Source organism: Arachis hypogaea, chromosome 11 (assembly GCF_003086295.3).
Source record: "Arachis hypogaea cultivar Tifrunner chromosome 11, arahy.Tifrunner.gnm2.J5K5, whole genome shotgun sequence".
Taxonomy (NCBI): domain Eukaryota; kingdom Viridiplantae; phylum Streptophyta; class Magnoliopsida; order Fabales; family Fabaceae; genus Arachis; species Arachis hypogaea.
Window position 1 is genome coordinate 9,055,915 of NC_092046.1, and position 72,089 is coordinate 9,128,003.

A 72,089-nucleotide genomic window follows, 5' to 3' on the forward strand; every position below is an offset into this window, starting at 1 on the left:
TTTATTAGAGCTAATCTAGTGTGTTGGTGCTCCTTCCCAATCTCTTTGATTAATCTAGTGTGTTGGTGCTCCTTCCCAATCTCTTTGATTAATCCCTGACGATCCAACTATTCTTTTGCTGATGATGTCTTTTTTGTCCACACATTAGATTCTTTTTTCTTTCTGAGTGATGTTTGAAGTAATGGACAATAGCATTTGAAGAGGTTTGTTTTAATACTTTTGAAATATACCAAATTATATGTCTTGAGTTTTGATCTTGATAGACAGTTTGGTGAAAAAGTTAGCTGATTCTGAAACTCGAATTTATTCAGGCAAAAATGGGTATAATTGGTTAACAAGGAAGAAGTATAGTGGGATTGTTACGGATAACTCACTTTTATTATGGCGCCTGAATATTCTTAAAAAGATTAAATGTCTTCTGTAACTTTGTCTCCATGACAAAGTACCTACTAATATCTTTCGTTTTAGAGAAAAGGACAAATAAGTCCCTGACCTTTTACCCCGCAGACATTTTCGTCCCTGACTATTGGAAAATACATTTAAATTCCTGACCTCCTTAAAAATAGGACGAATCAATCCCTGCGTCAAAAAGTCATCGTCAGACCCAACGGAAAAGTCTGACGTGGCTCCCCTTCTACTTACCTGGCATGATGGCTGCCAACGTGGCACGTTAGGGAGATGGAGCATTTGGAAAGTGGACAAATAAGTCCCTGGAGCCCAGAACGACGTCGTTTACATCACTGCCCTAATCCTGAAATTTGTTTGGGTTCTTCGTTCAGGCTGGTGGCTAGTGATGAGGAGAAGAGTTCCACGTATGTTAACAATGGCTACGAAGGGGGCATCATCAACCTCAAGAAGAAGCATAAGTGGAGTTAGACAAGAGAAGTCTGGTTCAAGCTCAGTTCCATTTGCGCTTCATGCTGGAGATGGAAACGACGCTGTCGCCCCGAGGTGTTTCTGCGGAGTTATGCAATAATGTATATGTCAAAGACTGTTAGCAACCCTAACAGAATCTTCTTGGGTTGTCCATTCTATAAGGTAAGTTAAGGAATTTTGGATTTGGTTTGATGTGAGATGGTTGCAGATAGTATCTGATTTTGGGAATTTTGACAGGGAAAGGAAGGTCATTGCAAATTTTTTGTTTGGGTCGATGAGCATCTTGCCAGAATAGGAAGCAATCGTTGCATCTGTGACAGGAAACATGGTGAAGATGTAGAAGAGGAAGAGGAATTAGATCATAGAATGGCTATTTTGGAAGAGAAGATTGTTGCTTTAGAGAAGAAGAAGAACCCATTAGCTTGGTGTATTACTGTGATTATATGTGCTGTATTTGTTGCTTTTTATGTATCTGTTGCTTGAGAGATGAAGTATTGACATCATGATAGAGAAAGGGATGTGCAGAATTTTTTATTGTGTATTGAATCATGCTATTTTGACAAGTTATGTATCCTGTAATCTAAATGCAACTATAGTTATAATATGAGTATGTTCAAATTATGTTTTGAATAAGTACATACACAATGAAACGCTGAAGAATTAGGCTTAAAAGTAGCATACATAATCCATGAAACTTGATGTTCAATAACATAAAGAGTTTCCTAAAGCTTTCCAAAATGATATAGTCTCCTAAAGTACAGAGTTTGATGAAGATGAAGCTGAACATGACAAATCAAAAGTCGGCCTTACAAACATAACATCACACATCTTAAAACTCAGTCAAAATGCAAAAGCAAGTTTACTAAAAGCTAATACAAGGCATAGTAGAATACCCAAAGTCACATAGTTTTTCACTTCTTTGGCACCATGGAAGGTGGATTAGAGATGAATTTGAACATGCCAGTTGTAGTCGTGCTTGCTGCTGCTAATGTCTCCTGGGTAGCTGCTGCATTTGGTCTTGGGATGACTTGAGGAGGATGTGGGCCAGGTGGATTTGGCTGACTTTGAGGTGGGAGTGGACTGGGGTTTAGTGGAGCTGGTGGCCTGAATAACCTTTACTTGGGCCTCATCTTTGATGGAGTTGCTTGAGCGTTTTGGTGGGTTATGGATGGAACTTGGAGTGGAGGCCTAAACTGTGTCCTTCTTGTTACTGAACCTGGCTTGACTTGGGGTGCTACTGATGTTGCTGCCACAGGGTTAGAAGGACATGGGGTGACATCAGGCATGGGTTGCTGAGTAGGTATACTGTGAACCTGACTAGATGGAGCATCCTGGCCAAACATTTAGACACAGACAGTCCTTAGCATACAAAAATCAGACACATGATATAGCTAAACACTAAGAAATAAGACACATAAATCCCTGACAATAAATTAATAAGACATATTAGTCCTTCAGCAGTTTACTTACACTATCAGTTCGAGCTGACTGTGACAGTGGGAGGACTGTCAATGCCTGAGATGTGGAACCTTTCTTAGCCTTCTTTTCCTTAGGTTTTTAGTTGGGGTCAGATGGAGCCCCCTTGCAAGTTTTGTAGTTATGCCCCATTGCACCACACTTACTACAAGTAACTTTGAATGACCTCTTCAGCTTTTCACCCTGCTGCATCATTGGCTCAGCTGGATCCTTCTGTCTGTTGTGCACTTTAGGCCTGCCTATTGGTCTCTTTATTATGGGAGGATCCAGCCTTGAATACTCAGTCCTTGTCCAGAACTCCTGACTTGGGACAGGCTGAATACAATGAGCATACGTCTTGTGGATTGACTCCATGCATAACCATGGATGCACATAATCCTCCGGATGATCATGCCTCTTCCTTATTGCTGCAATGGCATGGATACATGGCATGCCTAACACAGGATAATAGTAATTAAAGACAGAATATCACCAAACCTTACAACCAGAACAGAATCAACCATAAATAACTAACATCATGGACCATAAGTCATTCAGCTAGCAATTAAAGCATAATGGACATGCATTGATATAATGCCTAACAATAAATTAACACTAACCAGTGAGCTGCCATTTGTTGCACGAGCAAGTCTGCGTGATGAGGTCCACGTCCACCTTTGTAGCTTTACGACTTACTTCGAACATCTTACGTTCTTCGTCACCAATCCAGTCTGCACGCCATTTATTGCTAGGCCTTATTAGATGCTCCATCCTCTTCTGGTGAACAGGTGCGAGCTTTCCAGTATAATTGCCAAGCAGATATTTATGCTTAACCATCCTCCTCATCAGATAGCATCTAATTTCTTCACACATTGTGAGGATAGGCTTGCTTCTATAGTTGACAATCTTTGCATTGAACACCTCACACATGTTATTTGTGAGGTTGTCCACCTTTGGTCCGTGTGAGAAATATGCCTTCACCCAAGTAGCTGGATCAAATTTAGATAGGTATTCCCATGCCCCCTGATTAATGCCTTTGAGCCTCTCCTTCTGTTCTTTGAATTCGGGTATGGTAGTGCACTTTGCATATTTCCAAGCCACCTCCCAAATATACAAATCCTTAAACCGGTTGATAAAGTTTTTCCAAATGTGCATCACACAGTTTCGGTGATGGGCATTTGGCATAACTTCTTTCAATGCAGGCAGCAATTCCTAACACAATACACGAACAAATCTTCACTAATCAGAACCAGTAATGAGTAATAAGTTGCATTATTAATCATACCCTAATGAGTGCCTAACTCTCCAACTGAAGCAGAACTCAACATTGCTAATCAGAGCCAATAATTAATAATCAGTTGCAATATTAACCACACCCTATAAGTGAACAAATCATGAAAGGAATCAGAACTAAACATTATGAATCAGAAACTAGTAATCACTACTCAGTTGCATTATTAACCACACCCTATCAGTGAACAAATCATGAAAGGAAGCAGAACTAAACATTATTAATCAGAAAGCAGTTTTCACTTCCAGTTGCATTATTGCACACACCCTATCAGTGAATAAATCATAAAAGCAAGCAGAAGTAAACATTATTAATCAGAAACCAGTAATAACTAATTAGTTGCATTATTAACCAACTAAGTAAAGAGTTATGAATGTTACCTTCTGTTGGTCGGACATAAAATTTCATCCGTGAGTCTGCACATCACCCAAATCCTCCTGAAGAAGAGTCAGAAACCACTTCCAAGACTCTTTTGTTTCAGACCTTGCAACTCCATAAGCAACAATATAGAATTGATTATTCGCGTCTTGGGCCACTGCTGTTAGGAGTTGTCCACCATAGTATGTCTTCAGAAAACAACCATCAAGGTGGATCAAAGGCCTACATCCACTCTTGAAACCCTGCTTGCATGTCTCTAACCCTATATAAAGCTTATCAAATACAGGAGGGGATTGAGGAATAGGTGTTACACAGAGTTCTGCCCTGGACCCAGGGTTGCTTCTCAGAATCTCAAACAAATAATCCCTAGCATTATTATACTGCTCCCTTTCATTGCCCATTATCTTTTCCCTCGCCTCTTTAACTGCTCTATAGACCATTTTTGGATGTGCAGTGAGTGAGAATTCCTCTCTCAGAAAGTCAACGGCCTCATTTGTTCTCATATGGGGCTGTGTACTCATTCTCTTCTCCACCTTCTTACTAATCCAATGTTGACCAGCCGCGTTACTACCCAGGTCCCAAGCACACGTGTGCTCGTTTTTGTAAGTCTTCACCTGATAGCATTGCAATGACTTGTTGTATGACAAATGAACTAACCACGGGCACTCATCATCCATGCATCCCACCCTAACTCTCTCCTTGTCATTCTTAATCCACCTAAGCTCTCTACCCTCTGCAATGAATGAGTCTTTCACAACTTCCTTAAATCTGTCTATGGTTGCAAACCTAGTCCGTAATTCAAATCGTCCCTCTCTAAAAGCATATTCATCATCAAACTCAGGAAATATTTGCTTGCTGGATTCATCATCTGATGATATAGGAGTGTGTAAATCCTCAGAATAGTAGTCATATATGGGATCATCATCATCATCTTGGAACCCACTCACATAAAACCTCACAGTTGGATCTATGTTGGGCTGTGCATCTCTGTTGGGCTCTTCGTTAGGGCCTGGCCCAACATCACTTCTGGGCTGTTACTCATTGGGCCCAGTCCTGGCCTGCTTCTCATTGGGCCCAGTCCTGGCCTGCTTCTCATTGGACCCAGTCCTACCCTGCTGCCTTCTCTTCACCTCAGATGCACCCATTCCACTGTTTTGTCCCTTCTTTACCCAACTTCTCTTGTTCCTTTTCACACCTGTCTTCTTTGCAGCTGGCTTCTTTCCAGATGCCTTACTTGGAGACACAAATTTTTCCTTTCTCTTACTAATCCTCTTGCCTCCTCTGTCAGCAGCACTATCATCACTATCACTTTCAAATCCGGGTGGTGGAGGTTTGTAGGGCTCATCCTCCGTACTCTCATACCCATCATCCGAAGATGAACTCTGAACCTCTTCTAACACAGGACTCTTACCTTTGTTTCCACCATCCTCCACAATCTCATGCTCATGAACATGGTGGTCAAAGTACAGGTAAAACTCATTCGTCTTTGCATTCTTCATTTTGTTCTCACGCATGGCATTAATACCTGCATCTCCCATCAAAATATGCAGTCCCGACTCAACATCAGCACTCATTGGATCATACCAATAAACTGCATTGTACGATTGGTACCCCAAGCCTTTGAATAGTGTGATCAAGTCCCCAAAATTCACAAAATCTATGTCCATTTCGGAAAACTTCTCTACCTTCCCATTTTGATAAACAAGGGTTCCATTACTCGTTCTAACAAAACTACCTCTATGGTGGAACCACAAACACATCAACCATCTTCAAAAACAAAAACACAAAAATCAATGATCAAATAAGCGTACACTCAAACAGCAATGTCCGTAAACAAAATACGAAAACAGAAATCAACCAAGAAGTTCTTTTTGCCCTAACATTCAATCACTCTCACGGAAACCACGCACATACTTTTTTAACCACTACTATCACCATGCACAGACAATCCTTTCACAAAACAGTTTATACTTCCATAACCATTGAACCTGAAAATCGACTCACTAAGCAGCGCAATGGATTCTTACCTCCGGTGATGAAGACGGCAAATCAGACAACACTGAATGGTTCTCCCTCCTCGACAACAAATGCGCACTGGAAACTTCTCAGTCTGGGTAGTGATTTTGGAGGGAGAAACAGAGTCTTGCGTTTGATTGTTGGTCTTCTTAGGGCTTAATGTTATTCTCTCTCAACTGTGTGGGTGTTATGGACATTGTACATAAGTAAAGGAGTAATAGTGTATATAAGGGGCAGCGATGTAAACAACGTCGTTCTAGGCTCCAGGGACTTATTTGTCCACTTTTCAAATGCTCCATCTCCCTAACGTGCCACGTTGGCAGCTGTCATGCCAGGTAAGCAGAAGGGGAGCCACGTCAGACTTTTCCGTTGGGTCTGACGGTGGCTTTTTGACGCAGGGACTGATTCGTCCTATTTTTAAGGAGGTCAGGGATTTAAATGTATTTTTCAAAGGTCAGGGACTTATTTGTCCTTTTCTCTTCGTTTTAAAAGAGAGATGACCGACTCTGATCTTTGTCCAAAATACAATTTGAAAAAATACTGATCATTGTCTTAGATTCTGTCCGAAGGCTTTACAAATTTGGGAGAGCCTTAGATTTAATTGTTTTTCTTGAAAACTAGTTTGGATTTTTGTAGTTGGGTGATAAAGAAATAAAAGAATAAACAAGACAATAATTGAAATTGAATAGAAAAATTGTAATTGAAATAATTATAAAAAAGATAGGTTGAAATTGAATACAAAGAGAATCATTCTACTCTCTATCCAATTTTTTGACGCAATAAGAAAGGGACTCATCAACCTAACTTGCCAACGTTATAGTTTGATAATTGAATCGAAGGGACTCCGCAACCTTCTATTCAATTCTCCGATGCAATAAGAGATGGACTCCTCAACCTCAATTGTCTACATCATGGTTTTATCACGAAACCTAAAAAGAGGTTTTCAAACCCTTAAATCATTCTATATTGCGACTATCCTAGTTTATGAGGTATTTATAACCTCTTATTAAGTTAAAATATAGAAAACCCTAAGTCTACAAACATAAAGCCCAGTTTAGTAATTAAATAAGTAAAATCAAAATACATCAAAAGAAAACATTCTAAAAATGTAAACTAATATCTTCTAAACACTTGAATTCTTCATATCACGAACATTTGAAGCACGTATCATTCTCCTCCTCTTCAAAAAAGATTCGTCATCGAATCTTGTAAGTAGAAAAATAGTATATGAAAATGACAATAATTACAAGAAAGATAATTTGGGAGAGCCTTAGATTTAATTATTTTTCTTGGGAACTAGTTTGGATTTTCGTAGTTGGGTGATAAAGAAATAAAAGGATAAACAAGATAAGAATTGAAATTGAAATTGAATAGAAAAGATAAATTGTAATTGAAATAAAAACAAAAAGGATAGGTTGAAATTGAGTACAAAGAGAATCACTCTACTTCCTACCCAATTTCTTGACGCAAGAAGAAAGGGACTCATCAACCTAACTTGTCAACACCATAGTTTGAGAATTGAATCGAAGGGACCTCAATCTTCTACTAAATTCTCCGATGCAACAAGAGAGGAGCTTCTCAACCTCAATTGTCTACATCATGGTTTCCTCACGAAACCAAAAAAAGGGTTTTTAAACCTCTAAATCATTTTGTATTGCGACTATCCTAATTTACGAGGTATTTATAATCTCTTATTACATTAAAATATAGAAAATCCTAAACCCAAAAAAATAAGGCCAAATCTAGTAATTAAATAAGCAAAATCAAAATACATCAAATGAAAACATTCTAAAAATATAAAATAATATCTTCTAAATAACACTTGAATTCTTCATATCACACAAATTTGAAGCACGTATCATTAGGCCTTCAAATTGTCTAAGGATCATGAATTATTTTTTTAGTACTGCTACACATACAAGTCTTTTTGGCATACAAATCATACAACTTAACCCAAATCCAACAAAATCTACTTTCATAACGCGCGCGTAAAAATCACGTTCCTTTTTATATCTCGCGTTCTTCCTCCTCTTCCTTCTTCTTCTCCTTCTTCTTTGCGTTTTTCTCCTTTTTCTTCGTGTGTTTCATCTTCATCGTCGTTTTTTTATTACTATTGTTGTTGCTGCATTTTTTTTCCTCCTCCTCTTTCTATTGATTTTGCAATATTATGTATTTTTTTTATTTTTCCTCCCGAAAAAAATTATGAGAATATGAAATAAGAAGAAGAAGAAGCAACAGAAGATGAGGAGGAGGACGAGAAAAAGTTTTGAATTATGCAGAACTTATCAGCATACATACACCGAAAATTCTTAAACAATACATTCAAATATCTTCGTGTTACACCCAAATTTGCTACAAATACAGAAAAATGTTCCTTCTAATGCTGCATTTTATCTTCTTCTTTTTTCCTTATTTCTTTCTTTTTTTTAGTTGAATGAATGTAAGTTCATCCTCTTCCAAGTAATTTTGCATCATTATATGTTTCTTCTTCTTCTTTGTTTGATTTTTTTGTTTTTATTCTTGTTATTTTATTCTTATTAAGAGAGTAAAACAAGAAGAAACTTGAGAAGGAAAAACAAAAAAGAAAATATGAATAAGAAAAAAAAAGAAGAAAAAGATGGTGATGATGAAAAAATAAAAGAAGCAGCAGAAGATGAGGAGGAGGAAAATGAAGAGTTTTGAATTATGTAGAACTTATCAACACACATACACCAAAAATTCTTAAACAATACACTCAAATATCTTCGTGTTACACCCAAATATCTTCGTGTTACGCCTAAATTTGCTGCAAATACAAAAAAAATATTTCCTCTAATGCTACGTTTTTTTCTTCTTCTTTTTTTCCTTATTTTTTTCTTTCTTTTAGTTGAATTAATATAAGTTCATCATTTTTCAAGTAATTTTGTACCATTATTTATTTCTTCTTCTTCTTTGTTTGATTTTTTTGTTTTTATTCTTGTTAAGAGAATAAAACAAGAAGAAATTTGAGAAGATAAAATAAGAAAAAAATGATGAATAAGAAAAAAAACAAGAAAATGATGATGATTATGAAAAAAAAGAAGAAGAAGTATCAGAAGATGAGGAGGAAGAAGAAAAATTATTTTGAATTATGCAGAATTTATTAGCACACATACACCGAAAATTCTTAAACAATACACTCAAATATCTTCGTATTACACCTAAATTTGCTGCAAATATAAAAAAAATGTTTTCTCTAATGCAGAACTTTTACATTACATTCAATTCAAACCATCAACGATGAACAACAATTTTCACAAACAAAAACAATAATCAATTTCATTCTTGAACTTGAATTATTCATTATCTTCAATAACGAGATAACTAATGATGAAGGAGAAGGAGGAAAAGGAAGGAGGAAAAGAAATTCCAATAAAAAAAAGAAGGAAAAAAGAAAGAGATGGTGTTGGCGACGACGATAACGAAAGAAAAAAATAACGAAGAAGAAGAATGTACAGTAATGATACGAAAAAAACGTGCGTGCGTGAATATAAATAATTTGTATAAAAAAATAATTTGTATATAAAGAATAATACTTATTTTTTACTGTTGGATTTTGGTTGGTTTGGAAGCACCAAAATAATTATGTTTTCAATTCTAATAACCCTTGAAACAAGAAAAATGTAATTTATCTTGTACGTACGTAACTCAACTCAGTGATTTTCTTCTACTTCAAATCGGTCAAAAGAATTTGATTCCCTCTTCTCTTTTGAGTGTATAACAACCCTCCTTTAAATATGACAAAAGTAAATTACGATGCAAGCTTGAGAATTGAGGACCATCTTTGGAGGGTGTAAATCTCTAATTTGAAAAAAATTGGACATTATTAGGCCATTTGGGCTCTATTAGTTGTGATTGCATTTTTAGAGGTGAGCTTTTTAGGATTTTTTTATTTTTATAAATTAAATAAATATAATAATTACTCCTCCCTTAAAATATTTATAAAGGAGATAAGACTTATGCATGCGACACGTATTTATCTTGTTTACACCGTAAACGAGATATATGTATTTTTTTAAATAAAATTTGAAAATAATAAAAAATATTAATAATATCAATAATTCAAACTTTTGTCATGCAATTAGTACATAAAAAAGTTAGTAGAAGAGATTAAAATGGATATGTTTGATTAATTTTAGTCCATTTTAAATGATAGGGATTAACATGTTTATTTGAAAACTATTAAACTGCCCACTATTAACACGGTTACTTCTTTTCTAACTATCCACGGTTTAAAATTTTAAAATATAATTTAAATACACGTGATTTATTTAATGACCTAAGTAATACATATCATTACTCTATTGGTATATAATATAAATTTTTTTTTACTTAAATTATATTTTAAATTTTTATGTACTCATATGCAACAAATAAAATTTATATGTACTCCCGTATAACAAACGAAAAAAAATAAGTGAATACGGAAGAAATAAATATATTAATAATGTATAGTTAAAAATAAAAAATCCGAGCTTTTTACTATTTAGTGCGGTCTTTTATTAGTTTAAAAATATAATGGTAAGAATGTCATCTGTAAAATGGTTGGTTTAAAAATTTTTCTTTTAGACCAGTAAGTATTGGTTTGGATTAGTTTTTTTAACGAAAAAAGTTTTTTTTTTAAATAAAATATTTTTATTTAATTTAAAATCTATTTAACTAAGAGCCAATTTTGATTTTTTTAAAAAAATTATTTATTTTTTATTTTAAAAAAAAAAATTTTTAACGGACAAAAATTATTTTATATTTAAATATTTTTTAAAGAGAATTTTAAATATTAAAAACATCTTCTACTTTTATTTTTTTTTAAAATAAGGTATTGTTAGCTTTAGAAAAAATAAATAATTTGTTTTTCTTAATAAAAATACTTTTTTTCAAAAGATGTATTTAAATAGGTTTTAAATTAAATAAAAGTATTTTTTTCACTCAATAAAGCTAATTCAAATTAGTATTAAGTGTTTGTTTTGGCGCTATTATTTTAATAAATTTTTTTTAATAAAAAATATCTTTTTTATTTTTTAGCATGGCAAAGTTTTAGTAGTAAAAGTAAAAGTATTAGAAAAATTTAAAAAAAATATTTTTTTGAAAAGCTGTAATTTACATTTTTTTTTAAAAATTATTTTTCATATAATAAATAAACAAAAAAGTATTTTTATATCGTTATACCGAAATATAATTAATAGATAAAAAGATATTTTTGCATGAGATGCCAAATATAAAATTAATTTTACTTTTTTATAAGATCTTTTAAAAAAAGATAACTCAAAAAAAGATCTTTTATTAAAAATTCACCTAAACAAGTCCTTAATCTTAAAAAAAAGTACTTTTATTAAAAAAATAAATTATTTTTCTTAAACTAACAATACTTTATTTTTAAAAAACAAAAATAAAAATATTTTTAATATTTATAAATTCTTTTTAAAAATCTATCTAAAACTCTAAATATAAAATAATTTTTATTTGTTAAAAAATATTTTTTAAATAATAAAAAATATAAATACTTTTTTTTTAAAAGCCAATCTAAATTATCCTAAAAAACATTCTTGGTGTTCAGAGAATATAAATACTTGTTCATGAAAATTAGAGATACTTTCAAGAAATTGCATTGCAAATGAAATGCATATTCTACGCATTGCAATGCAAATGCCACTGTAAATCTTATTGACAAACCAAACTGCTTGGAATTGTATTTCTCAAATGGAGTGACTTTATTCTTAAAATGAATTAGGCATAATTATCTAATTAAAAAATCTCATTCTCCTTAATTTTCTTTCCTGTTATTCAGAAAAAATCAAAAAAGAAAAAAAAAAATCTTGTTATCAATATATCCGAGACACAGAAAAGAAAAGGAAAAATGCAATCAAGAAAAAAGATTGTGTAAACTGTAAAGTAGTGGAAAAGATTAGTAAACGATGACTTATTGACTTCATCCCAATCTAAATGCGTAGTTTTAGCATGCAATTTTAGTAATCACTGATCAGTAATCAGGGATCAACAGTCACCTTCCCACTATTTCCATTTCTCAGTTGCCAGCTCCCTTTCACAAGCGTCTTTTTGAGCGCCATGAAATAAAATTGAAACATTTCTCCACCACCACCACCTCCACGACGATTAACCTCCCTGCTAATTCTCAATACATTTATTTTCTTAGGTTTACAACACACTCTCATTCTCTCTCTCTCTCTCTTTCTCTGTTTTTCTTTTTCAAGCTTCGTCATTTTCCCAGGTTTCCACATGTCCCTCCGTTCGCAAACCCCCAAAACCGTTCCCGTCTCACTGCGAGGGGCTTCGGCTGCTCACACCAACCAAAATGAAACTACCATCCCCAGCCTCGTGTCCGAGTTGCGAGCCACCTTCCTCACTCGTGATTTTGACCGAGTCGAACGCGCCTTGCTTGAGAGGGAATCACGCCTCGTCGCCGCGATTCAAGAGAAGGATCAGGAAATTGCGTCCCTAAAAGTGAAAGACAGTATCCACAGCTTGGATAAGTTGAACCTCGAATCACAGCTCAAGGAGTTCAGAAATGGAGGATCAAAGGTCCTCGTTGAGGTTAAGAAGGAGGAGAATGTTGATTCTGATACGAGCGGTGCTGGAAAGTGCATGCATTGTTTGGAGATGGAGAACGAATTGGAAAAAGAAAAGGGTGTGAGTGAGGCTCTTAGGGATAGGAACATGCAGTTGGAATTTGAAAAGTCTGAGCTCTTGGAAGAGAAGAAGAAATGGGATGATCAGAGATGTGTTGTTGACGATCTTAAGAAAAGGAACATCGAATTGGAAGCTGAAAAGTGTGGGTTATTGGAGGAGAAGAAGAAATGGGATGATGCTAAGGGTGGGATTGATGGGTTGAGGGAGGAGGAGAGACATGGTGCCGATGAGGCATCGGTTGAGTATTGGAAGAGGAAGTTCGTTGAATTGAGTGAGAGGGTTTCGAGGTTGGAGAGAGAGACTGCAGAGGATGAGGATGATGATGATGATGATGATGATGATGATGATGGAGGTGATGATGATGATGGAGGTGGTGGTGGTGGCGGCGATGATGGTGATAGGAGCAACATTGAAGAGAATAAAACGGATGTTGAGAAAGATGTTGTGGAAAGGAACGAAAATGTTGGTCTTTCTTCAAGGGATTCGGCTACACTAATCATACCAAGCAAAAATGGTGCTGGTGTTACTGCTGCTTCAGGTAATTGGATATATAATCTTGATTTTAATTGGAAATTAACTGAATTGGTAGAACTGGATGGAGTGCATGTAATTTGCAAAGCTTTGTGGATAGTGTATGGTATAATTTATAGGAAGAATCTATTTGTATATCTTTTTTTTTTCCTTGAAAAAAATGGTGGAAAATTTTACTAAAGGAAGTTGAGAACCTTGTGGGGTATAAAATCTGAGGATCAAAATTGAGTGTTCATATAGCGATACTAATTTTTTGTGTGAGGTTTAGGTCATGACTCTGATTTGTTTTGTAAAAAGTAAAACAATGGCGTTTTTGGTGATTGATTTTGTCAATATGAAACATAGAACTATATCAATTGGTGATTGTATTTTCTTTTGTATTTTGGGAATTTCATGTTGAGATAGTTCAAAGAAGGGAAAGTAAAAGTAAAGGGAAGGTTTAGATATTAAGGAAGGAGAGTTTAGTTAATTATTTGCATCATGGTTCTTTTGATATTAGATGAGAATCAAAGTTTGCATTTTTGTTTTGGAGGTAAGCTTATGCTGGTGTCTTCAGTTGGGTTAGACCTTTGTAACCATTTTTGTTGTATACTGCTTTTTCTGTTAGGCATGTTATTGAGTGCATGATATCCACATTTGCTTGAATCAGATATGGCATTACCTTCTATTCCATGGCATTAACATTTGCATTCAGTTTAAATCTTTTTGGAAGTTCATTTACTGTGATTATGATGAAATTACAAGTTCCAATATTTTCTGGTTGGCCACTTAGATTTTGTGAATTTTGTTTAACGCAGAGTTTTTGTCGGTGATCAATGTAGCATTAATCTCATTAGTAGATCAATCCATTTTGTGTTAGAACTGGTATCACATAGGGATAATGAATTAAGCCATAACCGAATTGAGCAGAGGATATGAAACATGCAACTGGTTTCTGTTTTATTTGAGTCATGTTGCCTTAAGTACTTTCGTTATGTTAAAGAAATGCCTATTCTCATATGCATGTCTAACTATGGTGGAAAGTGGAACTAAATGTGCTCAATTACCAAATTAACTAGATGCTGGATCTTCATGAATTCTGTAATAATAAATTAACAATTTGGCTTCAGAGTATTTCTTTTCATTTTCATAGCTTGCATATTCTGTTGGCAAATGTAATATCATGGCACTCTAACATATATCACTTTGTTTCCAGCAAAGGGAAGTTTGGGGACGGCAGGTTTCATCTACATAGACAGTGATGAAGATGAGTGCAATTCACAGCGAACATTGCAGAGGAAAGACACTAAGCCGAAGGTTATGGCGGATAATGAGATTCCGAGTTCTTCAGGTGCTGTCAAGCGAAAGCAGCGTCCAAGTGCTTCTATAAGTGATGTCGGTAGGAACAACGACGTCTTGGATGGCTCAGATTGTGATACTGCCAGTAACAGTTGCAGTTCTTCTGGTTCATTATATGATATGGATCAGCTTCCTTTGAGTTCACTTACAAGTAAAAAGAGAATGAGAACTGAGCCAGACACTCTTTTGGTTCGAACTCTTCACCAAAGTAAGTGACAAGCGTGTGCATAAGAAATATATGTAGGAAATATTGAATGTCTTGAATACATTCGCTTTTGCTGGGCATTTCGTGTTTTGTCTATATCAAAATGTAATGAAACGACCCCTTTGAAAAGAAAATGTCCAAAAGTACTTAATTTTGTTTCAATTTTAATAGCCTTCCCCTAGTCTCTTAGATCAATTCTTCTGGGAAAGCAAGAACTATATTTTCCACTATATGAGTATATGTTGCTTAAGATGTAGTCATGTAGATTATTTTATTTTTTGTTACATGAAGATCTATATTTTCTTCATAGGATTTCGATATAGTTATTGATCATATGCTTTATTATTTAGTGTCTTTCTCTTTCTTAAACATGGACGAGTATTTATCACTTCACTTCACAAGCTATCTTGTTGAAGATCTTATACTAAAGTATCTAGTCATAGATGTAAAAACAACTTAAAAAACCACCTCCTTGATGTTCTAGTCTGTTTCTGATGTGATAGCTAAAAGCTTACATTTATAATGATCTCATACTAGTTTGCAAGTGCTTTTCATTGAGAACCCATGTTTTCTTGCCCCATTGTGAACTGAGTTCATAATTCATTTATGCGTTTTATACTAACAAATTTATATCCTTATGTGATATTTTTAAGTTATTTAACGTTAACGTTAAAAAGTTAACCGCAAAAATATCATTAAAATATTTTCAAATGGTACAGAATAAGCAAAAAATATAAATTCTTTATAAGCAAATTGTTAGTGTATTTGATTCGAAATTTTGTAAGAGTGGTTATATAATTAATTAATTATTTAGAAAGCACATACAAAAACCAGAACTAAAATTTGATCTTTATATTTTTTTTATCATTTTTAAAAATGTTTTTGACCATTCACAAAAAATTGCAAAAAAATATTTACTTAATATAAAATTACCAAAGTATAAAGATAAAAATATTTTTTTTATCATAGTTACGAAAAAATAAAAAATCACATCAAAATTCAACTTCTAGAGTTTTATTTGAGAATATAACTTAACGATTTAATATTTTTCTTGATTTTTAAATTATTTTAAGATTATTTGGAGAGTTATTTTTTGTCTCCAATTTGATAATTGGTGACATTTTTGTGGTTTACTCTCATTTTTTTTATTGAACCAAATCACACCAAACCGAACCGGACCAAACCGCCAATACAAATGAAATGAATATCCTATCCCATGACCGATCCCCCTGCATAAACCCAAGCAGTAACACACACAAACCTGGTGATTTTCAATCTGCTGAACAGTGTTCGCTCTCTCAATCATTGAGTCAAGAGTATTTGTGCATGAAAACAGCTTTACATTGAACCACAACTACGGAGTTATATTTAGCTTGCAAAATTTCGAACTACTTAATGATAAATTTCAATGCTTTTCATTGATAGGAGGGGGATATTCTAATTACCATCCTTTCCAACTACATGGTAGACCTTGACTTGTTTGTGCCGGGTGAGTTATTTGCTCCAATCATTCTGATTCCTCTTTGTTTTTTCCTTGCCCTTCGTTTTCCCAGTTCGCTTTGTTTGCCGTTGATTATTACTCACGCTTCCTTGTCTCTGTCTTTATTATTGTTTTTGGTTTTAATTTCTATGCCCTCAAACTGTTTGATGAAATGCCACATTTATGCTTCCAAATAACGATGGGTCTGGTGAGTGATAGAATGCACTCATGTTTTCCCTTCCTTTTGATGCCTTGCGAATATCTAGCTCAGTGATGTTGATTGTTCTTCTAGAATTAACTAATTTTATTTATTCATTTATTTTTAAAAAGAAAAAAGTTGTAAGAATATTGTAGTTTGGTATGCTTGAGACCTATGTATATATAGCACCAAATTGTGTAGTAGAGTAACAGAAATTGTTAATTTTTGTTAACATCAGGAGAAGCATTATTAAGAACTTGGAAAAAGAGGTGGTAATGCTTTAGAGCAGTTAGTTTGTTCCGATGGGGTGGAGATCAAGATCCTACACTGGCCTCTTTCTGTCAGTAGTAAGGGTTGCGAAGTCACATTCGGTGCCAGTCTCTCAAAAGTGGGTATTATTCTGACTTTTTTTATGGATAATTGTTTATATATTTGTGTTTTGGTGAAATATTGGTTGAATGTCACATATGTGTTGCTCTTTTGGTCTTTCCAGGTCCAAAGTATTTTATTATTCAGCTCCGGGTGTTTTAAAAGGTTGTTTTAGTAATGGCTATGTGATGAATTTTCAAGGTTAGATTCACAATCTCCCACTGATAAAATTCTTAATTCCCGTTCACTTCGACTGGATGGCAGTAGTTAATTACTATATGTAGCAATTTGTATATTCATGATTAAATTTTTGAAAGAATGTAGAAGTTCTGGCTTACAATTTTTAAATTTATATTTGGAGGATCACTAACTAAATGCTTCTTTATTTTCTTCAGTTTTAGAATTTTGTGATTAAGAACATATCTCATTGATTTCCATGGAAGATTTGCATTATTTTGCTATATATTGTGCATCTTTTAAGGTTTTATCTTTTGGTAGAAAGTCGATAAATTGCAGACTAAATTCAGGTCTTGTGCAAACATAACAAATAAAAAGGGACTGCCCTAAAACATTGATTTTCTTTTCTTTACTTCACTGAAATTGGTTAGAAGGCTCAATTTGATCTCGAACTTGTTTAAATGACCTACTAAGTCACTAGCAAATGTTGAAGAGCTTCTTAATTCTTGACTATAAGTTATTATTGAAAGTTCCAATAATAGCTTATAGTAACTATGTAAGAGTGACAGAGAGATAATAGATAATACTGTATGCATTTATATACTATTTTCTTTGGCAACGTGTCTACCATATTTAATGATAGAAATCCCAAATAATTTGTAAGCAGGATTAAACTTGATCCCTTGCGTAGGAATTTGTTTTCCTCCTCAGACCATGATATTAACATGTCCCAAAATAAAAGATGACAAAGCATGAATATCCATATATATATATATATTCCTTTTGTGTTATGGAAAACAAAGACAAATAATTCCTCAAGAGGGGTCCTCCTTGGACCTTGATACTGGTTCTGGTTGTACTATGATTAGATGAGATTTTATGAAAAATGAAATGAGTTTCTTTTTTTATCCATGATTATTTATTTATTTATTATTCTTTTTTGTTGTGTTACATTGATAAATCTATTCATTACTTTGTTCTGTTTAACTAATTATCTGTATTTCCAGCAATTAGAACATATGCTCGAGGTGGACACAAAGGTTATGATCTCTTTAGCAGCAGAAAACCAGGGAGTGCAGATTTCAGGAAAGCCTGGGCGAAGGAGATGGATGAAGATAACACTCTATGGACAGGAAGCGAAGATGAAACTGATGAAGAAAAGGACTCAAAGAGTCATCTTGATAAAGAGATTAGGAAGGCAAGACAGCAAGCTAAAGAACATGCAGATCTGATCGATGCCGATGACAGTGATGAGTTAAGAAGTGTTTGGTCTGACACCGATGAAGAGAAGACGCTGTGGACTGGTGATGAAATGGACAGTGATGATGACATTCCTACAGAAGCTTATCCAAATGAAAAAAGTGATAAGTACATAGATAAATTGTTTGAGTTTGATGAAATGCCGAAATATAGAACCATCTCAGAGATGTTGAAAGCCGAACAAGAACCGGAGGAGTTGTCACCAGGAAAGCAAGCTCGGAAGATTGCTGTTGAGAATGCTCTCAAGAAACTAAAGAAAGGTCCAGATGGGAGGTACACCAATGTATGGGAAGCAATGAGTGACTTGGACATTCTTATTGGAGCATTTGAGAATGTTGTTTCAGGTCCAGAGTATGCAGAGCTTCGACAAGGAGGGCGTAAACAATTGAATATGCAGTTTTTCAAGGACATACAAGCACGTATGAGAGATCCAAATTACAAATTCTCACCTGAGTTGAAATTGAGACCAAAGAGTAAACTGGTCCCGAGAAAAAAATGGCAAAAAGCACAGGCTAGAAGGAGAAAAGCACAAAAGAGGTAAAAGCCAATGGGCTTACATTCTAGTTTACCTTTGTACTACTTATGCTACTTTTTTAAGGTAGTGTTTGTTTCCAGAGAGTGGGATTGGGACTTAGTATTGTTTTTGGTGACCCAAGACTAGAACTAAAATTTTAGTCCTAGAACACAAAATTCTCTTTAGTACCTCCAAAAAATGGGAACGCAGGGGGTTGAAATTTTTGGAAATGGAGATAGAAACTTTAATAACATTTCCTCTCAAAAATACTCTTATTTAACTTTTCAAATTCCAAATCTACTTTTTAATCTCCATTTATGTTAAACTAAATATAATATGGAGACAAAACTCAGTTCAGTACATTTTACATCAAACACAGTGCAAAGACTTAATTTAGTCTCTGTTTTTGAGTCTCAGTTTCCCTTCCAAACGTAGCCTAATAGATTAGAATACAAGAACAACAAAGGCTTATCCTATTAGGGTTGTTTCTGAGTTGGGGTTTTACAGGAAAAAGGGAAGGAAAGAAAAGGCTTATAGTGTTAAACTTTAAATTTTTTACATTACAATCCCCTTCTTTTCCTACTCTTCCCATCCCTCCAAAATGCCAGCTCGCAAACATAACTTAGGCAGGGTCGGCTACATAATTAAATGCATAGTTTAGTCAATTTATAGTTAAACCTTTTTTATATTGGATGAGAATGATGTATTCCAATGTATTAGATATTTCACTATTTAATCCATGCGTGAATATTCTTAGTGTATATATATACAGTGATGCAGAATTCTAGTAGTCATATTTAGTATGTATTATGTGTTTATTTGATTAGTCTTGAAGTCATGTCTCTCTTAGTTTTTAGCTCTTTGGAGTATATAATTTTATGGTTTCCAATGCTATGAAATTGAAATTCTAACCTATAGTACCGATGCTAGGAAAAGTATGCAGTCAAAACTGAAACAAATGTTAGTAGTGTGCCTAGTCTAGACTATAGCAAATGTCTAGGATAATAATTGATGTATTCTACTATACTAAGGATTTTTATTAATAGCAGCTTATAAATAAATTATTTTGTGTTTGAATATTTAGTTATAGAAGTACTTATTTTAAAGTTGTAGCGTTTGGATAAATAACTAAAAAAATACAATTTTTTTATACAAGAAAATAGATATTAAAATAGCGATGATAACAAATACTTTTCAATATTGAATGTTGATTTTACCTAACCTAGTCACTAAGATTACAATCGATTAGGCAATTGATTTTTTATTTGTTCTCTTATTAGTTCCATTTTTCTAGCGCTTTCAGCATTCGGTACTAGAAACTGGTTTTTCTACTTCACCTCACCCATAACGGTGTTCTTATATGTGGTGAATAGTAACAAAATTCTAATTCACAATAATCTTGATGGCAATGTCAAAGAAATTATTGTGTAGTTAGTATTTGTTGTTTTATTCTGTATAATATGGTAGGTGAAAATGAAAACAAATGTAAAATATGTGTCAATGTATATTTTGTTGCTGTTTTTTTTTTTCGCTCCTGTTAGAACTCCCTCCTCCTTTATTGGGATCAAGAACTTGCTATAACTAACTATAAAAATAATAGCAAGCTATATAAAAATAAAATCACATGTGAAAAAATAAAATTAAAATTGAGATTTTATACCACACACAATATTAAATACAAATTTAATAATAAAAATAGTGGTAAAATGATAAAAAAAAATACCGGAGGGTCAATATTTTCAGCAAATGAATCATTACGTGAAAATGGTGGTGGAAGGCCAGTATTTCGAGTAGAAACAGAGAACATTTTTTACGGAAGTGATATAATGACTCATCGAGAAGAAGTAATATATTTCTACTTCTTAAAAAAGCTGTGAATTAATTTTTCGGAATAATTCAAAAGTAAAAAAAATAAAAAATAGCTTCTGTTATCTCCTAAACGTGCTCTAAATATATTAGGTGCATTTGGTAATTGTTGAACACAAATCATTTGGAGTGAAATAAAATTTCAATAAAAACAAATCAATTAGTAAGTCAGTATTTACTTAGATTTTGCTCTAAAAATTGTATGGTCATGCATGTAAGCAAGAAACTGGGTTGGTTTGTATACATGCTTAGTAGTACAAGCAATTAGTCCACACAATTCAATCTCTCTCACTTCCAAATTAGAATTCAGAACCTATACATACTTGATGTTATTCTTTCTTCAAAACATTCTACTTAATGATCTTGTCCTTGAAGGTGGTTTGCAAATATGAGGATGACAATTAGGGTTGTTCTCATAATTTTTACCAAATTCCATTCCCCCATACCCATATTGCTGTACAACAAGCACAGAAGAGTAGGAACCAAAGCTATTTGATGCCACTAAGTCCCCAATAACACCTAGTTCAGGGAAATCAGTCCAATCCAACATTTCGGACAACACCCTTGAGTGCCTACCTTTCCCTTGTCCCAAAACATATAAATCATAACGCTTTTGATCAAATTCATTAACCACTCTAGGGATATCATCATCACTTTCCACATATCTCTCTTCATACTTTATTGTATCCTTATTGTTCACTCCCATAATCCTAAAATTATTCACACAGCTATCATCCAACTCTCGTTCCTTATTCTTATCTAGCACTGCTGATAGTAGTTCCTCATGGCCAGATTCCTTTTTTTGATCCTCCATTGCAGCTTTGCCACACAAAATAATCCTCACCATACTGAGTTGTATCCTATGGTGTCCTGCCATCCTCCACGCAATAGCCAAGGCTTCGCGATCATCAGGACCCCCAATGAATAACATGATGATGTGCAAATTGGCATTCAACAATGAATTAAGGCCGCGATCAACGAAGAGCCCCACGGAGCATGGCGCATCTTTCATCACATTCTGGTTTATCTCGCCAAACACCTCTTTAGTTACCTCTAAGTTGCCTTCGGAGCTCCAGTGCTTGTGAAAAGGAAGGAGAACCAATGATGCTTGTTTCTCCATTGCTAGATTGTATATGTCACGGTTAATTGTCGCGAAAGGTGACATGATCATGCTGGTTTCAGCATGGTTGCCGCTATGCACTTGTGCAAAGAAATGGATATGACTTGCTATCGTTTCCATGTCCTCAAATGATTGTGATTGTGATTGTGATTGTGAGAATCCGAGCGAGCTTTGATGCTCGAGCTGAGCAGAGACAAGGCTAGTGACACGACCTTTGAGCTCAACGAGTTGAACTGCTGTCACTCGCAAAGAGGAGACACTGATACCACTTAAGGCTTCTAGGATATTCACCATTCCGCTGGCATGGCGAGGATTGTGCACACAAACCAAGATTCGAACTTCTGTTTGAAACCCTAGGTTTTGTATGGTCCTTAGCATGTTCATCCTATAGGCCGTTTTTGGCCTGTAAATGACGTTGATTATTGGAGACACCATGAAAGTCATTATCAGAATAGTAAGCGTCATGATTGAGAATGCGTACGCACTTATAAGCTGAAATGGGGAAAAAAGAATAAATGCATCAGTGTATTGATCAATAGAAAGTGAAAGTCTTATAAAAATATAAAAAATGATAAAAATAAGTGTCATTTCTAAAGTATACTGCTATTTAAATATGACCATGATAATAGAAAGTGATAAAATTATCTCTATCTAGTTTCAAATAACTAAAATAGTAATGGGAGATATAATTTATCTGATATAGAGGAGAAGACAAACTATGAAGTATTTACAGAGCACATTAATCTTTTATGCTCTCGCCATTAATCAAGTGGCGTTTTAGATGAACATACAAGATAACAATGAGTTGATGATATTATTAAGTGTGTTATATGGGATAATCCAGATTTAGATATTGTCACATCCAATATCAGTATTTGTAGGTCTTTGGCGTCATTAAATGAAATGGATTAATTTTTATTACAACTGTGATTCCATATATTTGAAACATTAATCTCAGATACCATTTGTCATTTATACATTGAGGGATTTAGACAAAAAACCACAAGAGTTATATATATACTTAGAATAAACTACCGTTTTTTACTATAAAAGATTTAAGCACTGAAAATTTTAATAATAAAAGATATAAATTGACTTGAGATCTATTAAAAAATAGATGAGTTCAACAAATTAATTTAAAATAGATCATTGGTTGGGTAGTTTTGTCAAATGATTTGGATAGTTTTGTTGAACTAGCTCAATTATCAAAATGAATCAGTTTATAGTTTTCATGATTAGAGTCATTAATATTTGAATTTTTCATGATAAGAAACAATAATTTATAGTCTAAGTTATTCAAACTATGTCCAACAATACTATATATACTCAAGATTAGATGAACAGAAAAAATATAGAGCATTTTTCTAATCAATTTAACCACCTTATTATCCCATGCAATGTTGAGCACTATGAGTGACAAGACGCCTTTGGTGTTCATAAGCAACCCAAAAGCCAAACTCTCTCTGAAAGGCATACCATAATAGCGAGTAACTGCAAATGTTGTAACAATCTTTGTGAAGATAGACAAGATCACTATAACAATAAAACCCAAATCTACAGTCTGCAAAACCTTAACTATATTGCACCTCAAGCCACCACTGAAAAAGAACAAGGGTGCTAAGTATCTAGATCCAAAATCATCCGATCTCTCCATCAACATCTCGGTGAAGCTTCCTCGTGGAATGGCAAGTCCGTAAATCAACGCCCCGACGAGGGGATTCACGCCGAGGATGTCGGTAAGCCCCGTGCAAGCGAAAAGCCCCATGATCACAAATGACAACTGGTAATTGGTCCAGTCATGCTTGTTTGGTTTCTTGGCCACTATCTTCTCTAGCAAAGGGCGTAACACAAAGTGGCTTAAGAGAATAAAAGCTATGACACATAGCATTGAGAAAATTGCTCTATAACCATTAACAAGAAATGGAAACACCAATGCAAACATAATCCAGTTATAGAAGTCATTGTGTGTTGCTACTGTTAATGCCAATTTTCCAAGCCTAGTGTAGAGAAGTTTAAGGTCCACAAGAATGTTAGCAAGAACAGGGAACCCTGTGATACTAAGAACCATAGACCATATAAAATAGCATTGGGGTCTATTATACTCGTATGTTTCAACATAATTTTTTAAGAATTTCTTGTCCACTATTATTACCAAAGAATAAATTCCAGTTCCCAATATCATTGGAATCAGAGTGCTGCAAATTGCAATTATTGTGGGCTTCTTAGGTGCTCTTAAAACAAAATCTAAGTTCATCTCAAGCCCAGCCATGAAGACATAGAAGATGAGACCCACTTGTGCTATGGTTGAAACAGCAACTAGAATCTGTATAGGGAGAAAATCTTGAAATAACTTATTACTCCCTCCCAATTGAAATATTGAACTTAGCAACATACCTGCCTATTGCAATAAAATATAAATTAGTTTGGCCTAAATAGTAGAAGGCAAATAAGGTTTTTTCTTTTCTTTTCTCTTTACAATGGAAAAAAAAATTATGTAGTGATACAAATGCATTAGGGTTTTTAGGTGGATACATGCTATAATGTCAATGCTGTGGTTGTTATAGTGGCTATGTTACCTTAAAAACTGTTATACTAAAATTAAAATAACATCTTTTACTGATAAACAATGTATTTTAATTTAGAAAATAAAAGAAAAAATATTATCAAAATATAATGGTGTTACTTTAATTTTAACAGTATTTGTATAAACTTTTATAGACACTATAGCTATACACACCATAAACTCCACCTTTCTAGTGAATTCAAGTTCTAATTTTTAGTGATAGTATAATAGACACGGAAATAGACATGAATAATGTAAAGCTCATATATTTTTGTCTTAAAAAAAATAAACGTGAAGTTTCTATTGAAAACAAAAAGTTTCTATTTCCTTATCTTTATTTTTCAACTGCTAAACTAAAATATATGTAAAAAGTTGCTACTTCATTATGATTTGTAAATTTCTAACAACATCATATTTTTTTTTGGAAAAGTATAGATAACCAACAAGATTTTTGAACAATGTGTAAACAATGTGAATTAATAGGGTTAAAAGAGTAAATTTAATTAGTAGCATTAATTTAGAGTGTAGTGTATTTTCATTTGATTGGTGGTTATTCATGTTGTTCAAAATTTTCATTGTTCTCCTAGCACTCCCCTTTTTTTTTTCTATGATACTATTATTTAGTGATTTTTGTTATCTGTACCCAAATCTTACTATCAAGATCTAGTCTCATTACTGAAATAAGAAAGATAATAAATGCTAGTTTTTTTTATTGTTGAATTATAAACTCGACCAAAACGGGAAGAAAAGACATAAACAAAGCCTAATATTTTTAAATTCATTTGTTAAATTTCATTAAAATGCATTTGTATTCTCCAATATTTATGTTTCCTTTCCATGGTTTTGTGCTACTCTAATAATGTCACAAAATAAACTAACATGTAATTGAATAATACCCAAAAGAAAATAGAAAATAAAAGAAAATAAGAAGTTGTTATGATGCGACTTACAAGAAGATCAGAAACAAGATGAGGCTGACTTAAGGGTCTGAGGAGGTAGTATACCAAACGCGAGCTAAAAACAACGGTAATGGTTTCATAGATAAATAAAGGTAAATAATTCTTTAACAGGTCCTGTGATTTCCATATGGAATTGGGATAATTCACGGTTTCATTGTAGCAAATTGGAAAACAATCATCATTGTTACCCATAATAACTTCAATTCTGTTGATGTGTTAACTTCTTGTTTTGATGGATTTTGATGACAAGGGAAAAGGAATAAAAGCAATTGAGATGGAAAGTTGTAAGGAAAATTAAATGTAATTGCTTTGTTTCTTTGCTGGAATAAGTTTTCTTGGTACCCTTCTCTTCATCAAGCATGGTGTGTAGATTCCTAATAACTTTCTCTACTTTTGTTTCTCTGTCTCACAAGTTCACAAATCGGTAACTAGTTTTGTTCCTCATTATTTTGTCTATTATTAGAATAGTTCAAGCTAGTTCTTAAAATTAGTTCATTACTATTATTGGGGTTCTAATCTAATTTGTCTTTTTTTTTTTTACCATAAACATAATTATTATTTTCATTTTAAATCACGTGCTGCTAAATTTTCATACGCAATCATTTTAAATTGGTTTTTTATTCATCAGAATTTTAACATCTGCATGTAACTTTTTTTTTCCCGATAGAAATACCAATATAATGAAACCTTTCTAAGTTAATACTGTTGTGAAATAAAAGATATATATATATAAAGATGTATAAATAGAAGACTCTAGTATTAAAATAATTAGCTCAATAATAATTTATATATATATATAATAATATTATATGTTGTAATGTGTATATATATATACAAAGATAGAAAGAAGTATTAAAAATAAAGAGAGAGAGAATTGCATATGTTTATTGTTACTATCTCAATATAATAAAGATGATTAATATTGCTATTAATATTATATGTAAAGAGTAATAGAAAAGAGAATTTAGAATACTAATAAAATAAAAGAAGAGAAAAAATTGTAGTAGAAATATAAAGAGAAGAGTATTTGATTGCAACATAAAGAGAGAATTGATTTTATTATTACTTGCTTGTGTCTTATATCCCTCAGATGGCTTCTCTATTTATAAGCCAACGAGGTTTGCTTTTTCAACTTAATTCTTATTGGAAAAGGAATTCAACCGCCCATATTAATGGGCATCTAATGTGATCTTATCACAACACTCCCGCTTAGATGCCCATTTAAAATTATTGCCTCGTTAAAACCTTACTAAAGGAAAATCCTGTGGGAAAAACCTTAGTGAAGGAAAAAGAGTACAATATCCTTTGTGATGGGAACTGCCTCATTAAAAACCTTGTCAAGAAAAATCCAATGGGAAAAAAACTTGACCAAGAAAAAAAGAGTACAATCTCCCCCTCTTGCTGACATTATTTAATGTCTCGAAGTCGGCGCATCCCAATCTCATGTACCAGTCTTTCAAAGGAGGATTTTGGGAGTGACTTTGTGAATAAATCTGCCAGATTGTCACTTGAACGGATCTGTTGGACATCAATTGTCCCTTGATTTTGAAGGTCATGAGTGAAGAAGAATTTTGGAGAAATATGTTTTGTTCTATCACCTTTGATGTATCTACCTTTAAGTTGAGCAATGCATGCTGTATTATCTTCAAACAGGACAGTTGGAGCTATCTTATGATCAATCAGTCCACATGATGACAGAATATATTGAATCAGACTCCTCAGCCAAAAACACTCGCGACTAGCTTCATGAATCGCTAGTATTTCAGCATGATTAGAGGACGTTGCTGCTATCGTTGTTTCGTGGATCTCCATGATATAGCTGTACCACCATATGTGAACAGGTATCCTGTTTGAGATCTCCCTTTATGTGGATCAGACAGGTATCCGGCATCTGCATAGCCAACTAGTTGTGACTTGGATCCATAGGGATAAAACAATCCCATATCAACCGTTCCATGAAGATATCGAAAAATTTGTTTGATTCCACTCCAATGTCTTCTGGTTGCTAGTAAATTCACCGCGAATGATATGTCAGGTCGCGTATTATTAGCAAGATACATTAGTGCTCCAATGGCACTAAGATATGGTACTTCAGGACCAAGGATATCTTCATTTTCTTCTTTAGGACGGAATTGATCCTTTTTCACATCCAAAGATCTTACGATCATTGGGGTACTTAATGGATGTGACTTATCCATATAAAATCTTTTCAAGATCTTTTCTGTGTATGTTGTTTGATGAATAAAGATCCCACTTTTTATATGCTCGATCTGCAGGCCGAGACAAAATTTAGTCTTTCCAAGATCTTTCATCTCAAACTCTTCTTTTAGAATTTTTATAATTGTTGGAATCTCTTCAGGAGTCCCAATGATATTTAAATCATCAACGTACACAGCAATTATAATGAATCCAGATGCAGATTTCTTTATGAAAATACACGGGCAGATATCATCATTCTTGAATCCGTTTTTGGCCAGATACTCAGTAAGACGATTATACCACATTCGTCCAGATTGCTTTAGACCATATAAAGATCTTTGCAATTTGACTGAGTATAACCCTTGCGAATATTCATTAGATGGTTTAGATATCTTTAGTCCTTCAGGGACTTTCATATAGATATCCCGATCTAATGAGCCGTATAAGTAGGCTGTTACTACATCCATTAAATGCATATGCAGTTTATGATATGCAAATAAACTGACCAAATAACGCAATGTTATCGCATCCACTACAGGGGAATACGTTTCTTCATAATCTATACCGGGCCTTTGTGAAAAGCCTTGTGCCACAAGTCGGGCTTTATAGCGCACAACTTCATTTTTCTCATTTCGTTTTCTCACAAATACCCATTTGTATTCAACAGGTTTTACATCTGCAGGTGTACGGACTACAGGTCCAAAGACTTCACGTTTTGCAAGTGAGTCTAATTCAGCCTTCATGGTTGCTTCCCATTTTGGCCAATCATTTCTTTGTCGACATTATTCAACTGATCTTGGCTCAAGATCCTTACTTTCATGCATGATATCTAATGCCACATTATATGCAAATATTTCATTGACAATTGTCTTATTTCGGTCCCATTTCTCTCCTGTAAAGACATAATTTATCGAGATCTCGTCATTTTCACAATTTTCAGGTACCTGAACATCTTCTGGCGTTATATCAGAATTTTGGACAACTGCAGGTGTCTCTACTATGTCTTTTTCAACAGAAATATTATTTACCTCTTTTCTTTTTCGAGGATTTTTGTCTTTGGAACCGACAGGCCTGCCACACTTCTGGCGTGAATTTGCTTCAGTGGCTACTTGTCCTACTGGGACATCAATTCGAATTGGGGCATTTTTCACTGGTATATAAGATTTAGTTATCCTCTTTGTATCGGAAAATGCATCAGGAAAATCATTCGCTATTCTTTGCAAATGTATAATCTTTTGAACTTCCAGTTCACATTGCCCTGATCGAGGATCTAAATGCATCAATGATGATGCATTCCAGTTAAGCTCCTTTTCAGGAAGCTTATTCTCTCCCCCTAATGTTGGAAATTTTGATTCATCAAAATGACAATCCGCAAACCGGGCTTTAAATACAACTCCAGTTTGTATCTCAAGATACCTCACTATAGAGGGAGAATCATATCCAACATATATTCCCAATTTTCTTTGGGGTCCCATTTTGGTGCGATTAGGTGGTGCAATGAGAACATATATCGCACACCCAAATATTCTTAAATGGGAAACATTTGGCTGCTTGCCAAAAGCTAATTGCATAGGAGAGAATTGATGATAACTCGTTGGCCTCAAACGAATAAGTGCTGCGGCATGTAAAATAGCATGCCCCCAAACCGAGGTTGGGAGATTTGTTCTCATAAGCAAGGGTCTAGCAATTAATTGGAGGCGCTTAATAAGTGATTCTGCTAACCCATTTTGCATGTGAACATAAGCTACTGGATGTTCAACACTTATTCCATTAGCCATACAATAAGCATCAAAAGCTTGGGAAGTAAATTCACCAGCATTATCAAGACGAATTGCTTTGATTGGATTTTCTGGAAATTGTGCTTTTAATCGAATAATTTGAGCCAATAATCTCGCAAACGCCAGGTTGCGAGAAGATAATAAGCACACATGTGACCATCTCGAAGATGCGTCTATTAGGACCATAAAATATCTAAAAGATCCAGATGGTGGATGAATAGGTCCACATATATCACCTTGAATCCTTTCCAGGAATTCAAGAGACTCAAATCCAATCTTTACTGGTGATGGCCTTAAAATTAACTTTCCTTGAGAACAGCAGCACAACAAAATTCACTAGTTTTAAGAATCTTCTGGTTCTTTAGTGAATGTCCATGAGAGTTTTCAATAATTCTTCTCATCATGGTTGTTCTCGGATGACCCAATCGGTCGTGCCAAGTCATGAATTCATTTGGGCTAATAAACTTCTGGTTTACAGTGGCATGTGATTCAATTGCACTAATCTTGGTATAATACAACCCAGATGAAAGTGAGGGTAATTTCTAATATAACTTTCTTATTTGAATCATGAGTTGTGATACATAAATACTCATGATTTCCCTCATTCATCGTCTCAACATGATATCCATTTCGGCGAATATCTTTGAAACTCAACAAGTTCCTCAGAGACTTGGTAGATAATAGTGCATTATTTATTATAAATTTTGTTCCTCTAGGAAACAAAATTATAGCTCTTCCGGAGCCTTCTATCACATTGCCTGAGCCAATAATAGTATTAACATATTCCTCTTTTGGCACAAGATGGGTAAAATATATATCACTTTTGAGAATAGTGTGCGAACTTGCACTATCCGCAAGGCATACATCTTCATTACATATCCTTGCCATTCTCTTCAAAAACAAATAATAATAAAATGAGTAGTATGCACAGATAAATTGAATACTTGATCAGAATTATTTTTCTAAGAAATACTGTATAAAATAATGTCATATACTAAAATTTTATTTTAAAATTTGACACATTTAATAATTTCAAAATTCATAAACATTAATATTTCATTATTTATGTACATCACATTTGAAACTTAAATACATAGAAAATAAAACTTAACAATAAATTCTTTACATTATTTATTTACATAGATACTTCACAATTTCACATATTAAACTATTCCATCATTGATTAAATAGCCAATATTTCCTTCAGGGTCCTCAAAGAAATCAGATACATCATAATGAGTGGTGGAATTTTCTGCATCATTTGAAACGAAATTCGACTCTTTTCCCTTATCGTCCTTTTTCAAAGATGCCTGGTAAAGATCAACTAGGTGCCTTGGGGTACGACAGGTACGAGACCAATGGCCCTTTCCACCACAACGGAAACACTTATCCTCTGTTGATTTACTCTGCCCGATATTTCTTTCTCTATCCCACTTCTGGTGAGATCCTCTCTTTTGAACATAATTCTTTTTCCTTCTATAATTTTTCTTGTTATTAAAAGCTTGCCATTTACCTCTTCTGGGGTAATGATTTGCCGCATTTACTTCAGGAAATGGGGCGGCGCCAGATGGGCGCGCTTCATGATTTTTCAATAACAACTCATTGTTGCGTTTGGCAACAAGAAGGCAAGAAATTAACTCAGAATATTTTTTAAACCCTTTCTCTCGATACTGCTGCTGCAGGAGCACATTCGAGGCATGGAAGGTTGAGAAAGTTTTCTCCAACATATCATGATCAGTTATTTTTTCCCCACACAAATTCATTCGTGAGGTGATTCGAAACATTGCAGAATTATATTCATTTATAGATTTAAAATCTTGTAAACGCAAATGCGTCCATTCATATCGGGCTTGAGGAAGTATCACCGTTTTCTGATGATTATACCTTTCTTCAAGGTCTTTCCAAAGATCTGCAGGATCTTTTAATGTAAGATATTCATTTTTCAATCCTTCGTCAAGATGACGACGAAGAAAAATCATGGCTTTAGCTTTATCCTTCTGGGATGCATTATTTTCAGCCTTAATGGTATCTCCAAGATCCATTGAATCAAGATGGATTTCAGTATCTAGTATCCATGATAAATAATTATTTCCAGATATATCAAGAGCATTGAATTCAAGATGAGAGAGTTTCGACATAATGAAAATTTGTTACCTGAGTCTTCCTAAAAATTTGATCAGAGTCTCGTGCTGATAATGTATTGTGAAATAAAAGATATATATATATATATATATATAAAGATGTATAAATAGAAGACTCTAGTATTAAAATAATTAGCTCAATAATAATTTATATATATATATATATAATAATATTATATGTTGTAATGTGTATATATATACAAAGATAGAAAGAAGTATTAAAAATAAAGAGAGAGAGAATTGCATATGTTTATTGTTACTATCTCAATATAATAAAGATGATTAATATTGCTATTAATATTATATGTAAAGAGTAATAGAAAAGAGAATTTAGAATACTAATAAAATAAAAGAAAAGAAAGAATTGTAGTAGAAATATAAAGAGAAGAGTATTTGATTGCAACATAAAGAGAGAATTGATTTTATTATTACTTGCTTGTGTCTTATATCCCTCAGATGGCTTCTCTATTTATAAGCCAACGAGATTTGCTTTTTCAACTTAATTCTTATTGAAAAAAGAATTCGACTGCCTATATTAATGGGCATCTAATGTGATCTTATCACAACAAATATCATATAATTAGCTAACAAGTTAACATGACAACTCAAAATTTTATAATTTTTTTTTTCAAAATTTAATACTCTAGTGTAGCCGTGTAGGACTTGTTTTCTTGTCTGTTTCTTTCTTGAATCCCGTTACGTACGGAGTCATACATAAAAAAACATAAAAGATTAGCCACCTATATAAAACTAAAAAAATGAACTATCTTTATCTTTATATTTAAACTAAAATATTGATGAATATTTATAAAAAGTATCTCTCCCCTAACCTTTATTTTCTCTTTACTATTGTCCTTTTCAAACATGCATGCATTTATAGCTTAGCTATTAAGCTAACGGTTGGCACATAGGATTGATTAGTAATAATGGTGTTTGTTGCAGGATTTTTTATTTTAATAAATAAATTAAATATAATAATTATCAAAATAAATAATTTAAAAAATATTTACCCAAATAAATATCCTTCTCTTATCTCGTTTATACTGTAAATTATGTATTTTTAAAGTAAACGTGTTAACGTGATAAATGGACAGTCCATCTTTCTTCTTATTTAAAATGAACTGTTTATTTTTTCTATTATTTGAAACATTTTATTTCTAAGAGTTTGGTCAAATTAAAAGTATTAATATTTTTTATTATTTTCAAAAATTATATTAAATTATTTATAAATGCATATATCTTGTTTACACTGTAAACGAACGAGACATATAAAAATTGAAAAATTATTGTAAACGAGATAAGAGAAGGATATTTATTTCGATAAATATTTTTTAAATTATTTATTTCAGTAATTATTATATTTATTTTATTTATTAAAATAAAAAATCCGTTTGTTGTAGTACTAGTAGGAGAGTATATATTTAAGAGATTTAATTTTTAGCACATGTATGTTGGTCCTTATTTTTTCACTTATAAATACAAGTGCAATTAAATCTTGTAAGAAAGCGTGGACACAAATCAAGGAATAATGTGGATACTGATGGGATTGTGTATTGTGGCTGTGTTAGTGATCTATGTATTTCATTGGATTATTATTCTTACAGACCCAAAATTCAGAAATAGATCTTCTCTTCCGCCTGGTTCAATGGGTTTTCCATTCATTGGAGAGACCCTTCAGTTCATGATTCCAAGTTATTCTTTGGACATTCACCCTTTCATCACAAAGAGAATCCAGAGGTATGTACTAACTTATTCAGAACAAAATTCAACTTAATGAAATGTAGGTTGGCTAAAGTTTTTATTTTATATTTTTATAATAATGTCAAAAAGTTTGGATTTAGTTTTTAGGCAGTATGAATGTAAAAACTAATGTTCAGTCACATACAAATTTATGAAGTAGCTATTTTTTGAACTTATTACTTGACTTGTAATTTAAATACATAAATTTATTTATTAGATGATGTTTTAAGATTTCTTACCAGTGCATTTTATGGGTCTTATTAGACTCCTACAGTCTTTACTTTTATATATGTAGTTATATACCGCTATCATTATAAAGATGAAGGGAAAAAAACAACTTTTTTTCATGTTGATTGGGAGGTATTTTTGCGGGCAGCGAAAATAATAAGTTACATTAATTCAAAAAGCGTCTTCATTAAAGAAGGTGCTGAATATGCTGTCTGCAAAGGTGCCTCTCACGTAGTACACAACTAATAATAATAATAATAATAATAATAATAATAATAATAATAATAATAATAATAAAAAACCAAGACATTCTGGATAAACGCCAAGCTCACTGTGCATCTCCTGCTTCTAATCTGTTAGATTTTATCAATAATATTTGCATTGCCACGGAAAACATCTTAGGTAATAATACAATGGTGAGTTCTATAATGTAGAAAGAAGATTCTTTCTATAACTGTATATTTTTGTTGTCAACATTACTATGAGACAAGTGTCCAGAAAGAGAGTATGATTGAAGACATTTTCTGCAATTTGAAGCTTTTATGCAGAATAGGTGGAGCCCCACAACACATGATAGCTAAGTATTTTAACTAATTAATTTTGTTCATTGTGACTAATTTATAAAAATGATACTGAGCTTGTTGAAATGTTTTAATAATGGCCCAATAACTCATCTACAAATTAAATTCTATTGCCATACATCATGACCAAAATAACTTTTTCACATTTTATATTTTCAATGATGATGATGATGATGATGATGATGATGATGTGCGTAAAAAAAATTATCCGATAAATCTAACATTTGTGGTAAGCATTAAATATAGTTTTTTGTTATAAATTGATTTGGACAATATTTAAATAATCATTCTAATCCAAAAAATAATAATTTTTAAATTTTTAACTACTCACTGGATCTTGCCATCTTTATTTCAATACTATTTACTAGTAAACTAAATAATAACAAATTAAATAATAATTAATTAAATATTTTTTTCACATTCACAACTAATCTACACATAAATTCGTAAATTACATTAGCATAACTAATTATATCATAATTGAATTTATGTATGTAAATTAACAATTAACCAAAAAAATTATGAAAAATTCCGTTAACAAATTACTTCATTAATATTTATTAAATGAATTAATAACTAAATTAATATCATCATGTAAAACATATATTATGATGAAAAATAAAATTTCATCAAAATCACAAAAAATCAAAATCAAAATCTTAAACCATCTAACTCTAAACTCTAAATAAAAAATCACAAATCTTAATTTCTTAATCATAAATCCTAAACCATCCAATCCTAACTCTAATCAATCTAATTTTAAACGTAAAACATTCTTCATCAAATCCTAAACTAAATAACACTAAACTCTAAATACTAAATTATTTTATTCATGAATTTAAAATAAATAAAATAAAATAAAATTTAAAAGGTTTATATTCCAATTTTAATATGTTAATTTTTATTCAAATATTAGGAATATGAAGTAAATAATAATTTATTAGAACTTTTTATAAAGTTTATATTTAAAAACATCAGTTTTTGTTAAAATATTTATTATTTTATAATTTTATGAATGAATTAAAATTAAAAATACAAAAATACAAAAACAAAAAAAATTGTAACCAAAGTGGCAAGAAAAATGAGCTAAATAATTATATAAATAAATAATATCATAATGTATCTAATAATAAATATCGATAATAGTCTAGTTGATCTTTATTAATTAGTTAATATATAAAAGTGACAATATTCATTTTAATAAATAACTTATCGTTCTTCTTATTATTATTATTATTATTATTGAAGAATGATTTGAAATATGAAATGTGAAAAGGTTATTATTTTAGTTATGATGTACAATAAGGGTTTAATTTGTAAATGAGCTATTGGGCCATTACAAAAAAATTTCAATCAGTCCAGTATCATATCTATAAATTAGTTATAATGAAAAAATTAATTAGTCAAAATATCTAATCATCACCTGTGTTGTAGGCCTTAACATAATCTGCATAAGAACTTTAAATGACAGAAAATGTCTTTAATGATATTCTCTCTCGACACTTGTCTTATAATAATTTTGACAACAAACACATACAGGTATAGAAAGAATCTTCTTTCTACATCATAGAACTCACCTAATACAATAGGCATCTAAACAGCCCATGTCAGATAATTTTTCTAAAACCTCAATCCCAAAACTAGCTCGGTGCTGGGAATGCAAGACACTAGCATGCAGTTTAATTTAATCACAGAAATAAGAGAAAGATTCCGTGAAAAAGAGACACAATTTGAGTCACTACAAGAAAATAAGTTTTCTGCCACGTTTTTAAAGCGTATCGAAAAGTGCTAAAAAGGGTGTTGACAGCTTTTCGCCATGTTTTTTTAGCTATCGGCACGCTTTTAAAAGGGTCACATCCGTTAGCGTACCAGTTGCTTTATTGCCACGCTTTTGTAGATCTATCGGCACGCTTTTTGCCACGCTTTCAACTCTTGCCACGCTTAAAAGCGTGGTCATATGTATTAATCTATCGGCATGCTTTAGAAGCGTACCGAAAAGTGAAAGCTATAGCTACGCTTTTGAAGCGTGCCAATAGCAAAAGATATGGTGTCGCTTTTAAAGCGTGCCAATAGTCAAAGAAACATAGACCTATTGCCACGCTTTTAAAGCGTAGCTATATCCCTATCAAATTAAAAAAAAATCTGACATGTGCTTTTACACGTACTCTAATGCACTCCAAAAACAATAAAAAAAATTAACAAAAATTTGTGAATATCATTTAAAAAAATTAATTAACAAAAATTAATATTACATTAATAAAATTCAAACCAAATTAGCTATATCAATCTCTTATAACCAAAGTAGTTATAAAATACATTGGGATAAAAAAATATCAATACATAAAAAACTTATTAGAAGTCATTAACTTATTCCATCTCTTTGTCATTTTTTGTGTAGAAAATAAAAAAAATTAAAAAATAAATATCAATAATCCAAACATAATATTGAATTTTGCGGTTTATAGGCAAAAACTCATGCTACTGAATCTTGTAGCTCACAGCATTGGGCTTTAGAGAAAGATGGCCCTCTTGGAAGACTTCTATCATTTTTGTAGCACTTGAGGATTTTATATTCTTTACTTTCCATTCTTCTTACGTGCAACAAGTTTAAAAGAAATGCCATGAAAACACACTCAACCATTTTATCTTCATTTAATAATGATTTCAACAAGTCTAAGCACAACTACACAACTACACAACATACTGCAGTTTTGTATTGTAACTATCAGCTTGAAAATGCTATTAATACCTTTCTGAAACCACGATCGCCGGACAGTACGCCGTATGTGTCGCTCATGTCTTTCTAAGATCTCATGGACGGTATGCATTTGAGATATTAAGGGTCCTGAAAATCGACCGTGTCTCCTTGATCCTGTGAACTCTGTAATGAAGGAAGTAAATGAAAATAAAGGCTCAGCAAGGATGCATAAATTGCATAAACCTAAAACAAAACAATGCTTGATCCATTTATGCTCTTGAGAAAAACAAAATTTCTCTTTGAAGTCAAATAATTGCCTAGCATATAGCATTACAAGTTCCAAATAGAAGAATCATGATAAATACAACAACCTAAAATAGCTAACTTAGAGCAAAGAGAATTAAAAAAATACAATGCAAAAGACTAATCAAATCATGTGGGACTTTACTTTTAAAGCGAATTACACAAGGGATGAAATTAAATTGACAGAACTATTTATTCATGATTATGAATAGAGGGGAAAAAACCCTATATTCCCCGTCAAGAGTGTCACTCTTAATTTGAAGAAAAAAAATGCTACTCCATTATGTCCCAAATTTTTCATATATTGACCCCAAAAAAATCTGATCCAATACTAAAAATTAGTTTATCGTGTTCAGTTTTCAAGTCAATTAGATTGCAAGTAGTATGCAAAGCATAATATGAACAACAGCACGACGTTAAAAAAATATATTAAAATAGTATAAAAAGGAATAAATGATAGCTATTTTTCTATTTTCTAATATTGCACATTAGTTAAAACAGCAGAAAATAGCAAAAATCATCCAATAAAAGGAGTGTTGTTTGAATACTAGAGTTCTACATACCATTGTTAACACTACTAATAATTTAGAAGTACCAAAATTTATCATTGTTGCTTTGCTTATTCTTAATTGGAAACAAGAAATGCAAGAAGAGTTCAAAACCTTGATGAGAACTCACACCTGGACCTTGGTTCCTAGACCTGGAAATGCTAAAATAATAGGGTGGAAATGGGTTTTTATAATCAAAAGACTACTTGATGGTTCTATACAAGAACATAAAGCTAGATTGGTAGAAATGATTTAGAAACTTAATAATACCTTTACTTTGAAAGATCATGGTGTTTTGTCTTATTTCTTGGAATAGAGGTACAAAGAATGAAATTTGGACGGCTTCATCTCTCACAAAACCAAAATATATTAAAAATTTGTTGTCCAAGCTTGGCATGAGTAAGGCTAGTTCTATGCCTACTTCTATGATATCTTCACTACAATTACTCTCTACTAGGTCAAAGAAATTTGATGATCTTAAGTTCTTTTGATTTGTTGTTGGAACCCTTCAATATGTTACTATCACTATCACAAGAACTACCCACTAATCAATTCAATAAAACAACAGAAAACATTCAATAATCATCCATTTTTCTTGATTACAAATTAAAACAGCAGCACAGCAAGAGCTAATCACTAATCAATAAAACAGCAGAAAACATTCAATAATCATCTATTTTACAAATTGAACCAGCAGCACAGCAATAGCTAATCACTAATCAATTCAATAAAAAGTTAACAGCAGAAAACATTCAATAATCATCCAATTTTCTTGATTGATTCTAAATGGAGCATTTTAAAAAATGAAGATGGAGCACAACTGAGCACTAACCTTCGAGCAACACGGCAAGCAGAACCGCGAGACAGAGGCGAGCAGCTTTTCGAGCGGAACGGCGAGAGGGACGACAAGCAAAACAGCAAGAGGAATGACATTCAAGGACGAACCTGGTTGCGATCTTGAGCGCGAAGGGTGGCGACGGTGAGATAGATGGCGGCGTGATAGAGGTTAGGGTTTTCTGAACCTTTCAAGGAAAAGCCATTCAAAGTAGCATCGAGGAAGACAACGACTACTGACAGTGACGGCGACGGCAAGCTCGAGGAAGACCACTGTAATGAACGGCAAAGATGACGATTACGGCGATGAAGGCTGGGTGCGACGAAGGCGATGAAGGCTGGGTGAGATGAAGGGCAGTGATGAAGATGACGATGATGGCGATGAAGGCTGCTGGGTGCGATGAAGCTCAATGATGAACGACGAAGGAAGCTAAGGGTTCAAGAGTGAAGATGAAGTGACGGTGCTGTATGTTTAGGGTTAAAAGTGAATTTGGTAACAATAAGAAACTAGTGTGTTGTTGTTATTAATTTTAGGGTTAAAATTTGAAAACTTGGAGAAAAAAGTAAAGTGTGGAAAAAAATAAGTCGGAAACTAAATTTTAGGGGAGGGAACTCTATCGGCATGTTTTTTTACGGTGTCAAAATAAACACAGTATAGCCACGCTTTTAAAGCGTGCCGATTTCCCTCTATGGCCACGCTTTTTAAGCGTGACAAAAAAAGTGTGGCTAAATTTCAAATCAGTGGCCACCCTTGTAAAAGCATGCCGATTTCCCTCTATGGCCACGTTTTTCAAGCGTGGCAATAAAAAAGCGTGGCCAAATTTCAAATAAGTGGCTACCCTCGTAAAAGCGTGTCGATTTCCCTCTATGGCCACGCTTACGCTTTTCAAGCGTGGCAAAAAAAGCGTGGCCAAATCACAAATCAGTGGCCACCCTCGCAAAAGTGTGCCGACAGGCCTTTTTCTTGTAGTGAGTTTATGGTTTTTTCGACATCAAAACAACGGAAAAATTCTTGGTTGCATGCTTTATAAAAAGCGCAACCTTAAAGGCGCTCCAAGAATCATTCCTATTGAATACATCATTATTACGATCCTGCTAATCATCTGAAAAAAATTAGACCTAATCCAACATACGAAGTCCTTATCCAGATCACTTGACCTTCTGCTGATGCCCAAAATACGCCAAACTGACTGAGTTTTAAAACAATCTCTAAAACCGTGAAGAATATCTTCCTTGACCAAATGACATCGTGGGCAAGTCGTTGCTCCCGCTAAGCCTCTGCGATCTTGAATAAACAATTTAAAACTCCCACAAATTATAAATAAAATCCCTACAAAACTAATTTTTGTTACAATTTAACAAGTTTTTTAATAGAGGAGTCGTATTATCCTAAAATGAAAAGATTGAGGATCGAAGTGTTTTTTTTTTTTGGACAAAGGGCCATTGTCCTTCATGAAAATGGACAAGAAATGTCAATATTTTGGACATGTGGTCCTTTTAAAATTTGTGTTGTATACTAAAACTTCTGTGTTGTGTATCAAAATTTTTGTATTGTGCATTAAAATTTTTGTGCTCTAGTTTTCTAAACATATATAAGAGAAGAAAAAAATGAAAACGATGAAGTCGATGATGATGATGATGATAATAATAAAAGAGGATGAGTCGAAAAAAAAAGAAGAGAAAAAAATCAAACAACAAAGAAAAAAAGAGAAAAAGGAAGACGACAATGGTGGTGGCAGCGACAATGATGATGGCGGTAGTAGCAGTGACGACGACAACAACAACGATAACAAATGAGAAAAATATGCTTGAAAGCAATAGTATCTACGTACGTACAAAGGAGAAAAAGTACGCGATAATTTGATTAAAAATTTGGTTTAAAATATGTTTAGATGCCTAATTTTATTGTTTAAGTAAATAATTTTAAAAGAATGACATTTTAGTATTGAATTTTGAAAAAAGATGGTACATTTGTAAGAAAACCTAAAAAAAAAAGGCTAATTTGTTAATATTTGAGTTTACTTTTTTCCCCATAAATACAACTGAGCATGTCTCCTCTATTTTCAGTCAATAGGAATATAGAGGATGTAACACCCTACCACGCAAAGCCTTACGCTATAGTCGTAAATCAAAGGTGGTGAGATATTATGACTTCTAAAACAGAAAAGTACATACATATATTTGGAAGATAATAATATAGCTAGGAGCCTATGAAAAAAGATGAGAAAACAAATAATCGCATTACACTCGAAACGTTGAAGATATAAAGTGTCAGTAAACAAAACGAATGAGACATATATATATATATATATATATATATATATATATATATATATATGATTCAAAAGGAGATACATAACAATACTAGTCTCGACCTGCGAAGACAAGTATATATATATATATATGATTCAAAAGGAGATACATAACAATACTAGTCTCGACCTGCGAAGACAAGACTGGCTAGAAAGTATATTATAGAACCAGAAGTTAAACAAAACATAATCCTGTTTCTCCAAAGATTAACCTCTAAGAGGGATATACATATACATATATCAAAAGTGGAGAAAAGTACTACATAAATATAAATAAATCCGGAAGTAAAGTTTTAGCTTCATCAAGATTCCAGCGCACTCAGAGAGGTGCATCATGTCCTGCTTCTGAAAACAAAATCCAACAACGGGTGAGAACCCGAAGGTTCTCAGTAGGATAATAATTCCAAATAAAGACTATATAAAAAGATATGAACCCGCTAGGCAATCATAAACTCCAATCAACACAAGGTTCAAGCCTAGAGTTCTTTTCTAAACCAAACAGACTAAACTCTAATAGATACTTTTAGTTTATCCTTTACTTGTCTCTTCACTTATAAAATTCTTTAATACAATAATAATTCTCTCATAGTTACAGACAAAGAATTTTAAGTTAAACAATGTATTCATCGGCCTTAAATCAAAACTGCCATAATCTCTTTTTTATCTGTTAATCATCTCAATCTCTAATGATTGTCAACTCACCAAACTTGGCTATGATTCAAAATTATAACTCTCATCTCATCATTCATCTCATATCAATTATTCTCTATATTTTGTCTTAATTTGGAGCAAGTAGGGCAACCATAACCCTTGCATCTATCCAAGAAGTACTAATCTCAATTAAATTCATTTTCATCATCAAGCCATATCAATACATCGCATTAGTAACAACCCTCAGCATCACCACCGCCAGCATAAGAGATTTATCAATTATTCAAACACATACAAAGCAATATAAGAAATACACAAGTAAAGAGAACAAATAAAGCAATTAGGTCAGGTAACATATAGACATAATTAACCAACAAGGCAACTCAAATACAAGATGCACACCCAATCAAATATACATAAATGCAAATGATGTATACCTGTCCTACTAGCCATGAGCTCACGTGTCGGATAAACTGCAAGAACCCGACACACCCGGTAGCTAACCCGGACATCGTCTCTCTACACAAAGAGAATTCTCAACCTTCCAGGAGGGAATCCTCAACCTCCGCAATCAGAGAGAGATTGTGATGTAATGGTAGAAAATTCTCAACCTAGCTTGTTCATGCCACAGCCAGAAATTAAATCGAAAGGAAGTCTCAACTTTTTCCATTCAATTTTCTGATGTAATAAGAGAGGGAATCCTCAACCCTGTTTGCCCACCACAACAAGAGAGGAAATCCTCAACCTCAGCTTATCTATCACAGCAAGAAAGAAAATCATCATCTCAACTTGCCTATACGTGAGCGGGACAAAGCCACCGTCATCACCATATCAATCCAAAACTTATTTCAATTCAACATAATTAAACATAACCAAAATTCGAATTAATAATATAGAATTGAATCAAATGGAATTCTCAACCTTCTATCCAACTCTCCAGTGCAACAAGAGGGGGAATCCTCAACCTCAAACTTGTCCACCGCAACAAGAGAATAAATCCTCAATCTCAGCTTGTCTATCATAGTAAGAGAGAGAATTCTCAATCTCAACTCACCTTTACGTGAGCAAGACAACACCACCGTCCTCACAACGTCAACCATAATGCCTTCTCAATTATAATCGTAACACGAGAGAGAAAATCCTCAACCTCAACTCGCATATTCATTCCGGGATATAGTATCCACCATACTCTTGGGATATAGTGCATATCACACTTTTCAATCATAATCTCGTTATAATCCCCATTCACATATATAAATGTATAGTCTGAAGGGAATCCTCAACCTTCCTAATTTGTTATCAATTTATCAAGCTTAGGTTCATTGATCCCTATCTTTTATCAATTATCAACTTCATTAACTCGTGAGCGGGATAATATCACCGTCCTCATCACGGGTGGAACGAATCACCATCCCCGTAACCATGTCATCCGATTTAACCAAGCGTTTATCCGAGAATAATTCAATTCAATACCTTCAATATACTCTCACTTATTCCAGGGCCTAAAAACTAGTTATCGGACCTTAATTGGGGGTTACGAAAAGTTACAAACTTGTTGGGAAAGCCAAACAGTCAAAAACAGAGTTTAATTGAGAAAATAAGACTTGTGCGTACGCATCACCCTTGTGCGTACGCACAACTTGAAAAATTCCTGAGCGTGCATATACATACCTCTCGTGGCTACTCACAAGTATTTTTCCTCATTGTCATGTGCGCATGCACCATACTGTGCGTGGGCACCCATACCAGAAATTCTGGTTTTCTGTATAATCTTAGAATTGATCTTAAACCTCAAATTTTTAATCATTCATAACTTCCTCTACAAAATTCAATTTTTCCAATATTCTTAAACCATTTTAAAGGTCTCATCACCACCTTAATTTTAGATAAATTTTATTGAAATTCAAACTTTGAGCGCCAAATTATGGCCCGTCAAAGTTAATTAAAAACTCATTTTTACCAAGTTTTACAAAAGGCTCATTTCAACAAATTTCCAAATCCAACTTAGTTCAAACCATTCTAAAACCTCTTCTATGCATTTCAACACTCATCCATCATCTTATAACCATTGAACACCTAATCAAATAAGTTCTAACATAATCATTCCAATTTCACAAGTTTTCTATCAATAATCAAATTAACAATTCATCATATAACCAACTCCTCATTATTCAAATCAACAATTCACTCCAATACCATTTCTAAACACTTCAAACACTCACTTATCAATCCATATCCATTTCAAGCCGAATCGACCCAATCATAACACATTTAGCACATTCTTTCAAACACACTCATTCACAACAACAACATACAACACTCTCAATTCAACCAAAACTCATTAGTTTAGCAATCAATTTACACATGGCAATCACCACTTACCATGACTTACCTAATAGGGAATATCACACCCTATCTCAACCCCCGACCCAATTCTCATCACTTAGCCTTTCATAGGCGAACATATCACAACACTTTTTAATTCAACCATACATATGCATCATTACTCAAATTCATGCTAATACACATCATCATTTCAATAATCAACCAACACAAAATCCACACTAAGAATCAATCATTCACAATAATTATTTTTATTCAATGCCATCTAGGGATAATTAACATAGATTTTCACATAGTGTTACATGGTGCCTATCCGAAATTAAGATATGTACCTTAATGATAGCGATTTCAACCTCAAAAAATTCTTCTCCAACAATTCCAACCTCCACTAAAACCTCACCACTCTGATCCGCAACTCAACTCCATAACAAATCAACCCCAAGGCCAATTCCAACAAGGCAAGATAATTCACACAATCTAATCACAATAATTATTCAATATTTATGCTAGGGTTTTACTTAAAATTATGGATAATGAAGAGAGTTAAGCTTTTTTACTGTATCTCACGCAATCTTTGGCTGAAACTCTATCAAAACTCAAGGTTGAACCTTCCCTAAACATTTAAAAAATCGAAATTCCTCAACAACTCAATCCAAAATTGCAAATTGAAAGGAAATGGAAAACTGAACAGTGATTTCATGTTTACTTACCATAATACCTAGATAGAATTAAAGAGGGATTTGAGACAAATGGCTGCAAACGACTTGTCAATCGAAGTTCTGGATCAAAAGTTATGAACAAATGAAAATGATGATAATAGTGCCAAGGGTTTTGAGCTCTCACATCTCTTTTCTCTTCCTCTACCGTGTCTCTACCGTGTCTCTCTCTATTGAAGGGGGAAGATGCTGAATTCACTAAGTTTGGGGGTTATATACCTTGGGCTTAGGTTAAACACGGGTTTAATTTAATTGTTTTAGCCCATTGGCCTAATTTAAAACCAAAACCTTTAATATTAGTCTTCTTAATTTATATTCTAAATATTTTTATTTTTTCAAATTATAAATTCTAATTTTTTAATCTTTTTTATTCATATTTAATTTATTAATAAATTATTTATTATTTTTTTAAATTTTACAGAGGACATCCACCATTTACAACAATTATTTATTATTTTTTTGTCAACAGATTTGGTTCCATATTTCGAACTAGTTTATTTGGTCAACCAATTGTGATATCAACAGATTCTGAATTCAATAGTTACTTGATGCAGCAAGAAGGTAAATTAGTTGAATTATGGGCAGGTCCTGCTACTAAGATTTTTCGACAATCTGATGGATTTAGAATACCTTTCTCTAACATCCACAAGTACATTCGAAGCATCACTTTAAATCATATTGGTGCTGAATGCATAAGAGAAAAGTTGATTTCTCAATTTGAAGAAATGTTTATAAAGACTTTGCATCAATGGTCAACTCAAACATCAATTGATGTTAAACAATCTATAACAAAGGTATATACATTATTGAGCAATTCTTTCAAAATAAAATAAAGAAAAATTTTAAAATTTAAAACAAATGAATTCAGCTTTATTTATTAAAATATTTTTTATAGTTATATGAAAAATCAAAACACTCTAGGATGATCTGCATACAAAATAAAAGCATATCGAAAGAGAGTACTCCAATTTGCATACAAAGAATGTCTTAGAGTAATCCGATTTTGCATACAACTCCAAAAAAATATATTTAGATAAATAAAATTAAACTAATTTATTTTAAAATTTAAAATTTTTATTTTTTATTTTAGAAAATTTTTCATATATATTATTTTGCTAGCTAAAACTATTTCGGAAAAACTAAATTATTGATCCATCTTATTATTCTTGTGTTGCAGATGAACTTTCGCTTCTTTGCAAAGCATTATTTTGGATATGATATTGAAAATTTATCTAGCAATTTTGAAAGGATATCAGAAGAATTATTCACAGATTTTACAGAAAGGTTGAAGACAATTCCATTAAATATTCCAGGAACAAATTACCACAAATGTTTGAAGGTATGAAATCTTAAAAATTAAATACCAAATTTGACTTCTATATCTTATCCACTATATATATATATATATATATTAACTAAGTTTATATGAATAAAGTGACATACTCTTTTTTACACATTTTTCCCCAACATAGAACATATTAATTATAAGATAATAAAAAAATAATTACAATATATTATTATTAATTAAGTCTAATTCTTATTAAAAATTGTTAATTTTTTGTTTATTCAATTTTTCATGTAATCAAATTAAAATTATTTTTTTTTAATTGACATGTATTTTAATTTTTAGGTTTAATTATTCTGTTAGTTTCTATAATTTTATCAAATTTTTAATTAAATTCTTATATTTTTTTTCTTTCAATTGGGTCATTACACTGCTTTTGAATTTTTTATTTTATAATTAGGTGTTTTCTAGTATAAAAAATATTAGAGTTAACTGAATATTTCTTCATAAATTGAAGATATTCATAACTAAAAACCTAATTAGATTTTTGACTGCTTGTATTTTAAAAAAAAATATTCTGTTAATTTTAACGTATTTGATATGAAAAAAACTTAATTACAAAATTAAAAGCAGTGTATAGATCCAATTAAAAAAAATATTGTGACCTAACTAAAATTATAGAGATCAACAGAATAATTAAACCTAATTTTTATAGGTATGTCAACAAAACTAACTAATCCAATTAAACAAAAATATATTTTCTAGTCATATGAGTTTTACCAACTTGGCCATAGTATAATAATATTCTAGATTTTCAATTTTTTTTCTTTACTTTTTGCTTTTTTGTTCTTTCTAAATTTCTTATATTTTTATCTTAAACATTACATGTATATAGTTGTTTTTCTATCTTTTTTTTTTTTAGGGTTAAGTAAGATTTTGTTCTCTAAGGTATAGGCCGAAAATTTTTTTTGTCCCTAACCTTTTTTTGCATACAAAATCATCCCTAAGATTCAGCTAAATTTTAAAATAGTCATTTGGACCAAAATACTATTCTCTTTCTTCACCAAAATACTCAGTTTCTGTTCTTTTTCTTCTCCATTACAACAGCATCTCTTCTTCTTTTTCTTCTTCTTCATCAAAGCATCAGCAACAATAAAAATGAACAAAAACAATATAATAAACATAAAAAAGCAAAAACAAAAGCAGAAGCAAAAACATTTTTATTCTATATTCAAAATCAGAAAAAACAGAAGAAATAGAAAAAACAAAAATAGAAGAACAATGGAATCAGAATGGAATCAAAATCAACAACAACAATGGAATCAAAATCAGAACCAGTGTAATTAACAAAATTAACAAATCAACAATGTAATTAACCAAAGAAATAAAAGCAGAAGAATCAACAATATAATTAACAAAATCAACAAATTAGAAGCAAAATTAGAACCCTAGGGAGGAGTAGCGGGAAGAGCAGCGACGAGGACGCAAACCAGCAGCGAGCGACAAGAGGTAGCGGCGAGCAGCGAGTGGCGAGCGGCGAAGAGCAACGGTCCCTTTCTTCTTCTTTTTCCCTTTCCCGTGGTTTCCTTTCTTTGTCGCCCCACCTTCTTTTTCTTCGCCTCCCCCTCCTTCTTCTTCTTCTTCTTCTTCCCTTCTTCCTTTTTCTTCTTCCCTTTCCCATGGTTCCTTTCTCTTATTTTTTTTCTTTTTTTTATTTTATAATTTTTTTGTTGGGTAGTTTGGTTTAAAATTTTAAAATTTTAGTAAAAAAGATGATTTTGTATAAAAAAAAAATTGGAAGACAAACAAAATTTTTTACTTATATCTTAAGAACCAAAATCGTACTTAATCTTTTTTTTTACTACCACTTTGGTTCATATTCATTCAAAAGATTTTTCATAAATTATTCTTATATTTTCCTATATAATTAATCATGATTACACTTGCATTGTAAACACATTTATTTTCACAATCAGACTTTTGTGTTTTAAAATCTTGATAACTCAAGTATTAGTAGTATTCTAATCAATTGATTGAGGTATGTAGTAGTAAAATGTCTTATATGTTTGTTTTTTTTCCTAAAAAAATTCAGATTATTCTTTTATTTCTAATTGAGTTAATAATGGTAAATGATAATATTATGAATGCTTATTTATTTTGATTATGCACTTTAGTATCGAAGAGTGATACTCCGAATCAATTCCTAAAAAAAATTTGTTTCGTACTTTAGTTTTTAACAAATTTTAATTATTAAATTGATCTTTAAATTTTATTTCGTTGGATAAATTAATTTTTACATTATATTATTTATTTATATAAAAAAATTGATATGAATATTTTAAAAATTCTTAAAAATTGTTATGTCTTTATTAAATAACGATAAAAACAGTTGATTTGTTTAATTCTTTTACTAAAATTTAACATTAGGATTGAATAAAATATTAAAAACTGATTTAATGATTAAAATTTTTTAAGAACTAAAATTTTCGATTAAATTTTTTGAGGCACTGATTTGAAGTATTACTCAATATTGAGTTTGGTAAACTAATATTTGATGGCATATGTAATTTAGTCGACTACTTATTTAGCTTTCATATATGGTTAACTGAATGGTCGAATCGGTTTAACCGAAAATTAATGTTTAATTCGGTTCGATTATCAAACAAGACCATTCCATTTCTAAACCAATTATACCTAACTATTCAAATGCCCTTCAATATATATGTTGTCTTCTCGTTCAAACGATTAGTATCGCTAATGCGTTGTATTGTTTCCTTCTTTTTCTGTATCTTCTCTTCTCTTTTCTTTTTTTCTCTTCTTTTTCTTCCACCTCTTCTCTTTACTAATAATGAAATCTTCTCTTTACTAACAATGAAAATGAAATGAAATTAAATGAACTAATATATGGACATTATCTACATTATATATAAACAACACTAACCTAATTCCGCAAGCTATGACTATGAAAAAGTGAAACAACCTTCTCTTCTTCGAGTTTGCTTGCAAAGAGTGCAAAATTGAGCCGAAAAAAGTTTGTATTTGGATATGAAATTATGTCTCAGAAGTTAGTAGGTTTAATTATTTTGTTGATTCTTATAATTTTATCAAATTTGTAATTAAGTTTTTATATATTTTTTTTAATTAGTTACCTACCCTATTTATGATTTTGTAATTAGGTTTTTTCTATTGTAAAAATTATTAGAATTAACTAAATATTTCTATCATTAAGAACCTAATTAGATCTTTTACCATATAATTTTTGAAAAAAATATTTTATTAATTTTAACGTTTTTTACATAAAATGACCTATAATTACAAAATTAAAAATAGTATAAAGACTCAACTAAAAAAATATATAAAAATCTAATTAAAAAATTGATAAAATTATAAAGAGATTAAACCAATTTAGTATTACTTATTTTGTAGCTAGTAACTATAAATCGGTTTTCTTAATAAATTTTAGGGTTAAGTACGATTTTGATTCTTAAGGTAGGGACTGAAATTTTTTTTTTTTGGTTCCCGACTTTTTTTTTGCTACAAAATGGTCTCGAAAGTTTAACTTAGTTTTAAAATCGTCCTTCGGACGAAAATATCCTTCCCCCTTCTTTCCCAAAATCAACCAAAAAGCATAGGCAGAAGCAAAGGCAGAAGGAGAAACAGAAGCAAAATCAACAACAATGGATAATGGAATCACAACAACAACAAAAACAGAAGCAGGAAGCAGAAGCAGAATAACAACAATGGATAATAGAATCACAGCAACAACAAAAACAAAAGCAGAAGCAAAAATAGAAGCAGAAGACAGAAGTAGAAAGCAGAAGCAGAAGCAACAACGATGAAACACCAATGGATCTGTTGGCGTCCGGCAAGGAGCATCGACAACCGTCCAACCTCGCGGATCTGCTGGCATCGACATGACCTCACTCCAGCGGCGGCGACGGAACATGGCTCGATGGCGACCGATGACGGCGGTTCGTGACGAGGACGACAGCAGGGCGTGGCTGGACGCGGTCTTCCTCAGCGCCTCCGTTCCTCTCTTCTCTTCCTCTCCGCTTCTCTTTCTCTCTCCCTATGCCCTCTCCTCTCTTGTCGTTAGTGTGAGTGAAATCTGGAACCCCTCCCCTCCCTTCCTCCCTTAACCCGTTTTTTTTTTTCTTATTTTTTATTTTTTTCGTCAGGGTATTTTTGGAATAAAAATTAAAAATTTAGTAAAAATGATGATTTTAAAATTAAGTTAAACTTTTAGGATTATTTTATAGCAAAAAAAAGGTTGAAGACGAAAAAAATTTATAATTTCTATTTTAAAAACCAAAATCATACTTAACCCTAAATTTTATAAGTAAACTAGTGAAATAAGGTTAACGTGAAATTGTAGTATACTACGCGAAAACGTAAATATTTCTATTATTATCTAACATGGAAGATAAGTACTTTTATTTATTAAAAAGAACCAACCATAATATTTTACAAATATATTATTATAGAGTGAGGATATGAGAATGATTGAAAATGATTGTGTGCAAGTAAAATTAATATGTAACAATAACATTGCTCTTATGGTAGAAAGGTAAAATCAAACATGAATAATTTTGTAGGTTTAGGTAATATATGCCTTAAAGACATACGTTAAAGTTATTAATGGTAGTAGAAGTTTTAAAATTTTTACTTTAATAAATGAATAATAAATATATTAAAATTTTAAATTTTGTATATTTTTTTTGTATAAATTTTTTAATTAATAATATTAAAGGATAAGTATTGTTTTGATCCCTAACGTTGAGGGTCAGAATCGAAACCGTCCCTGATGTAATTTTTAACTTAAAATCGTCTTTAATGTTGCATTTTATTTTAAAATCGTCCTTTCTAATAAAATTTTTTAATTTATTCCTAAACTACCCCTACTATATTAAAAAAAATTATAAAATTAAAAAAAAAAAGAAAACGCGTTTGGGTGGGGGTTGAGGGAAAGGGTATACGAAGGGGAAGGGGAGGGGAGGGAAAGGGGGAAGGGGGGAAGGGGAAGGGGGGAGGGGGACGGCGACGGCGGCTCTGTGATGGTGATGATGGAGGAGAGGGGAGGGGAAGTGGAAGAAGCCAGAGAAGAAGAGAAAGGGGACGCGGGTTCGGGGTGGGGGGAAGGGGAAAGGACGCGGGGTGGGGGTGGGGGGAAGGGGAGAGGGGAAAGGGGAAGGGGGAGGGGGACGGCGGCCGCCTCGCAACCTCGCCGCCTTGCCACCTATGCCTCGCCGCCCCCACCTCACCGCCTCCGCCTCGCCGCCTCCGCCTCGCCGCCTCCGCCTCGCTGCCTCGCCGCCTGTTTTCTTGCTTCTACTTTCTTGCTTTCTGTTTCTTGCTTTCTTACTTCTGCTTTCTTGTTTTCTGTTTCTGCTTGTTGTTTGGTGTTGTTGCTGTTGTTTGGTGTTCTTGGTGTTGGTGGTTGGTGTTGGTGGTGGTGTTTGTGTTGGTGGTGGTGGTGGTGTTGGTGGTGGTGTTGGTGTTGGTGGTAGTGGTGGTGGAGGAGGTAATTGTGTTGGTAGTGGTGAGGGTATTTTTGTCAAAAAAAATTAAAAAGACAATTTTAATACGAAAAAAAACGTTAAGGATGATTTTAAATCCAAAATTATAATGGGGACGGTTTTGATTCGGACCCTCAATGTTAGGGACCAAAACAATACTTATCCCTAATATTAACGTATATTCTTAGAGCAAAGTAATACTTGATTTCAATTTAATTTTATTTTGGTCTCACAAAATGCAATATTAAAATCTGTGAGGTTATATGTTATGAACTAGTATTGTTAAAATTGGACCGGATCGGCCAGTTCGATCGAAAAATCAATGAACCAGACCCTAAGTCAGTTTACTAATTTAATCGAACAAGGTAGAGAACCGGTGTGAACCGGTCAAACTCGGAATGAATCGATAAAAATCGGTCAAATTCGGTAAAATCGGTTCAACCGAACCGCTGAAAGTTAAAATTTGTCAAAATGGGTCGGTTTCGAACCCCTGTCCTCGTTGAAAAAAGAGCAAGTCATAACCACCAAGCTATCACAATTCCAGTTAATGTATTTACAAATTATTATATATATAGATATCTTTTATCAAATAATTTACTTCTATTTAATTTATTTTAATTTTAATTATAAACTCACTTATTTTTAAATTAATTATATTTTTATTTAACAATAATTATAATTTTTTTTCATAATTATATAATATCTATTAATATTATTTTTTAATAAATACTTGTAATATATAATAGTATAATAGATATAAATTTATTAATAAATTATTAAAATTTGAAAATAATTATTATTTTAATATAAAAACAAAATAAAATATTTATGATAGAGTAAAATTAACAAAATACTTATTATTCCTGTTTCATATTATTTTAGAATAACTAGATATTCTTAAAATGTTAGTAAAAATATGTATTTTAATTTTTAATTTTAAATTTTTTACTATTTTTTATTTTTTATTTATATAGGACTAGATTAACCGGTTCAACCAGTGACCCACCAGTTGAACCAATAACCTAGTAACTCAGTAGCTTAACCGGTTCGATTACCGATTCGGTTCTGACAACTATGTTATGAACAATAATTTAAGATTAAATTTAAAATTTATTATTTTAATATTTAATTTTAATTTAATTTAAAGTTTATACAAGGTTGCAAAATTTAATTGGTGTTTTACTAAAATAAAACCATCTCTTTATACTGAAATCATGATCATTTCTTTAATCATTTTCAATACAAAGTAAAACTTTAAAACAAACACTTTCTATAATATTAGATTTAGAGAAAGTATAAGGCCAGTATTTTTATTAAAATTTGGCCAGCATATAATCAACAAAAGAAAAGTAAATAATCTTACACCATTAAATATAATCTCACACCATTAAATATACTAATGATGACTAATTGATAGCTACAAATCACAAAACCTGCTGTCCTAGCACTCCTATTTTTTTCCTTAAACATCCAAGCAGAAAGGTTAAAATGTTACTGATGTTTTCTTTGAAACTGAGTTCATTCAGGAATGGAGAAAAGCATTTAAAATTATCAAAAATATTTTGGAGGAAAGGCGCAATTCGCCAGAAAAATATCGAGGAGATTTTCTTGACCAGGCAATTAATGACATGGAAAAGGACAAAATTATGAATGATGACCAAATTGTGTACCTCGTATTAGGGATATGGTTTGCTAATTCTGCATCAATTTCATCAATGGCACAATTAATCTTCAAGTTTTTATCAGAGTATCCTTCAGTCGTGGAAGAACTAAGAGTATGCAATTATAAGTTCATACCAAATGTCTGTATCTACTAGCAAGTAGAGTTTTTCACTAACCATTATTTTTCTATGTATCTTAGGTAGAACATGAGCAAATTCTAAGAAGCCGAGACAAATCAAGAACTTCATCATTGACATGGAATGAATACAAATCCATGAAATTTACACAACATGTAGTTTAAAAAATACCAATCTTAATTGCTTCTTTTTAATTTTAACTTAATGAAATTTTGTTTGGGTGGTATTAAATTGATAAAAAATATTTTTTAATGAATTTTTTATTTTTAATGTATTTAATCAATTTTTAATAATAAAAATAAAAATATTAGACAAATATAAATAAATTATTTTTATTTATTGTATCCAACATAATTGATAAATAAAAAAATATTTTTGAATAAGATATTTATACATCAAATTATTTTTATTTTTTTTAATTTTTTTTAAATATTTATATATATATATTTTTTTAGAAGCTCACTCAAACAAATTCAAAAATAAAAAAGGAACTTTAATCATCTATATTTATCTAAAGAAAACATTAATTAGTTTGTTTTATTCATTGTAAATAAGTAATTCTTACTATGCATATTTCAGGTAATGAATGAGACCCTTAGGTTCTCAATTTTGCTTCCTGGAATATTAAGGAAAACATTGAAAGATATTCACTTTAAAGGTATACTACTACCTACAGTTCTCTCTAAATATCCCAAGTTCTGTAAGATGATGATATAATATGTTTAACTTTTATAATTTTACAGAATATATAATTCCTGCTAATTGGATCATCCTGGCTTTTACACCAAATCTTCATATGAACTCAGAAATATATGAGGATCCACTTACTTTCAATCCATGGCGCTGGAAAGTGTGTATGAAATTTTCATTTCCTTTATTTATCTTATTACTTTGTTAACTTGATCACTAACAAATTTGTTACATTTTTTTAATGTAATGAAGGAGCTTGACTCCTTCACTGTGTCCAAAAATTTCAAGCCTTTTGGTGGAGGATTGACACAATGTCCAGGAGCTGAGTTAAGTAGAGCTTTCATAGCCACCTTTCTTCATGTTTTGGTCACAAAATATAGGTAACACATTAAACAATAATTCTCATAAATGTTCATAAAGCTATGCACAAACATATATATATATCAACTTTTTGTTAATTATCATCAGGTGGACAAAAATCAAGGGAGGAAAAGTTGTTCGGAATCCTATTTTGGAATTTAGTGATAGAATTCACATCAAGATTTGGGAGAACCGTGAGAAAACTTAAAGCTTTATTCAAGTTCAAAAAGAAGAGAAGAGACATCAATAATTCAATATGCTAAATTAAATAAATAAACTATGAGCTTTGAATTGTCAACTCAATGCTTAAAAAGATCTCTCCTTCTATTTGAAATTGTGGTGTTTTTTTTTTTTCACGGTATTTCTCAACTCGGTAAGATAAGGACTAATTCGCCGAGCTCCATTTAAGGGTTTGTCACTGGCCAAAGGGTTGCTGCACGTACAATGCGATATTCAAAGTCATCACTATCAATGTTCGTAAAAGTACTATATATATGAGAGGTTTTAAGTTGTAGTTTAATTTGCACAATCATTGTTGTGGTTGTTGCAATGCAAATCTCTTAAATTGTTTTTATAACTTCAAATTAATTTTGTCTATTGTGAACCATTGTAGCCTTGATATGGTTAGTTAAGGGCCTGATACACTTAGATTGCAATCAAGTTATGTAAATTTAAACGGACTAAACAATAGAAACAACATTAAAAGATAAAATATGATGTTTTTTACTTCACACAAGCTTAGTTAATAATCCCTTCATAGTCTTAGGCCTTATAATAAAACCGGTTAGGATCAAAGTAAAAACACACTTTGTACAAGAATATTTAAAGGGGGATTTGCGTTTATGTTATAAGAACATATTTTAAGAGTACCGAATATGCTGGGATTGAAAGTGAGCACATAATGCAAATGAGAAAACATGCCTAAAGATACTTTGTTAGACTTGGTTACAAAAATGATTTATTCATATAGCATTTCTGTAAATATTTTACTAAAGGTTATTAAAAAGATATATTTTTTATATTTTCAATACATTCAAAAGATCAAAATTTAAAAATTTATTATTATTATACTATTAAAATAACTTTTTAGCAAAAAAAAGGCTAAATCCATTTTTAAATTTTAGAAAATATTTTAGTAATTTGATTTTTGAATTTTAAATATGTTCAGTTCAGTTTTTGTATTTTACAACTATAAATAAATTGATTCTTTTGTCATTAATATAATTAACATAATATTTATGTGCACAACTAATTATCATTATATAACAGTTTAATATTTAAGGACATTGGTCAAAAGTCACAACACATCCCAATATAAATACCAACCATGCAATATAATAAAAAGTTAAAATTTGTTCATTCAAACCTATATATGGAGGGAAAAAATTTCTTTCTATAAAACTCTTTCAAAAAGTAACACACAAGACAGGAAGAATGAAAATGCACTTAACCTAAATCTATTCAAAGAAGTGACCATATCAAGTTAAGGAAAACGAAGCAGCTGTTTTGCCTAAATAACATGTAACTTTCATTGCACAAAATAATAGAGAAACTAAGAAGATGCCCTACCATCAATTCAGATACATTTTGCATAAGCAATCAGATGACCTAATATCTACCCAATTGGATCTCATTTGTAAACAATTTACAAAGGCAACAATAGGATTTTTCGCCTACTTTCTTAATTAATCACCAGCAGATTTTCTTCTGTGGCTTCAACAACATGGAACAGAGACCTGCCACAATAAGTTCTGAAGTTATTTAATCCACCATGAGTCTTCCGAACTTGCAAGCACATTTTTGAATCAGCACTACCTTGCAGTCTTGCACCAAATCGTAACCAAGGTAGACCTTTGGCTCTCTCACATGTATGCAGGCCTTCTGGGATGAAAATTCAACATCCAATGACAGGAACCGAGTTCTAATAAGTTCAATTCCTTTAGAAACACCAAGACAGCAATGCCACATCATAGCTGCAAAGCTAGGTCTGGTTGCTGTGAGTCAACGACCCCTGAAGATTGCTTTGCAGGCGATCCTGGAGATTGAAAGCCAATATTCAAGTCAGGAGGAAGTGTTTCCTGCTTTTGTCTTGGTTGGGTAGGAGGACTTAGACCTTGCCAATGGGACTGCATTTGGAATCTAGATAGGTCAGCCGATGCCAATTGAGGGATGACCATAGGTCTGTTTGGAAATTGTAAGGCAGCAGGTTGTGGTGCAAGTGCTTGAAATGGAAAATTGTTCTTGTCAGATTGGAAAGGCACTGATCCAGAAGGAAAGTTCCCCCGAATCTGGGATGTATGCTGCTGCAACTCTCTTGACGAATTGTACAATGAATATGCAGATATCTGATTTTTGGGTGAGCTCGAATTGTCAGGTACTTGCTTAAAGCCTCCTGCCCCTACAGACATCCATGCACGAGCAGCAGCAGCTGCTGCTGAAGCATTGGCCGAATCATCTCTCTGTCCAGGTCGATCTGATGGTATGACTGGCTGAGTATTACCCCGGGAATGATTTGAAGCTTGTTGTTTTTGAGCCCTTTCAGCAAACATTCTCATCAACTGAACTGGGTCACTGACACTCTGCTCCTTGCCATGGACAGGAGGAGCTGCTCTCCCTGCTTGGTTTGATGTACTTTCGGATGATGGACCAGTCACCTCTCTAGTAGAACTGGTATTCATGACTTTTCCATTCGACAATTCTCCACTAACAACTCCATTAGTGTCCGGCTGTTTGAACAATACAGATGGAGCAGCATTCATGTTCCTTGATACCATTTCTCTGGGCTTAGACAAAGTTGGAGGAGCATTACTTGGAAACTTAGCAACTGAATTGGAATTATTTTGATTAGCTGAAAGTGCAGAGTTCAACTCCACTTGTTTGAAACCTTGAGTCTCAGACTTGCTGAAACTCTTCGATTGGACACTCTGTTTCTGATTATCAAGATTGTCAAGGTCAGCAGAAGTATTGGGCCTTATCCCTCCAGAACCAAACAAAAAGGGTTTTCCCTCTGATGCAAGCCCATTGGGAGGACAAATTGAAGACTGCTTTCCCTGAAAAACTTGCCCATAGCCATGGTGTTCAACCGTGGGTTCCACAATCTTACAATTTCTATCACCTTTTATAAATTCACTCCTAGAATGCAACTTCCTAACCAGACTATCATCCTTTTGGATACGGTTGTTAAACATTAATACTGGGGTTGAAAGTGGTTCATACTCTCCAACCCAACCACGACCAAATTTATAGCCATCTGGCAGCGTCTGCTGAATCTTCTGGGAAGCAACTTTCCAAGCAATAAGCCCTAGACTAGCACTAAATCGAGCCAAACTCCTAGCATAGGAATAATCTGCATGAAGTCCAACCTATATCCAAAAAGAAAAGAATAATATGAGAATGATGAGTTGAAGAAATTAATTCAAAAATTAGAAATCATTGCTATTGATACATACAGTGACCAGATGCTTTGGTTCAGTCTCAAAAGTCATAAATATTGAATCTGATCGTGTAATTGATTGATTTGACATATTATAAGATGCACGACGATCCTCATCAAGCGGTAACGACCTCCTTCCCATCTTAGAGAGAAGACCTCTCCCTGAAATAAATACAGCAATAGACTTAAGCGAAAGCAACATAATTTTGACCCTATTATCCTTCTCTCAGAAATCATAGATGAAGGCATCATGTATGAGTGCAGACGGATGAGAACAAGATCCCCTGTTTGAGATACCTGAAAAAACATCTTCAGCTTTCTCTTGAGTTGCATCAATCATGAAAGCATTAGCCTCTAGAATTCCATCAATGATTCCAGGCCTCTCACAGCTACCCCCTTGCACTGGATAAGATGTTGGCTGTAGATCAACAGTAGTAGCAAGAGTTGCCCCTGAGGAGAAATCAGAGCCAATAGGTTCCTGTGAGGGTCGACCTGGTGGCCTCTTTCCTGGCTTCTTAACCAAAGCATTAGATCTTGATTTTTGTTCCAGTTTCAGCTCAGCCTGAGAGCGTTCAAAGGCTATCCTTAACTTCTCAAACTTTTTCCCCCCTTGTTCTTGTATTGCTCGTGCCTGAAACAGATACAGGTCATAAAGTTCACACAAAAACGGTTAGTGATGCGGTGATGCCACACTTGTTGGTAGAGAAAACAAGTATTGCGCTCTTTACCTGTTTGTGATATATAGTCTCTGGTGCATTGTATTGCATTGCATTTGAGCAGATTAAAAATACATCATTCTGCATCCAACAATTTCATGCACAAGTAAGCGAAGTTACAGTATTTTTTGTCTTGCAATTTTTACTCATTCAGGAAAAAAAATCAAGATTTTCATGCACTAGATCCTAGAGGGATCTCATAGTAGAAAAGTAAGTTCATTATCATGTTTCTTGAATATCATGTATAACCCAGTCAAAAAAAAATATCATGTATAACCATTATAATTGATTATGAAAAAGCCAGTCCAAAGGGTTTACATTCTAATTTCAAACACCGAATATATTTTACCAACGCATTGCTGACAAGCTCCCCAATCTTACAGAATCCACTAAATGAAAAGAGAGAGAATGTAACCAAATAAAAAAAGAAACCGAGAGAGAAAGCAGTCTGCCAGTCCCTGATGTTCAATTTCAATTCTCACTCAATTCCGGGAATTGTAAGCAGGCTCATGATCACACGACATTGCAAAACAATAAAAATCTCAAACAAAAGACAAAAGCTCCTCTAATAACAAATTCACAAACAATCAAGAAAAGTTCTTATGCACCTCAAATTGCTCCAAAGTAGAATAGGATCCATTTGCCAACTTCTTCCTTACAGTGGCAAAGTCCATGGGATGCTCAATCACATCATGATAATCGGGGAGCTGCATGACAAACAAAAATTGAGCTTCCAACCCAGGGGTGTCTTCCAAAAGCAAGAGTACCAATTCAAAGAAAGAAAATCTCACACACCTCTTCTGGATCAACCGGCTCTGCAAACACACCATAAGTGTCCTTCCTGCCATCATACAGACCCAAAATTAGGATCACCACGCAATCATATGATAAAGCAAAACACAGACAAAAGATCAAGCGCGAAGTGGGAACACCGAGAACCCATACTTTTGAAGCTTGTCAAGGATCAATTCTAGTGTCCTCTTATCAGGCAAGGGAATCCCAGATGTATAATTCGTTGGAGTTCCTAACAACGAAGACCGGAAAAAACAAAGCAAAGTCAAGAGAGAAACAGAAGCATGTGCATTATCGAACCCTTTTTATTACCCAATCCTACCATCCCTTAAACTTTGAAACTAAAAAAGAAAAAGAAATTAACAAATGCACCCTCCAACAACAACATTACCCAATTGAAATCACACAAACCTGAAGCACTGTGGAGCCCTTTCAAACCCACTTTTCTGCCTTTTGCCTGTCATCATAACAAAGAAACACAAATACCAAACACAATTAATAATGTAATTCAAAAAACGTACTGCAAAGGACCAAAAAAACGCACACTCTTACATAATTGCCTTGGGAGTTCGAGTAGACACAGACAGAGACAGTCATAGCCCTATCTGTGAGAGAGAGACACACAGAGAGAGAGAGAGAGAGAGAAATAAGGTTTTGTGGATGGTAGTTTTGACAGTTAACTTGTTAGTTTCTCTCTCTCTCTCTCTCTCTCTCTCTCTCTCTCTCCGACTTTGACTTTTACTTTCACATTATACTCACCATTTCTTCTTCGTCTTCTGCATCCTCGTTCTCTTCCCGTCCTTCAATTTCATCACAATCACCTCTTTCTTCTTCTTCTTCTTCAAGCGCGTGTTCAGCACGTGAATAGGCGCGAGTGTCCTCTTCCTCTTCTTCTTCTTCGGCTTCTTCTTCAGCGTCATCTTCTCCTTCACCTCGAGCTGCTGCTTCTTCTTCGTCGTCGTCACTGTTGAGCTTCTCAACGAGCTTAAGCTTCTTCTTCTCGCGCCTCCTCTCGTCCTCATCCTCGTCGAGGTAATCGTCATCGTACTCAATGATGTTGTACCTCACATTCCGGCGCCGGAGGCTTCGCCGGATATCCGATTGCTCGGCCGATTGAGACTCGGCGGAGCGCCGCGCCAGATCCGCCTTCGATGGCCTTCCCTTCTTCTTTCTCTTCCCGATCTGACCCATCAGAAAACCCGCTCCCTTGTCCCCCACTTTCTCTCTCTAGTTTCTCTCTCTAGAAGGTGCTACTTTCTCTCTCTTGCTTGGCTTTGTCCTCCTCCATTTCCCATTTTCCTTTGCTTTTTTTTTTCTTCGATGGAGGCGCAAGTTTGCTAGCTCCGAACCTGAGGCTCGGGTCAGTCAAAAGAAGTTGAGTGAATTATTAATTATTTAATTTTCAGCAGATAGGTTTTGGATCAAAGAATAAGAAAAAGAAAGAAAAGTTAACCTTTTTTTTATTCCTTGAGTTTGAATAAAAACTAAAAAGTAAAACAATCTACCTAAAATCACCGGCTACTAATTACAGTGGTTTTTTTTTTTTTTTATCAAAGATAGGATGAGTCAAATCCGTTATCTCTTATGTGAGTATAGTAAGATTATACTATTTGAGTTATTGGTAAATGAGTCTTATAATTTACAAATAATATAAATTATAATAAAAATATTTTTAATTATTAAATTATTTACAAAAAATATTTTTAAAATTTTTTAATAAAAATACTTTTAAAATATTTGAAAACATGACAAACCTATAGGTAAATCTATAATAAATAATTATCTATCAAGCTTAAAACGTGTACTCAACAAACCCTATAATAATGAACACTTTATACACTTATAAATTTCTCACTAATATTGTATCGAATCCCAACTTTTAGGAATGCATGCTCTAAGTAATTCTTAAAGCAAGAAAATGATATCACGCTATTTCTTCACAACAATGGGCACTATTGATACACATGCAATATTCTTCTCCAAATGTGTATTAACCTCCGAATTTTTTAGAGACACCGATTATAATTATACAATATACATTGAAGTAATTTCATCTTCAAGAATCAACAAAGAGTTACACAACTCTTTTTTTTATAATTTGTGATTCTCAGAGAGAAAAAAAAATCAAAGTTCTGTAGAAAGTATCTGTTTATAGGTATTTATCTTGCAGATGCGACAAAATTAGTGATAATGAATCATTTTATCAACTAGTTGTTGTAGGCTTTCTAATACTTATCTAATCAATTGTAATATTGTATTATATATCGAATCGATCGTGTTTTTTAGCCATTGTATAAAATATTTAAACTTTTACTCTTCCAATCATTTGGTCTAACCCATTGATATAACCCACTAACCGAATGATTACACATTAACATATATAAAGAATCTGTTATAAAAATAGATTGTAGCTAACAGAATTAATTAAGCAGCTTTTTAATAATTCTGTTATAAAGAGTAAAATTAGTTACTTAGGGGTGTTAGTAGTGGAAGCGCATATATATATTTCACTCTAATGTACTAATGATCAATGAATAATATTTTCTAATTCTTTCTGTATAGTTTCATTCTTCAGTTTAAATATTTTTTTTATTATTTTATATGGTAACACAGAGCGATAAAAATTCATAAAAGAAGAAATCATCAACAATCCATCACTTTTTATTTCCCAAACATTTTATACACCCACGGCAACAATTGTAAAACCACTTTTTATTTCTTCACCTGAAAAATTGAACAATTGTTGTAAAATAAATAATTAAGAAAGATATAATAAATATAAAATAAGAAAGTGTAAATAAAAATTCTAGTATTAATATAATTAACTCAATAATAATTTATATATGTATTTACTAATATTATATGTTGTAATATATATATATATATATATATATATATATATATATATATATATAAAAAGAGAGAAAGAAGTATTCAGCAAATTAGAAAGTAAAGAAAGAGAGAGAATTGATTTTTGTTTTATTGTTGTGCCTATGTTACGCGAGGATTTGTCTTCTATTTATAGATACAAAGTTCAAACATTCAAAACTTCATTTAATTTCATTTTTGTTTGGGAGCTTCATTTTTATAGGGAAAATCAGCCGCCCATATATTGAATGGGCATCCACGTCCTTTGAACTTATCACAGCACTCCCCCTTGGATGACCATTTAGGATTATTGCCTCGTTAAAACCTTACTAAAGAAAAATCCAGTGGAAAAAAACTTTAGTGAAGGAAAAAGAGTACAATATCCTTTAGTGATGGGGACTACCTCATTAAAAACCTTGTCAAGAAAAATCCAATGGAAAAAAACCTGACTAAGGAAAAAAGAGTACAGTATCCTTCTCTTGTCGACATCATTTAATGTCTCGAAATCGGCGCATCACAATCTCATGTACCAATCTTTCAAAGGAAGATTTTGGGAGTGACTTTGTAAATAAATCTGCCAGATTATCACTTGAGCGGATCTGTTGGATATCAATTGTCCCTTGATTTTGAAGATCATGAGTGAAGAAGAATTTGGGAGAAATATGCTTTGTTCTATCGACTTTGATGTATCCGCCTTTAAGTTGAGCAATGCATGCTGTATTATCTTCAAACAGGACAGTTGGAGCTATCTTATGATCAATCAGTCCACATGATGACAGAATATATTGGATCAGACTTCTGAGCCAAAAACACTCGCGACTAGCTTCATGAATCGCTAGTATTTCGGCATGATTAGAGGATGTTGCAGCAATTGTCTGTTTCGTGGACCTCCATGATATAGTTGTACCTCCATATGTGAACAGATATCCTATTTGAGATCTCCCTTTATGTAGATCAGACAAGTATCCAGCATCTGCATAGCCAACTAATTGTGGCTTTGATCCATAGGAATAAAACAATCCCATGTTAACCGTCCCATGAAGATATCGAAAGATTTGCTTGATTCCACTCCAATGTCTTCTGGTTGGAGAGGAACTATACCTTACTAGTAAATTCATAGCAAATGATATATCAGGTCGTGTATTATTAGCAAGATACATTAGTGCTCCAATAGCACTAAGATATGGTACTTCAGGACCAAGGATATCTTCATTTTCTTCCTTGGGACGGAACTGATCCTTTTCCACATCCAAAGATCTTACAATCATTGGGGTACTTAATGGATGTGACTTATCCATATAAAATCTCTTCAAGATCTTTTCTGTGTATGTTGTTTGATGAATAAAGATCCCATTTTTTGTATGCTCGATCTGCAGGCCGAGACAAAATTTAGTCTCTCCAAGATCTTTCATCTCAAACTCTTCTTTTAGAGTTTTTATAATTGTTGGAATCTCTTCAAGAGTTCCAATGATATTTAAATCATCAACGTACACAGCAATTATAATGAACCCAGCTGCAGTTTTCTTTATGAAAACACATGGACCGATATCATCATTCTTGAATCCATTTTTGGCCAGATACTCAGTAAGACGATTATACCACATTCGTCCAGATTGCTTCAGACCATATAAAGATATTTGTAATTTGACTGAGTATAACCCTTGCGAATATTCATTGGATAGTTTAGATATCTTTAGTCCTTCAGGGACTTTCATATAGATATCCCGATCTAATGAGCCGTATAAATAGGCTATTACCACATCCATTAAATGCATATGTAGTTTATGATATGCAGATAAACTGACCAAATAACGCAATGTTATCGCATCCACTACATGGGAATACGTTTCTTCATAATCTATACCGCGCCTTTGTGAAAAACCTTGTGCCACAAGTCGGGCTTTGTAGCATACAACTTCATTTTTCTCATTTTGTTTTCTTACAAATACCCGTCTGTATCCAACAGGTTTTACATCTTCTGGTGTACGGACTACAGGTCCGAAGACTTCACGTTTTGCAAGTGAGTCTAATTCAGCCTTCATGGCTTCTTTCCATTTTGGCCAATCATTCCTTTGTCGACATTCTTCGACTGATCTTGGCTCAAGATCCTTACTTTCATGCATGATATTTAATGCCACATTATATGCAAATATTTCATTGACAATTGTCTTATTTCGGTCCCATTTCTCTCCTGTAAAGACATAATTTATCAAAATCTCGTCATTTTCACAATTTTCAGGTGCCTGAACGTCTTCTGGCGTTAAAACTATATCGGAATTTTGGACAACTGCAGGTGTCTCTACTATGTCTTTTTCAACAGGAATAGTATTTACCTCTTTTCGCTTTCGAGGATTTTTGTCTTTGGAACCGACATGCCTGCCACGCTTCTGGCATGTATTTGCTTCGGTGGCAATTTGTCCAACTGGGATATCAATTCGAATTGGGGCATTTTCCGCTGGTATATAAGACTTAGTTATCCTCTTTGTATTGGAAAATGCATCAGGCAATTCATTTGCTATTCTTTGCAAATGTATAATCTTTTGAACTTCTAGTTCACATTGCCCTGATCGAAGATCTAAATACATCAAGGATGATGGATTCCAATTAAGTTCCTTTTCAGGAAGCTTATTCTCTCTCCCTAATGTTGAAAATTTTGATTCATCAAAATGACAATCCGCAAACCGGGATTTAAATACATCTCCAGTTTGTATCTCAAGATACCTCACTATAGAGGGAGAATCATATCCAACATATATCCCCAATTTTCTTTGGGTTCCCATTTTGGTGTGATTAGGTGGTGCGATGGGAACATATATCGAACACCCAAATATTCTTAAATGGGAAACATTTGGCTGCTGGCCAAATACTAATTGCATAGGAGAGAACTGATGGTAACTCGTTGGCCTCAAACGAATAAGTGTTGCAGCATGTAAAATAGCATGCCCCCAAACTGAGGTTGGGAGATTTGTTCTCATAAGCAAGGGTCTAGTAATTAATTAGAGGCGTTTAATAAGTGATTCTGCTGACCCATTTTGTGTGTGAACATAAGCTACTGGATGTTCAACACTTATTCCATTAGCCATACAATAAGCATCAAAGGCTTGGGAAGTAAATTCACCAGCATTATCAAGACGAATTACTTTGATTGAATTTTCTGGAAATTGTGCTTTTAATTGAATAATTTGAGCCAGTAATCTCGCAAACGCCAGGTTGCGAGAAGATAATAAGCACACATGTGACCATCTCGAAAATGCGTCTATTAGGACCATAAAATATCTAAAAGATCCACATGGTGGATGAATAGGTCCACATATATCACCTTGAATCCTTTCTAGGAATTCAGGGGACTCAAATCCAATCTTTACTGTTGATGGCCTTAAAATTAACTTTCCCTGAGAATATCCAGCACAACAAAATTCACTAGTTTTAAGAATCTTCTGGTTCTTTAGTGAATGTCCATGGGAGTTTTCAATAATTCTCCTCATCATGGTTGTTCCAGATGACCCAATCTATCATGCCAAGTTATGAATTCATTTGGGCTAATAAATTTCTGGTTTACAATGGCATGTGATTCAATTGCACTAATCTTGGTATAATACAACCCAAATGAAAGTGGAGGTAATTTTTCTAATATAATCTTTTTATTTGAATCATGAGTTGTGATACATAAATACTCATGATTTCACTCATTCATTGTCTCAACATGATATCCATTTCGGCGAATATCTTTGAAACTCAATAAGTTCCTCAGAAACTTAGTAGACAATAGTGCATTATTTATTATTAATTTTGTTCTTCCGGGAAACAAAATTATAGCTCTTCCGGAGCCTTCTATCACATTACCTGAGCCAATAATAGTATTAACATATTCTTCTTTTGGCACAAGATGGGTAAAATATATATCACTTTTGAGAATGGTGTGTGAACTTGCACTATCCGCAATGCATACATCTTCATTACATATCCTTGCCATTTTTTGAGTCTTCCTAAAAATTTGATCAGAGTCTCGTGCTGATAACGTGTTGTAAAATAAATAATTAACGAAGATATAATAAATATAAAATAAGAAAGTGTAAATAGAAATTCTAGTATTAATATAATTAGCTCAATAATAATTCATATATGTATTTACTAATATTATATGTTGTAATATATATATATATATATATATATATAAAGAGAGAGAAAGAAGTATTCAGGAAATTGGAACGTAAAGAAAGAGAGAGAATTGATTTTTGTTTTATTGCTGTGTGTATGTTACGTGAGGATTTGCCCTCTATTTATAGATACAAAAGTTCAAACATTCAAAACTTCATTTAATTTCATTTTGGCTTGGGAGCTTCATTTCTCATAGGGAAAATCAGCTGCCCATATATTGAATGGGAATCCACGTCCTTTGAACTTATCACAACAACAATGACAATTTTTTTAGCTGCCGACATTCTACAATCCTTATGTTGGGAATAAGGAATATGACCACAATCCAATCAATCATGTGTAAAATAATTTATTATTATTATATTAAAATATTAATATAATAAGATCCTTGATTAAATTTAGAGATTTATCATTGTGATAGTTATCATAATTTTGAGAGATAAATCTTTTATAATTTAATCTAAATTGTTCTTGGTCATAGGATTATTAAAAAGGACATTAATAATTCGAAAAGATCAATATATATATAATGGTCTTCATTAGATGAAAATTAATAGATCTCATTTATTAAATTATATATATATGGTGCATATAGAGATATGACCATTGAACTGACTCACTCTGAGAATTCCTAATGGTTATAATTACCGCATATTTGTTAATAGGATATTCTCAAGATGAATATAGTAATAGAGTTTCCTTTGACCTGCGACTATCATAGTAATTAACAATGTATTTATTATACTTTGATTCCGGACACCTAATACCCTAGAGTGCTAGTTGAATGGATATTGGGTATAATTTAAATACTTGTAGAATTAATAATTAGTCAATAAAGAATCCGTCAACTCTCGATAAAGAGTTTGAGCTCTATGATTATAATGAATGAGATGAATAAGACCTTGGCCAAGGGGATTGAATGAATGAAGAAATGAGTTTCTTAGGTCATTCACAGTTCATTATAATAATGGTAACAAGTTAAAGTTTGACAATTAAACCATACTCTAAGGGTTAACCAAGAGCTGGAAAGATGAAAGGAATTATACTTTGTTCTTCTGAGGTTCTTAGTAAAAATATATTACTTCATACTATCGGGTCGTTGAGAAGTATTGCTAGACGCCAACCTTGATTAGTAAATTTAGTATGATTAATTTGCTACCTGCTTAGTATTGAACCTATGGGGTCACACACTAACGAGTGTTCTAACCTTTGCTGTAGAATTATTTAATTATTATTTTGATTTGATCAAATAAATAATTATATTAATTTAAATGGAATATTATTATATTCTTTGCTAGCACCAAGAATATAATAATAGTATGATGATTGAGAATATTATATGAGATTTGAGAATAATTAGTTATTCTATTTCTAAATTTGAATTCTAAATTTGGATGAGATCCTAACTGATTTTGTTTCAAATTGAGTTATGATATGATTCATAAATTTGAAAGATTCAAGTTTAAAATAACAAGATATGATTTAAATTTGAATTGAGAATCAAATTTAAAATCAGTAACAAATCTCATACTATATATATGTATGCTAAGAGTAGAGGAAAAATGAGAATGAGATGAGAATAAAACACAAGGGTTTTATTCCTTTACCTCTACATACATAAACGTATGTGAGCCTGATTCTTGGAGAAGAATTTTATGGCGTGCTAAGAGTTGCAAGAGGTTTCTCAATTTAGATCAGATGTCCATTGGTCAAGGAGTTGACAGCAAAGGTTGGTCTCGGTGTGGATATGCATAGCACCTTCGTACCATCGAAGGAAAAAGTGATTTTTACTAAAGCGTCTAAAGGTATTTAGATCTTATCTATGTATTATTTCTAGAACAAAATTTAAGCACAAAATAGATCTTTAGGATCACATTCTTTTCTTCCGCTGCGTGTTATGAACACATGGTAATCCTTCACCTTATAATTTTAGGTCAAGAACTTGAAGATCACTTCCGCCGCCAAAAATTTAAAACCAAGTTAAACCTTAGGGACGATTTTAAAACTAAGTTAAGCATTATGGACCATTTTGTATGCAAAAAAAAAAAGTTGGGGACCGAAAAAATTTTCGGTTTATATCTTAGGAACCAAAATCACACTTAACTTTTTTTTGTGTGATGTTTGAACGAAGAGAAAATAGATGGAAAGAAAATAAAAAAAAAATTGTTTGAATGAAAGGAAAAGTAATAAAAGAGAAAATTATAATAAAATAAAATTACATTAATACCCTTATCTATATTATATATAAAATATAATTTATTATTGCTTTTTCTATGTTACATAAAGGGTACATTTATAATTTAACTTTTTATCAATTTTCTTTGTATAGTTGAGAGAAAAAATTTGACATGGATCCCACATCATTTTTTTTCTCTTCCACCTAATTTCTCTTCTCATCCAACCAAAGAAAAACTTATTTTTCCATTTATTTTCCTTCTCTACATTTTTTTTCTTCCCAAACTTCTTTGATCCCAACATAGTGTTAGAAAAAGAGAATATTCCAGTTCGCTATGTCTCAACAGCAAATGCACAAGCTCAAAAAGAATCAAAGACATATAGAGAATAGAGACTTGATGACAACAATGTTGCTTCATGGTTATTTTCATCAATGGATCCCTCCTTTAAACATCGAGTTCTTAGCGGTCACTTTACTCGTTTGGAGCCGCCTTCATACAAATTTTGCATCCCAAATCAAGGCACGCATTAGACAATTTCAATTACAATTGAAGTCAATAAAAAAAGTGGGATCAACATTAGATTACCTTCTTGAAACCAAGAAAGTGGTTGATTCTCTGGCTACTGTTGGAACTTCCTTAACTAGTGCAGAATACACCAATGTCATCCTAGATAGCTTAAATAAAGATTATCAATCTTTCATCACCTATGTTACAGTCAAAGATCTACCCTAATCTATTCCTAATCTTGAAGCTCTCTTGATGGCTCAAAAAGACATTATAGCGAAATTCAAGAAAACAGATTTTTCTATGGTGCAGGTAAATTTTACTCAGTCACAACTTTTTAATCAAAACAATTCTGATTCTAGCTATGAAAGAAACACAACAAACATGCCTAATAGAGGAACTTATGGTAGAAGAGGTCGTGGAGGAAGATCGCATCGTGGAGGCAGGGGTTTATGGAACAATACTAATCGTCCACAATGCCAAATTTGTAGCAAGCTAGGACATGTTGCTAGTTACTGTTATTTTCGATTTAATCAACAATTCTAACATGCCCAACAAAATTCAAATTCATCCTCCATTCACAATGCACCATCTCCACCTCCTTCCTTTCATAACCCCAAAGCAATGTTAGCTACACCCACTACTATGACTGACCTTTCATGGTATGTTGATTCTGGAGCTTCCCATCACTATACTCCAGATCAATCCAACCTACAACAATCACAAGAACACCATGGTCAAGATCAGGTGTATATTGGTAATGGTTCAGGTATGAAGATTCAACATGTTGAAAAATTCTTTTTACATCATAAACCAACTGAGAAAATATACTATCTTTATGATTTATTGCATGTTCCTTCCATTGCTCATAATCTAGTTAGTGTATCAAAATTTTCAAGAGATAATTAAGTTTATTTCTTTTTTTTGGTCTGATGTTTTGTAAAATCCAAGGCTACCAAGGAGGTACTTCTTCAAGGAACAACAACTAATGGCATGTACCAATTTCAAAAAGTTTATATTCCAAAAATAAAAATAGATTGTAGTCAGTTTAATTTTCATGTTCTTGTTGCTAAGACTTTATTTCTAGATATGTATGACAAGAGATTTGATCATCCAGCTATGCAAATTGCAAAATCAATTGTAGCAAGTTGTTCACTACCTATTAATAATAATAAATCTGATACTGTTATGTGTGAATCATGTTGTTCAGCTAAATCTCACAGACTTCCTTACTCTCCATCTATTACTATATATGATTATCTCTTATCTTTAGTTGTGTCTAATATCTGGGGACCAGCCCCAATAACTATTCATACAGGTGTTAGATATTATACATTTTTCATTGACACATACTCGAGGCACACTACTATATATTTCTTAACCAATAAATCACAAGTTTTCAATGTGTTTAAACTATATAAAGCTCAAATGGAAAAGCAACTTGGCCTTTCTATAAAAGCTCTACAAAATGATAACGCTAGAGAGTATTTGTCTAAGACTTTTACAGATTTTTTAGCCCAAGAAGGTATTATGCATAGGCTTACTTGTCCCCATACTCCACAACAAAATGGGATAGCCAAAAGAAAGAATAGGCATATTGTTAAAATTGCTTTAGCTCTTTTGGCTACTGCCTCCCTTTCTTTAACTCTGTGGAATGAGACTTTTTCAACTTTAGTTTATTTAATTAATTGTATACCTTCATATGTAACAGGGAATAAATCAACCTTTTGAATTGTTATTTCACAACAAACCTAATTATGCTTCTTTAAAAATATTTGGTTGCTTATGTTTTTCACATACTAGACCATATAATGTGCATAAGCTAGAATATAGATCTGAACTTTGTTTGTTTCTTGGTTATTCATTAAATCAGAAAGAATATAGATGCTTAACAAAGTATAGAAAAATAATTGTCCCTAGAGATGTTAATTTTCATAAAAAATACCTTTTCATCTCTCTCATTTTTTCTTAATAATAATAATGATAAAAAATTTGGTGTTAGTAATACTACAATTACAGAATTTTTGCATCAGATTGCAACCATTCCACCTTCATCAATTGATCGTGCCATTCCTCTACCTCATTCAAATCCTATGCATTCCACTCATTCTTTAGACAAGCAAGCTAACATTATTAATAGAGATGGTAATCAACTCTCACACAGAATAAAATACAAGCTCACAATCAAATATGACTATTCCAGCCACACAAAATTTTATACCAATTTTCTCTATAGAAGTTGCACTACCTTTGTCTTAGAATCTTCCACTTATCCCTCATTCTTCGGACAATATTCATCTTATGTAGATAAGGTCTAAAATAGGTAGCAAATCATCAAAGGCTTTTCAGGTAAGTACTTTTCACTTGTTCAGGTAAGTACTTTTTTGATAAGTTCTATACCTAATTCTAAATTACTTCCAAATGGTATTTAAAGCTCTCTTAAGAACCCTTTATGGCAAGAAGCAATGCTTACTGAATATAAAGTTCTATTACATCATAATATTGGACCTTAGCAGAATTACCTAAAAATGAGAAAGTCGTCACTTGCAAGTGGATTTTTGTTGTCAAGAGAAATGCAAAAGGGGAGGTTATAAGAATAAAGCAAGATAAGTTGTTGGGGGTTTTATCCAAACTATAGGAATAGATTTCGATCAAGTATTCTCTTCTGTAATTAAACCTGTTACAATTCGTATAATTCTGGCTTTTGCCTTATCCAAAGGTTGGAGAATATAACAATATAATTTTCACAATACCTATTTTAATAGAACTTTACATGAAACTGTTTTTATGACTTAACCTCCAAGTTTCTTTAACTTCAATCCTAATTAGTTTGTAAACTCAACAAGGCCATATATAATCTTAAACAAGTCCCAAGGGTTTGGTATTTAACAATTACTGCTACTCTTCAGTCTTTTGGTTTTACAGTTACAAAATCTGATCCCTCATTGTTTATAAGATGCAATAATAATTCTATTATTTACATTTTCATCTATGTTGATGATATGCTTGTTACTGGTGATAATGAAACTGATATTAAAATTATGCTTAGCAAATTGCATTCCACTTTCGTATTAAAAGATTTAAGATTTAGGGGATCTGAGTTTTTTTTTTTTTTTTGTGAACAAAAGCTATCAAGCATTCCACTTCCCTAATTTCTTTATGTCAATGAAACTATATTCACAATTTACTTTTGAGAGTTGGAATGCAGGATTCAAAACCAATCAGTACACCTATGGTAAACTCACTAAGATTAATTAACAGTACAGAAATTAACTCAGGAGCTAACGTGAGTTACTATTATAAATTTTGGAGGTTAAATTGAGTCAATTGTAATTTTAGGAGTCAATTTGAGTCTGACCTCAAGGATCAAATTGAGTATTAACTCGCATATAAACTTTTAAGATTTGTATATTTCTTTCTGTCCTACTTTGAAAATTGAAATGGCAAGTCTACAAACCC

The 72,089-nt window shown here is 32.7% G+C and overlaps 5 protein-coding genes across 10 annotated transcripts; 3 read left to right on the forward strand and 2 right to left on the reverse strand.

Annotated features, from left to right (window-relative positions):
- Positions 1 to 11,930: 11,930 nt before the first annotated feature.
- LOC112720160 (uncharacterized) lies at positions 11,931 to 15,062 on the forward strand. Its single transcript, XM_025770999.3, has 2 exons — positions 11,931 to 13,217; positions 14,406 to 15,062. Exons 1-2 carry the CDS (start codon positions 12,269 to 12,271, stop codon positions 14,762 to 14,764), a joined length of 1,308 nt encoding a protein of 435 aa, XP_025626784.1. The 5' UTR covers positions 11,931 to 12,268; the 3' UTR covers positions 14,765 to 15,062.
- A 913-nt stretch (positions 15,063 to 15,975) lies between these two features.
- LOC112720161 (uncharacterized) lies at positions 15,976 to 19,598 on the forward strand. Of its 3 annotated transcripts, none has more exons than XM_025771000.2 (4): positions 15,976 to 16,242; positions 16,671 to 16,820; positions 16,926 to 17,002; positions 17,986 to 19,598. In XM_025771000.2, the coding sequence occupies exons 2-4, from the start codon at positions 16,735 to 16,737 to the stop codon at positions 18,777 to 18,779; spliced, it is 957 nt and encodes a 318-aa protein (XP_025626785.1). In that variant the 5' UTR covers positions 15,976 to 16,242; positions 16,671 to 16,734; the 3' UTR covers positions 18,780 to 19,598. The 3 variants fall into 3 exon arrangements, with proteins under 3 accessions (XP_025626785.1, XP_025626788.1, XP_072062535.1); XM_025771003.2 differs by having other exon boundaries at positions 16,000 to 16,242; positions 17,993 to 19,598; XM_072206434.1 differs by lacking the exon at positions 16,926 to 17,002 and having other exon boundaries at positions 16,015 to 16,242.
- Positions 19,599 to 20,958: 1,360 nt separating this feature from the next.
- Positions 20,959 to 24,007, reverse strand: LOC112720936 (cation/H(+) antiporter 15-like). The gene is made up of 2 exons (XM_025772030.1): positions 23,120 to 24,007; positions 20,959 to 22,230 (listed from the first exon to the last, which is right to left on the reverse strand). The coding sequence occupies exons 1-2, from the start codon at positions 24,005 to 24,007 to the stop codon at positions 20,959 to 20,961; spliced, it is 2,160 nt and encodes a 719-aa protein (XP_025627815.1).
- Positions 24,008 to 32,820: 8,813 nt separating this feature from the next.
- On the forward strand, positions 32,821 to 54,638 carry LOC112720162 (cucurbitadienol 11-hydroxylase). 3 transcript variants are annotated; one of them, XM_025771004.3, is made up of 9 exons: positions 32,823 to 33,115; positions 44,802 to 45,126; positions 45,510 to 45,671; positions 52,660 to 52,908; positions 52,995 to 53,087; positions 53,512 to 53,590; positions 53,676 to 53,782; positions 53,875 to 54,002; positions 54,091 to 54,638. In XM_025771004.3, exons 1-9 carry the CDS (start codon positions 32,907 to 32,909, stop codon positions 54,188 to 54,190), a joined length of 1,452 nt encoding a protein of 483 aa, XP_025626789.1. In that variant the 5' UTR covers positions 32,823 to 32,906; the 3' UTR covers positions 54,191 to 54,638. The 3 variants fall into 3 exon arrangements, with proteins under 3 accessions (XP_072062537.1, XP_072062536.1, XP_025626789.1); XM_072206435.1 differs by lacking the exon at positions 52,995 to 53,087 and having other exon boundaries at positions 32,822 to 33,115; XM_072206436.1 differs by lacking the exons at positions 52,660 to 52,908; positions 52,995 to 53,087 and having other exon boundaries at positions 32,821 to 33,115.
- An 848-nt stretch (positions 54,639 to 55,486) lies between these two features.
- Positions 55,487 to 60,349, reverse strand: LOC112720163 (uncharacterized). Of its 2 annotated transcripts, none has more exons than XM_025771005.3 (9): positions 59,683 to 60,349; positions 59,335 to 59,380; positions 59,077 to 59,155; positions 58,927 to 58,972; positions 58,740 to 58,838; positions 58,144 to 58,212; positions 57,713 to 58,046; positions 57,432 to 57,577; positions 55,487 to 57,344 (listed from the first exon to the last, which is right to left on the reverse strand). In XM_025771005.3, the coding sequence occupies exons 1-9, from the start codon at positions 60,112 to 60,114 to the stop codon at positions 55,950 to 55,952; spliced, it is 2,646 nt and encodes an 881-aa protein (XP_025626790.1). In that variant the 5' UTR covers positions 60,115 to 60,349; the 3' UTR covers positions 55,487 to 55,949. The 2 variants fall into 2 exon arrangements, with proteins under 2 accessions (XP_025626790.1, XP_025626791.1); XM_025771006.3 differs by having other exon boundaries at positions 59,476 to 59,877.
- Between the last annotated feature and the right edge of the window lie 11,740 nt (positions 60,350 to 72,089).

Bases quoted from the DNA above. Each gene is read 5' to 3' on its own strand.
- LOC112720161 (XM_025771000.2), top strand. From the start codon at position 16,735: ATGGGGTGGAGATCAAGATCCTACACTGGCCTCTTTCTGTCAGTAGTA. The intron at 16,821-16,925 runs GTGGGTATTATT...TGGTCTTTCCAG, and splicing joins TCGGTGCCAGTCTCTCAAAA to GTCCAAAGTATTTTATTATT. The intron at 17,003-17,985 runs GTTAGATTCACA...CTGTATTTCCAG, and splicing joins CTATGTGATGAATTTTCAAG to CAATTAGAACATATGCTCGA.
- LOC112720160 (XM_025770999.3), top strand. From the start codon at position 12,269: ATGTCCCTCCGTTCGCAAACCCCCAAAACCGTTCCCGTCTCACTGCGA. The intron at 13,218-14,405 runs GTAATTGGATAT...CTTTGTTTCCAG, and splicing joins TGGTGTTACTGCTGCTTCAG to CAAAGGGAAGTTTGGGGACG.
- LOC112720936 (XM_025772030.1), bottom strand. From the start codon at position 24,007: ATGGCTGGGCTTGAGATGAACTTAGATTTTGTTTTAAGAGCACCTAAG. The intron at 22,231-23,119 runs GTGGTTAAATTG...TCCCCATTTCAG, and splicing joins ACATTGCATGGGATAATAAG to CTTATAAGTGCGTACGCATT.
- LOC112720163 (XM_025771005.3), bottom strand. From the start codon at position 60,114: ATGGGTCAGATCGGGAAGAGAAAGAAGAAGGGAAGGCCATCGAAGGCG. The intron at 59,381-59,682 runs GTGAGTATAATG...TTATGATGACAG, and splicing joins CAGAAGACGAAGAAGAAATG to GCAAAAGGCAGAAAAGTGGG. The intron at 57,345-57,431 runs GTATGTATCAAT...TTTTGGATATAG, and splicing joins AACCAAAGCATCTGGTCACT to GTTGGACTTCATGCAGATTA.
- LOC112720162 (XM_025771004.3), top strand. From the start codon at position 32,907: ATGTGGATACTGATGGGATTGTGTATTGTGGCTGTGTTAGTGATCTAT. The intron at 33,116-44,801 runs GTATGTACTAAC...TTTTGTCAACAG, and splicing joins ATCACAAAGAGAATCCAGAG to ATTTGGTTCCATATTTCGAA. The intron at 52,909-52,994 runs GTATGCAATTAT...TATGTATCTTAG, and splicing joins CAGTCGTGGAAGAACTAAGA to GTAGAACATGAGCAAATTCT.